This window comes from Pseudophryne corroboree, chromosome 4 (assembly GCF_028390025.1).
Source record: "Pseudophryne corroboree isolate aPseCor3 chromosome 4, aPseCor3.hap2, whole genome shotgun sequence".
NCBI classification, from domain to species: domain Eukaryota; kingdom Metazoa; phylum Chordata; class Amphibia; order Anura; family Myobatrachidae; genus Pseudophryne; species Pseudophryne corroboree.
In genome coordinates this window covers 531,237,438-531,309,526 of record NC_086447.1, presented here as the reverse complement: position 1 = coordinate 531,309,526, position 72,089 = coordinate 531,237,438, and the positions used below count along the sequence as shown (strand labels likewise).

Below are 72,089 nucleotides of genomic sequence, written 5' to 3'. Positions count from 1 at the left end.
GGACATGCAGGTAAGCATCCTTGATGTCCAGTGATACCATGAAATTCTCCAGGCTTGCAATAATCGCCCTGAGCGATTCCATTTTGAACTTGAACCTTCGTATATACGTGTTCAAGGATTTCAATTTTAGAATGGGTCTCACCGAACCATCTGGTTTTGGTACCACAACAATTTGGAATAGTAACACCGGCCTTGTTGAAGGAGGGGTACCTTGATTTCACCTGCTGGAAGTACAGCTTGTGAATTGCCGCCAGTACTACCTCCCTTTCTCCGAGGGCAGCAGGCAAGGCTGATGTGAGGTAACAGCGAGGGGGAGTCGCCTCGAACTCCAGCCTGTATCCCTGTGATACTACTTGCAGAATCTAGGGATCCACCTGTGGGCAAGCCCACTGGTCCCTGAAGTTCCCGAGACGCGCCCCCACCGCACCTGTCTCCACCTGTGGAGCCCCAGCTTCATGCGGTGGACTCAGAGGAAGCGGGGGAAGATTTTTGATCCTGGGAACTGGCTGTCTGGTGCAGCTTTTTCCTTCTTCCCTGGTCTCTGTGCAGAAAGGAAGCGCCTTTGACCCGCTTGCTTTTCTGAAGCCGAAAGGACTGTACCTGAAAATACGGTGCTTTCTTAGGCTGTGAGGAAACCTGAGGTAAAAAAATTTCTTCCCAGCTGTTGCTGTGGATACGAGGTCCCAGAGACCATCCCCAAACAATTCCTCACCCTTATAAGGCAGAATCTCCATGTGCCTTTTAAAGGCAGCATCACCTGTCCACTGCCGGGTCTCTAATACCCTCCTGGCAGAATGGACATTGCATTAATTCTGGATGCCAGCCGGCAAATATCCCTCTGTGCATCCTTCATATATAAGACGACGTCTTTACTATGCTCTATGTTAGCAAAATATTATCCCTGTCTAGGGTATTAATATTATCTGACAGGGTATCAGACCACGCTGCAGCAGCACTATTTATGCTGAGGCAAATGCAGGTCTCAGTATAGTACCTGAGTGTGTATATACAGACTTCAGGATAGCCTCCTGCTTTTTATCAGCAGGCTCCTTCAAAGTGTCCGTATCCCAAGACGGCAGTGTCACCTTTTTTGACAAACGTGTGAGCGCCTTATCCACCCTAGGGGATATCTCCCAACGTGACCTATCCTCTGGCGGGAAAGGGTACGCCAGCAGTAACTTTTTAGAAATTATCATTTTCTTATCGGGGGAACCCACGCTCTTTACACACTTCATTCACTCATCTGATGGGGGAACAAAACACTGGCTGCTTTTTTTCCCCAAACATAAAACCCCTTTTATGTGGTACTTGGGTTCATGTGAGAAATGTGTAACACATTTTTCATTGCCGAGATCATGCAACGGATGTTCCTAGTGGATTGTGTATATGTCTCAACCTCGTCGACACTGGAGTCAGACTCCGTGCCGACCTCTGTGTCTGCCATCTGAGGTAACGGGCGTTTTTTGAGCCCCTGATGGCCTTTGAGACGCCTGGGCAGGCGCGGGCTGAGAAGCCGGCTGTCCCACAGCTGTTACGTCATCCAGCCTTTTATGTAAGGAGTTGACATTGTCGGTTAATACCTTCCACCTATCCATCCACTCTGGTGTCGGCCCCACAGGGGTCGACATCCCATTTATCGGCCTCTGCTCCGCCTCCACGTAACCTTCCTCATCCAACATGTCGACACAGCCGTACCAACACACCGCACACACACAGGGAATGCTCTGACTGAGGACAGGACCCCACAAAGTCCTTTGGGGAGACAGAGAGAGAGTATGCCAGCACACACCAGAGCGCTATATAATGCAGGGATTAACACTATAACTGAGTGATTTTTCCCCCAATAGCTGCTTGTATACACATATTGCGCCTAAATTTAGTGCCCCTCCTCTCTTTTTAACCCTTTGAGCCTGAAAACTACAGGGGAGAGCCTGGGGAGCTGTCTTCCAGCTGCACTGTGAAGAAAAAATGGCGCCAGTGTGCTGAGGGAGTTAGCCCCGCCCCTTTTTCATGGATTCTGGCAGGGGTAATTTATCACATATATAGCCCTGGGACTATATATTGTGATGATTTGCCAGCCAAGGTGTATTATATTGCCCTCAGGGCGCCCCCCCCCCCCCAGTGCCCTGCACCCATCAGTGACCGGAGTGTGAGGTGTGCATGAGGAGCAATGGCGCACAGCTGCAGTGCTGTGCGCTACCTTGTTGAAGACAGAAGTCTTCTGCCGCCGATTTTCCGGAACACTTCTTGCTTCTGGCTCTGTAAGGGGACCGGCGGCGCGGCTCCGGGACCGAACATTGAGGTCGGGTCCTGTGGTCGATCCCTCTGGAGCTAATGGTGTCAAGTAGCCTAAGAAGCCCAAGCTACCACCAGTTAGGTAGGTTCGCTTCTTCTCCCCTTAGTCCCTCGCTGCAGTGAGTCTGTTGCCAGCAGATCTCACTGTAAAATAAAAAACCTAAAATATACTTTCTTTCTAGGAGCTCAGGAGAGCCCCTAGTGTGCATCCAGCTCAGCCAGGCACAAGATTCTAACTGAGGTCTGGAGGAGGGTCATAGTGGGAGGAGCCAGTGCACACCAGGTAGTCCTAAAGCTTTCTTTAGTTGTGCCCAGTCTCCTGCGGAGCCGCTATTCCCCATGGTCCTTACGGAGTCCCAGCATCCACTTAGGACGTCAGAGAAAATTGCATTTGTAGGAATTGTGAGAACATAGTCGAGGATGGGTGCATCCAAAGATGTCAGTCCAGCCTTAATATCAACATGGACCGTCATCCATTGAGTGATTACCACTCACTAGTGGGTAAGGTCTTAAACCAGACAGAATGCTGGGTGTGCTCAAAAGTACCTCAAGGTCAGAGCAAGTCAGGATTAGTACCATACCCTTTAGCAATAGATGAGGTACTCGAATTACGGGGTGGGAAACCGGTGGACAAGAAATGTAATATTTCTAGGCCCCCTAGCTTGAAGCTCCACCAATATCATGTAGATAGATCCTTATTGTGTTTCAACATTTCCAATTACCGAAAACCAGGAAATTGGGAAGTGACCTGGAATAACCAATGACCTTTTCACACAGAGCTGATAGGATACCCATAGACTCTGAACTTGTACGCCAAATAGCCAACAGTGGAAGGTATTTCCGGTATAGGTATACTCGAGGAAGCAAGACCATGTGGGTTGGAAAAGTATCACCAGGGTACTGTGCTCATATCATCCAGCTTGATACTTATACAGAGCAGATGGGAGAACTAGGGATTGGGTTTTTCACTTGGAAAGTTTGTAATATGGTGATGTCATATTTTGTCCCCTATGTTCTCCCCGATGATGCCTATTTCATATGTGGGAGGAAGGCGTATAAGTGGCTTGCCCCGAACTCAGAAGGATTGTGTTATATTGGAAGTGTGTTGCCAGAGGTCATGACCATAACCCATGATAAGATGAAAGACGTTCACCGCAGTGCTCAGGCTCCTTATACTCATACTCACTATGAACACATCGTCAAGAGACACCTCATAGAGAGGACAGAGCACGTAGCCTCTGAATTGATCCACGAATCCACTGGGATTCAATTTCTTCTCGCATTAGACATCACCCGTACTGCCAGAGGAATTATAAATTATAGGTATATCCATGCGCTAGCGAACTTGATAGATAATATCACTGAGATGTATGACGACACCTTCAGGTATACAGGAAGGGAGTAACAAGCTTACAAGACGGAACTGATCCAGCACAGGATGGTCCTTAATTATATCACAGCCGTGACGGGTGGGTACTGTGTCACTTTGGCAACTCAAGATGGTGTGAAGTGCTGCACGTATATTACAAACAGCATTGATGACCCAACCGAGATCATCGATCAAAAGATGGACGATATCTTGCAGTTGAAGTGGGAGTTCCGGAGGAGACACAACCTTACCCTGACTGCTGTGAGTAATGAACTGACCGGCTGGGTCTCATGGTTGAACCCACGCAATTGGTTCTCAGGTTTAGGAGAGTGGGCTCAAAATGTTATTATAAATGTAGGGAAGTTTCTCCTTTGTATCCTGGGAGTCGTCATAATTATTGGCTTGATATTTAGGTGTGTTCGAATTCTAACGCGGCACAAATTTGATGAGTCTAAGGAGCGGGGGCGCTGTTACCGCAGCAGATTTAATTCACGACCCATCCATAGAGACAGTGTTGTGATAAGGATTGCAAATGAATTCCATGGCCTGTTTCTTTCACCCGTTTTTCCTTTGTCTCCCCCTCTGCCCAGATACACCCATCCGGAAAAGACATCGACCATACCCAAGAATGTTTATGAAATTGTTATGTGAATGTATTTTAGATATGTGTCTTATCTTCATCTCTACTACCTTCAGTTAATGACACACATAGTCGACAGGTGATATCCACATATACTAGCACTCACATATGTTCCCCCTCCATGTATCATCAACTAAATGTGCACCCCATTTGTTGGAACAAGAAGCCGAAAAGAGCTCGGTAGTGTTTGTTGGCCCACTTACAGACCCTTAATACGGGATAAGAAGGATTTAATGTATACATCGCAATACCTCGAAGCTTATCTAGAACATATACGGCACGATGATACATGCCCCTCAGACATGGATTCATACATACTTTTTACTGTCCCACTAGGTCATACATTTCCCACCTACAACTCTCCCCCGATCATAATTGTCTGTAAATATTGCTTTAATATTTTTCTGTTTAGTGATTAGATAGTGGCAGAGATTGGTGACTGCCAAAGGGTGGACTGTCAAAGTCGAAAAATATTGCAGTACACACATCACGTACAAATTACATACAGATGGCCTGCTGCGTGTGTACTTGTTCTGCCGTACGTGCACATATCTGCAATTTGCGTACGGTCGCTCCCGCGGTCCTGCGCGTGGTGTGGGTATTTACGGCAGAGTTTGTGAACGCATGGAGGGCTATCAAAACATTACATATTTAATCCAAATAGTGCACATTGTACACATAGTCCCCTTGCACCACATCAGAAAATTATAGCTGTTTAAATGGTAACAGAACAAAGGGATTCACCTTAACAGGATAGGAGGGGACAGAACAAGGTTACAAGGTGGTGTTTGGTATCCAGCTGTAGGGTATTTTCTCTAAAGTCCAAGTGGATGCTGGGGACTCCGTAAGGACCATGGGGAATAAACGGGCTCCGCATGAGACTGGGCACTCTAAGAAAGATTTAGTACTACTGGTGTGCACTGGCTCCTCCCTCTATGCCCCTCCTCCAGACCTCAGTTAGAATCTGTAACCGGCCAGAGCTGGGTGCTTTTAGTGGGCTCTCCTGAGCTTGCTAATAAGAAAGTATTTTAGTTAGGTTTTTTATTTTCAGAGAGCTTCTGCTGGCAACAGACTCTCTGCTACGTGGAACTGAGGGGAGAGAAGCAAACCTACTAACTGCGGTTAGGTTGCGCTTCTTAGGCTACTGGACACCATTAGCTCCAGAGGGATCGAACACAGGACCTGACCTTATCGTCCGTTCCCGGATCCGCGCCGCCGTCCCCCTCGCAGAGCCAGAAGCCGGCAGAAGCAAGAAGACATCGAAATCCGCGGCAGAAGACTCCTGTCTTCACATGATGTAGCGCACAGCACTGCAGCTGTGCGCCATTGCTCCCACATTACACCCACACACTCCGGTCACTGTATGGTGCAGGGAGCAGGGGGGGGCGCCCTGGGCAGCAATTAAGTACCTCCTGGCAAAAGCAGCATATATATAGTTGGACACTGTTATATGCATGAGCCCCCGCCATTAATTTTACAAGAGGGTGAAAAAGAGAGAGGGGGCACATAAATTTGGCGTAAAAACAATATATACAGCAGGTACTGGGTTAACACTAAGTCACTGTGTGATTCCTGGGTTATATAGCGCTGGGGTGTGTGCTGGCATACTCTCTCTGTCTCTCCAAAGGGCCTTGTGGGGGAACTGTCTTCAAATAAAAGGCTCCCCTAAGGAGGAGATAGAGCAAATATGTGTGTGAGAGGGTGTCTCCATCGACAACGCCGACACCTGTTTGGATATGTGTAAGTGCTGAGGTGAATTTATTGCACAAAAGATTAGAGAACAGACAGGAAATCTACCCATGTCTGTCCCTATGTCACAGAGACCTTCAGAGTCTCATAATGCTCACTATCCAAAATAATAAACACTGATATCAACACGGAGTTTGACTCCAGTGTCGACTATGATAATGCAAAGTTACAGCCAAGATGGCTGAAAAGTATTCAATATATGATTATTGTAATAAAGGATGATTTGCATATCACTGATGACTCATTTGTCCCTGACACAAGGGTACACATGTTAAGGGGAAGAAAGCTGAGGTAAATTTCCCTCCTCTCATGAGGAAAGAGAGCGGGAATCTCCAGACAAGAGACTGCAGCTTCCCACAAAAAATTCTCAGGCAGTATCCTTTCCCCACTAGGGCCAGGATGTGATGGGAATCTTCCCCTAGTGTGTCCCGTTTGCACAGAAGGTAGCACAAGCTATTCTCAGGGATCCTGCAGATAGCGTGCACATTCTAGTATACTACTCAGACCGGCGATTGTGTCGGCATGGGTTTATAGCGCTGTGGCAGCGTGGACAGGTACCTTATCAGCAGACCCTAGTATGCACACACACACATATATATATATATATTAAAGATGCTGTCTTAAGTGATAGGTATATATATATATATATATATATATACACAGAACATGCCCAAAGAGACATGAGTATACTGGGTCCTAGAGTCAAAGCTATGTCAATTTCTGCTTGACGTGTCCTGTAGAATATGCAATGGACAGATGATGCCGACTTAAGAGGCATGTGGAAGGCTGGGGATTGTGTGGAGAAGGGTTCTCGGACCTGGTCTCCACAGCTATAGCTGGTAATTCTGATATTTTGCCTTATATCCTGCACAGCCTAGGAAAGCACGACATTATCAAATGCAGCCTTTCGAATAAAGAAACAAGAAAGTCCGAGGTGCGTCCTTTCTTGCCGGAGGCGGGGGCAGAGAAAAGAAGCTGCACAAAACAGCTAGTTCCCAGGAACAGAAGTCCTCCCCGGCTTCTACAAAAATCCACCGCATGTCGCTGGGGCTCCACAGGCGGAGCTAGGCCCGGTGGGGGCACGCCTTCGTAAGTTCAGCCACAAGTGGGTTCACTCCCTGTTAGATCCCTGGGCAATAGATATTGTGTCTCAGGGATACAAGCTGGACTTTGAGAAGATGCCCCCTCACCGACGGCCCTGCCGGCTTCCCCCCACGAGAGGGAAACAGTGTTAACCGCAATTCATAAATTGTATCTTCAACAGGTGGTGGTCAAGGTTCCCCTCCTTCAACAAGGAGGGGGTTATTATACGATCATGTTGTAGTCCCGAAACCAGACGGTTCGATCGGACCCATATTGAATTTAAAATCCCTGAAAGGGTTCAAGTTCAAGATGGAATCGCTAAGAGCGGTTATTGCAAGCCTGAAAGGGGGAGTTTTTATGGTGACTCGGGACATAAAGGAGGCATACCTTCATGTCCCCATTTATCTACCTCATCAGGCGTACCTCAGAATTGCGGTACGGGATGGTCATTACCAATTTCAGACGTTGCCGTTTGGTCTCTCCACGGCCTTGAGAATATTCACCAAGGTAATGGCGGAAATGATGGTGCTCCTGCGGAAGCAAGGTGTCACTATTATCACGTACTTGGACGATCTCCTCATAAAAGCGAGATCAAGAGAGCAGTTGCTGAACAGCCTATTACTTTCTCTGGAAGTGAAACGGCAACACGGCTGGATTCTATATATTCCAAAGTCGCAGTTGGTTCTTACAGCTCATCTGCCTCTCCTAGGCATGATCCTAGACACAGACCAGAAAAAGGTTTATCTCCCGATAGAGAGAGCTCAGGAGCTCGTGACACTGGTCAGGAATCTATTAAAACCAAAACAGGTGTCAGTGCATCACTGCACTCGAGTCCTGGGAAGGAGGGTGGCATCATTCGAGGCCATTCCCTTCGGCAGGTTCCATACGAGGACCTTCCAATTGGACTTACTGGACAAGTGGTCCTGATCACATCTTCGGATGCATCGGTTAATCACCCTATCCCCCAGAGTCAGGGTGTCTCTCCTGTGGTGACTGCAGAGTGCTCACCTTCTCGAAGGTCGCAGATTCGGCATTCAGGACTGGGTCCTGGTGACCACGGATGCAAGCCTCCGAGGGTGGGGGGCAGTCACACAGGGAAGAAATTTCCAGTGGCTGTGGTCAAGGCAGGAGACTTGCCTTCACATGAATATCCTGGAACTAAGGGCCATATACAACGCCCTAAGTCAAGCGGAGACCCTGCTTCGCGACCAACCGGTTCTGATCCAGTCAGGCCGCAGTGGCTCATGTAAACCGCCAAGGCGGCACAAGGAGCAGGGTGGCGATGGTAGAAGCCACCAGAATTCTTCGCTGGGCGGAGAATCACGTAAGCGCACTGTCAGCAGTGTTCATTCCGGGAGTGGACAACTGGGAAGCAGACTTCCTCAGCAGGCACGACCTCCACCCGGGAGAGTGGGGACTTCATCAAAAAGTCTTCACGCAGATTGCAAATCGATGGGAACTGCCACAGGTGGACATGATGGCGTCCCGCCTCAACAAAAAGCTAAAAAGGTATTGCGCCAGGTCAAGGGACCCTCAGGCGATAGCTGTGGACACACTAGTAACACCGTGGGTGTTCCAGTCGGTCTATGTGTTTCCTCCTCTTCCTCTCATACCAAAGGTGCTGAGAATTGTAAGGAAAAGAGGAGTGAGAACAATACTCATTGTTCCGGATTGGCCAAGAAGGACTTGGTACCCGGAACTGCAAGAAATGCTCACAGAGGACCCATGGCCTCTGCCTATCAGACAGGACCTGTTGCAACAAGGGCCCTGTCTGTTCCAAGACTTATCGCGGCTGCGTTTGACGGCATGACGGTTGAACGCCGGATCCTAACGGAAAAAGGCATTCCGGATGAAGTTATTCCTACGCTGATAAAGGCTAGGAAGGACGTGACAGCAAAGCATTATCACCGCATATGGCGAAAATATGTTGCTTGGTGTGAGGCCAGGAAGGCCCCTACAGAGGAATTCCAGATGGGTCGATTCCTGCACTTCCTACAGTCAGGAGTGACTATGGGCCTAAAATTAGGGTCCATAAAGGTCCAGATTTCGGCCCTGTCCATTTTCTTTCAAAAAGAACTGGCTTCACTGCCTGAGGTTCAGACGTTTGTTAAGGGAGTGCTGCATATTCAGCCCCCTTTTGTGCCACCAGTGGCACCTTGAGATCTTAACGTGGTGTTGGGTTTCCTGAAATCTCACTGGTTTGAGCCACTTAAGACCGTGGAGCTAAAGTATCTCACGTGGAAAGTGGTCATGCTGTTGGCCTTCGCTTCGGCTAGGCGTGTGTCAGAATTGGCGGCTTTGTCATGTGAAAGCCCCTATCTGGTTTTCCATATGGACAGGGCAGAATTGCGGACTCGTCCGCAATTTCTGCCAAAGGTGGTGTCATCTTTTCATTTGAACCATCCTATTGTGGTGCCTGCGGCTACTTGTGACTTAGAGGATTTCAAGTTACTAGATGTAGTCAGGGCTTTGAAGATTTATGTAGCCAGAACGGCTGGAGTCAGGAAAACTGACTTGCTGTTTATCCTGTATGCATCCAACAAGCTGGGTGCTCCTGCTTCAAAGCAAACTATTGCTCGCTGGATCTGTAACACGATTCAGCAGGCTCATTCTGCGGCTGGATTGCCGCATCCAAAATCAGTGAAAGCCCATTCCACAAGGAAGGTGGGCTCTTCTTGGGCGGCTGCCCGAGGGGTCTCGGCATTACAGCTTTGCCGAGCTGCTACTTGGTCGGGTTCAAACACATTTGCAAATTTCTACAAGTTTGATACCCTGGCTGAGGAGGACCTTGTGTTTGCCCATTCGGTGCTGCAGAGTCATCCGCACTCTCCCGCCCGTTTGGGAGCTTTGGTATAATCCCCATGGTCCTTACGGAGTCCCCAGCATCCACTAGGACATTAGAGAAAATAAGATTTTACTCACCGGTAAATCTATTTCTCATAGTCCGTAGTGGATGCTGGGCGCCCGTCCCAAGTGCGGACTTTCTGCAATACGTGTATATAATTATTGCTTAATAAAGGGTTATGTTATGTTGGCGTCCATTGGTTGATGCTCTGTTGTTTGTTCATACTGTTAACTGGGTAAGTTTATCACAAGTTATACGGTGTGATTGGTGTGGCTGGTATGAGTCTTACCCTGGGTTCCAAAATCCTTTCCTTGTAATGTCAGCTCTTCCGGGCACAGTTTCCTTAACTGAGGTCTGGAGAAGGGGCATAGAGGGAGGAGCCAGTGCACACCAGTAGTACTAAATCTTTCTTAGAGTGCCCAGTCTCCTGCGGAGCCCTTCTATTTCCCATGGTCCTTACGGAGTCCCCAGCATCCACTACGGACTACGAGAAAGATTTACCGGTGAGTAAAATCTTATTTTAAGGGAAACATTCTGGTGTTGGTTTGCGGAAGATCGCATGTTCCTGAGGGTAGTTATGTGCAGAAGCAGAATATAGATATAAACTGTATTTACTGTACATTATGTATGCAGCGGGAATCCAGAGGAGACCACCTACAAGAGCAGTAAAAATAGACATCGCCCACCTATTCAAACAGACCTATGACCTCTCCTGTACTGTAAATGACCATCCCTGTATCCAATGGACAAAGAGATTACAGTATCCATTGTGTTATGTTTTGGATGAAGTGAATAAAGAGAGCCTGCAGCAGGCTTGGTCACACAAGACTCTCAACGCAATTAACCTGATTGCGGAGGACCGGGCCGGGTTGCGCAAGCGAATCTACTCACGTATGTACATTGACTGTAGCCATTTACTCAGTTGTATTGTAGTGCATAATTTGTATTGTTAACCCCCTTTCAGAAATATTACTCTGTGGTGTCGGAACCCAGTGATTAACTACAAATCGGTGTTGTGTCCTCTTTCCCCTAAGGTTTAAGGTGTAATAGCATCACACTGCATTGCTGCATAAGGTTTAAAGTGTAATAGCATCACACTGCATTGCTGCATAAGGTTTAAAGTGTAATATCATTGCATTACTGCAAAGGTTTAAAGTGTATCTAAGTGTGTGTAAGGTATAGCTTTCATTCCTGCATATCCTTTTTAATAACAAATATATACACATCAATGAGCTTTGGAACTCAGATAATGTGTGGGTGTATTGTTTTCTCTTAAGGGATACAGCGTTTTCGATGTACAGCGCACTTTTATCGTATATGGTAATAAGATGTGCCTGGCGTCTGCAATATATATTAGAGCAGGCATTTTAAATATTTGTGAGAAATCTAAAAATGGCATTCATACGTCCTTCCTAGCCTTTATTAGCGTAGGAATGACCTCATACGGAATACCTTTTTCCGCTAGGTTCCGGCATTCAACCGCCATGCCGTCAAACGCAGACGCGGTAAGTCTTGGAACAGACAGGGACCCTGTTGCAACAGGTCCTGTCTTAGAGGAAGAGGCCACGGATCTTCTGTGAGCATTTCCTGCAGATCCGGATTCCAGGTCCTTCGTGGCCAATCCGGAACAATGAGTATTGTTCTCACTCCTCTTTTTCTTATTATTCTCAACACCTTGGGTATGAGAGGAAGAGGAGGAAATACATAAACCGACTGGAACCCCCACGGTGTCACTAGGGCGTACACAGCTACCGCCTGAGGTTCTCTTGACCTGGCGCAATACCTTTGTAGCTTTTTGTTGAGACGGGACGCCATCATGTCTATTTGGGGGAATCCCCACCGACTTGCAATCTGTGCGAAGACTTCCTGATGAAGTACCCACTCTCCTGGATGCAGGTCGCATCGGCTGAGGAAGTCTGCTTCCCAGTTGTCCACTCCCGGAATGAACACTGCTGACAGTGCACTTACATGATTCTCCGCCCAGCGAAGAATTCTGGTGGCTTCCGCCATCGCCACTCTGCTCCTTGTGCCGCCTTGGCGGTTTACATGAGCTACTGCGGTGACGTTGTCCAACTGAATCAGCACCGGTCGGTCACGAAGTAAGGTCTCCGCTTGACGTAGGGCGTTGAATATGGCCCTCAGTTCCAGGATGTTGATGTGAAGACAAGCCTCTTGACTTGACCAAAGGCCTTGGAATTTTTTTCCCTGTGTGACTGCTCCCCAACCGCGGAGGCTCGCGTCCGTGGTCACCAAGATCCAATCCTGAATGCCGAACTTGCGGCCCTCTAGAAGGTGAGCACTCTGCAGCCACCACAGGAGAGAAACCCTGGTCCTGGGGGACAGGGTGATCCGGACCATTTGTCCAATAGGTCCCACTGGAAAATCCTTGCATGGAACCTCTTCGTATGTCGCCAGGACTTGAGTGCAATGATGTACTGACACTTGTTTCGGCTTCAACAGGTTCTTGACTAGAGTCATGAATTCCTGCACTTTTTCTTCCAGAAGAAAAACCCTTTTCTGGTCTGTGTCCAGAATCATGCCCAAGAAGGACAAGCGAGTCGTAGGATCCAGCTGCGACTTTGGAATATTGAGAATCCAGCCGTGTTGCTGTAACACCTTCAGTGAAAGGGATACGCTGTTCTGCAACTTCTCCCGTGACCTCGCTTTTATGAGGAGATCGTCCAAGTACGGGATAATTGTGACACCCTGCTTTCGCAGGAGCACCATCATTTCCGCCATTACCTTGGTGAAAATTCTCGGGGCCATGGAAAGCCCAAACGGCAATGTCTGAAATTGGTAAGGACAATCCTGTATCGCAAATCTCAGGTACGCCTGATGAGGATATATGGGAACATGCAGGTATGCATCCTTTATGTCCAGCGATACCATAAAATCCCCCTCTTCCAGGCTGGCGATGACCGCTCTGAGCGATTCCATCTTGAACAGTTTTAAGTATAGGTTCAGGGATTATAAATTCAAAATGGGTCTGACCGAACCGGGGTTGAGTAGTACCCCTTCCCCCTCTGAAGTAGGGGAACCTCGGCCACCACTTGTTGAAGACACAATTTTTGAATCGCCTGTAACACTATCTCCCTTTCCAGGGAGAAGTTGGGAGCGCCGATTTGAAAAACCGGCGAGGAGGCACCTCTTCGAATTCCAGCTTGTATCCCTGAGAAACAATTTCTATTGCCCAGGGATCCACCTGTGATTGAACCCAGATGTGGCTGAAAAGTCGAAGACGTGCCCCCACAGGAGCAGACTCCCTCAGGGGAGCCCCAGCGTCATGCAGTGGATTTTGCAGAGGCCGGGGAGGACTTCTGTTCCTGGGAACTAGCTGTGTTGTGCAGCTTTTTTCCTCTGCCCTTACCCCTGGCAAGAAAGGACGATCCACGTACTCTTTTGCTTTTAATTGAACGAAAGGACTGCATTTGATAATGAGACGCTTTCTTAGATTGTGAGGGAACATAAGGCAAAAAATTCGATTTACCTGCCGTAGCTGTGGAGACGAGGTCCGAGAGGCCCTCTCCAAACAATTCCTCACCCGTGTACGACAAAAACTCCATATGCCTCTTCGAGTCGGCATCCCCCGTCCACTGTCGGGTCCATAAGACTCGCCTAGCAGAAATGGACATAGCGTTTATTCTGGAACCCAGTAAACTAATGTCTCTTTGAGCATCCCTCATATATAAGACAGCATCTTTTATATGCCCTAGGGCATGGGTCTTCAACCTGTGTCCCTCCAGCTGTTGTGAAACTACACATCCCAGCATGCCCTGACACAGTTTTGCTATTAAGGTATGCTAAAACTGAGGCAGGGCATGCTGGGATGTGTAGTTCCACAGCAGCTGGGCCACAGGTTGAAGACCCATGCCCTAGGGTCATTAAAATGGTATCCTTATCAAGGGTCTCAATATCCGCTGATAAAGAATCTGTCCATGCTGCTACAGCACTACAAACCTAGCCCGACGCAATTGCCGGTCTGAGCAACGTACCAGAATGAGTGTAAATGGACTTCAAGGTAACCTCCTGCTTGCGGTCAGCAGGATCCTTGAGGGTAGCCGTATCTTGGGACGGGAGCGCTATCTTTTTTGATAAGCGTGTCAAAGCTTTTTCTACCCTAGGGGAGGATTCCCACCGTATTCTGTCCTGTGACGGGAAAGGATACGCTGTTAGAATCCTTTTGGGAATCTGCATTTTTTTTGTCTGGAGTTTCCCATGCTTTTTTGCATATTTCGTTCAGCTCATGTGAGGAGGGAAAGGTGACCTCAGGTTTCTTTCCCTTATACATGTGTACCCTTGTGTCAGGGACAGGGGGTTCCTCAGTGATATGCAAAACATCTTTAATTGCGATAATCATATATCGAATACATTTAGCCACTCTTGGCTGCAATTTTGCATCATCGTAGTCAACACTGGAGTCTGAATCCGTGTCGGTATTTGTGTCAACTATTTGGGATAGTGGGCGCTTCGGAGACCCCGAAGGTCCCGGCGACACAGGGATAGACATGGGTTGACTCCCTGACTGTACCCTAGCTTCAGCTTTGTCTAATCTTTTGTGCAATATATTTGCATTAGCACTTAAAATATTCCACATATCCATCCAGTCAGGTGTCGGCGCTGCCGACGGAGACCTAATATTCATACACTCCCCCTCCTCCTTAGGTGAGCCTTCAACCTCAGACATGTCGACACACGCGTACCGACACACCACACACACACACAGGGAAGCTCTTTTCTGAAGACAGGTTCCCCACCAGGCCCTTTGGAGAGACAGAGAGAGAGTATGCCAGCACACACCCCAGCGCTATATGACCCAGGAAAAAGCAGAATGTTTATCCAGTAGCGGTTATGTATAATGTATATGCGCCAATTATGTGCCCCCCCCCCCCCTCTACTTTAAAACCCTCTTTCACCGTGTGTCAAGCAGGGGAGAGTCCGGGGAGCTTCCTTCTCAGCGGTGCTGTGGAGAAAAAATGGCGCTGGTGAGTGCTGAGGGAGAAGCCCCGCCACCTCGGCGGCGGGCTTCTGTGCCGCTCAAAATTACAAATAACATGGCGGGGGCTCTTTTTATACATGTACAGTGCCCAGCTGTACATGTATAAGTGCATTTGCCACCTGAGGTGTTTATTGCTGCCCAGGGCACCCCCCCTGAGCCCTTACAGTGACCGGAGTGTGTGAGGTGAATGGGAGCAATGGCGCACCGCTTCACTGCTGTGCGTTACCTCTTATGAAGATCATTTCTTCTGCCGCCTCTGAAGCCTTTTCCTCACATACTCACCCGGCTTCTTTCTTCCGGCTCTGCGAGGAGGACGGCGGCGCGGCTCTGGGACGGACGGCGAGGGTGAGACCTGCGTACAGATCCCTCTGGAGCTAATGGTGTCCAGTAGCTTAAGAAACAGAGCCCTTAAACTCAGAGAAGTGGGTCTGTTTCTCTCTCCTCAGTCCCTCGATGCAGGGAGTCTGTTACCAGCAGGCTCCCTGAAAATAAAAAACCTAACTAAAATACTTTCTTTTACAGGAAACTCAGGAGAGCTCCCTGAAAGCACCCAGTCTCCACTGGGCAATGTATCAAACTGAGGTCTGGAGGAGGGGCATAGAGGGGGGAGCCAGTGCACACCCAGATCCAAAGTCTTTCTTAAAGTGCCCATGTCTCCTGCGGAGCCCGTCTATCCCCATGGTCCTTACGGAGTCCCAGCATCCTCTAGGACGTTAGAGAAAAATAAATAAAATAAAGCAATAAACATGAATGCTGGACTAGATAGAGTGCAATCAGCTAGGTGCTTAACATTTCCATGTTTCTTGATCAGACTGTTATTTGTTACAGTATGTGAAAATTGTTTTTTTTCCCCACCCAGGTAAAACAAAGATTTAAAAGACTTTGTTTAAGAAAGATTATTTTACAATATTAAAAAAAATGGGGTTTACTTTCAACTCTTTCCATAAACAAGATGGTCTTAACCTTATGAAGTAGGAACTGTGATTAAAAGGATCACTATGTCCAAAGGTGAAGGAAAAAATAAGATTTTACTTACCGATAAATCTATTTGTCGTAGTCCGTAGTGGATGCTGGGGACTCCGTCAGGACCATGGGGAATAGCGGCTCCGCAGGAGACAGGGCACAAAAGTAAAAGCTTTAGGATCAGGTGGTGTGCACTGGCTCCTCCCCCTATGACCCTCCTCCAAGCCTCAGTTAGGATACTGTGCCCGGACGAGCGTACACAATAAGGAAGGATTTTGAATCCCGGGTAAGACTCATACCAGCCACACCAATCACACTGTACAACCTGTGATCTGAACCCAGTTAACAGCATGATAACAGCGGAGCCTCTGAAAAGATGGCTCACAACAATAATAACCCGATTTTTGTACCAATAACTATGTACAAGTATTGCAGACAATCCGCACTTGGGATGGGCGCCCAGCATCCACTACGGACTACGAGAAATAGATTTATCGGTAAGTAAAATCTTATTTTCTCTAACGTCCTAGTGGATGCTGGGGACTCCGTCAGGACCATGGGGATTATACCAAAGCTCCCAAACGGGCGGGAGAGTGCGGATGACTCTGCAGCACCGAATGAGAGAACTCCAGGTCCTCTTTAGCCAGGGTATCAAATTTGTAGAATTTTACAAACGTGTTCTCCCCCCGACCACGTAGCTGCTCGGCAGATTTGTAATGCCGAGACCCCTCGGGCAGCCGCCCAGGATGAGCCCACCTTCCTTGTGGAATGGGCATCTACATATTTTGGCTGTGGCAGGCCTGCCACAGAATGTGCAAGCTGAATTGTACTACATATCCAACTAGCAATCGTCTGCTTAGAAGCAAGAGCACCCAGTTTGTTGGGTGCATACAGGATAACAGCAAGTCAGTTTTCCTGACTCCAGCCGTCCTGGAAACCGATATTTTCAGGGCCCTGACAACATCTAGCAACTTGGAGTCCTCCAAGTCCCTAGTAGCCGCAGGTACCACAATAAGCTGGTTCAGGTGAAACGCTGACACCACCTTAGGGAGAAACTGGGGACGAGTCCGCAGCTCTGCCCCGTCCGAATGGACAATCAGATATGGGCTTTTGTGAGACAAAGCCGCCAATTCTGACACTCGCCTGGCCGAGGCCAGGGCCAACATCATGGTCACTTTCCATGTGAGATATTTCAAATCCACAGATTTGAGCGGTTTAAACCAATGTGATTTGAGGAATCCCAGAACTACGTTGAGATCCCACAGTGCCACTGGAGGCACAAAAGGGGGTTGTATATGCAGTACTCCCTTGACAAACTTCTGGACTTCAGGAACTGAAGCCAATTCTTTCTGGAAGAAAATCGACAGGGCCGAAATTTGAACCTTAATGGACCCCAATCTGAGGCCCATAGACACTCCTGTTTGCAGGAAATGCAGGAATCGACCGAGTTGAAATTTCTTCGTGGAGCCTTCCTGGCCTCACACCACGCAACATATTTTCGCCACATGTGGTGATAATGTTGTGCGGTCACGTCCTTCCTGGCTTTGACCAGGGTAGGAATTACCTCTTCCGGAATGCCTTTTTCCCCCAGGATCCGGCGTTCAACCGCCATGCCGTCAAACGCAGCCGCGGTAAGTCTTGGAACAGACATGGTACGTGCTGAAGCAAGTCCCTTCTTAGCGGCAGAGGTCATGAGTCCTCTGTGAGTATCTCTTGAAGTTCCGGGTACCAAGTCCTTCTTGGCCAATCCGGAGCCACGAGTATAGTTCTTACTCCTCTACGTCTTATAATTCTCAATACCTTGGGTATGAGAAGCAGAGGAGGGAACACATACACCGACTGGTACGCCCACGGTGTTACCAGAACGTCCACAGCTATTGCCTGAAAGTCTCTTGACCTGGCGCAATACCTGTCCAGTTTTTTGTTCAGGCGGGACGCCATCATGTACACCTTTGGTCTTTCCCAACGGTTCACAATCATGTGGAAAACTTCCCGATGAAGTCCCCACTCTCCCGGGTGGAGGTCGTGCCTGCTGAGGAAGTCTGCTTCCCAGTTGTCCACTCCCGGAATGAACACTGCTGACAGTGCTATCACATGATTTTCCGCCCAGCGAAGAATCCTTGCAGTTTTTGCCATTGCCCTCCTGCTTCTTGTGCCGCCCTGTTTACGTGGGCGACTGCCGTGATGTTGTCCCACTGGATCAATACCGGCTGACCTTGAAGCAGAGGTCTTGCTAAGCTTAGAGCATTATAAATTGCCCTTAGCTCCCGTATATTTATGTGGAGAAAAGTCTCCAGACTTAATCACACTCCCTGGAAATTTTTTCCCTGTGTGACTGCTCCCCAGCCTCTCAGGCTGGCCTCCGTGGTCACCAGCATCCAATCCTGAATGCCGAATCTGCGGCCCTCTAGAAGATGAGCACTCTGTAACCACCACAGGAGAGACACCCTTGTCCTTGGAGATAGGGTTATCCGCTGATGCGATCCGGACCATTTGTCCAGCAGATCCCACTGAAAAGTTCTTGCGTGGAATCTGCCGAATGGAATCGCTTCGTAATAAGCCACCATTTTTCCCAGGACTCTTGTGCAATGATGCACTGACACTTTTCCTGGTTTTAGGAGGTTCCTGACTAGCTCGGATAACTCCCTGGCTTTCTCCTCCGGGAGAAACACCTTTTTCTGGACTGTGTCCAGTCCCTAGGAACAGCAGACGTGTCGTCGGAAACAACTGCGGTTTTGGAATATTTAGAATCCACCCGTGCTGTCGTAGAACTACTTGAGATAGTGCTACTCCGACCTCCAACTGTTCTCTGGACCTTGCTCTTATCAGGAGGTCGTCCATTTTCTTCGAAGAAGAATCATCATTTCGGGCATTACCTTGGTAAAGACCCGGAGTGCCGTGGACAATCCAAACGGCAGCGTCTGAAACTGATAGTGACAGTTCTGTACCACGAACCTAAGATACCCTTGGTGAGAAGGGCAAATTGGGACATGGAGGTAAGCATCCCTGATGTCCCGGGACACCATATAGTCCCCTTCTTCCTGGTTCGCTATCACTGCTCTGAGTGACTCCATCTTGATTTGAACCTTTGTAAGTGTTCAAATATTTTAGATTTAGAATAGGTCTCACCGAGCCTTCTGGTTTCAGTACCACAATATAGTGTGGAATAATACCCCTTTCCTTGTTGTAGGAGGGGTACTTTGATTATCACCTGCTGGGAATACAGCTTGTGAATTGTTTCCAATACTGCCTCCCTGTCGGAGGGAGACGTTGGTAAAGCAGACTTCAGGAACCTGCGAGGGGAAACGTCTCGACTTTCCAATCTGTACCCCTGGGATACTACTTGCAGGATCCAGGGGTCCTGTACGGCCCCAGCGTCATGCTGAGAACTTGGCAGAAGCGGTGGAAGGCTTCTGTTCCTGGGAATGGGCTGCCTGCTGCAGTCTTCTTCCCTTTCCTCTATCCCTGGGCAGATATGCTTATGGGGACGAAAGGACTGAGGCTGAAAAGACGGTGTCTTTTTCTGCATAGATGTGAATTAGGGTAAAAACGGTGGATTTCCCAGCAGTTGCCGTGGCCACCAGGTCCGATGGACCGACCCCCAAATAACTCCTCCCCTTTATACGGCAATACATCTTTGTGCCGTTTGGAATCTGCATCACCTGACCACTGTTGTGTCCATAAACATCTTTTGGCAGATATGGACATCGCACTTACTCTTGATGCCAGAGTGCAAATATCCCTCTGTGCATCTCGCATATATAGAAATGCATTCTTTAAATGCTCTATAGTAAATAAAATACTGTCCCTGTCAAGGGTATCAATATTTTCAGTCAGGGAATCCGACCAAGCCACCCCCGCGCTGCACATCCAGGCTGAGGCGATCGCTGGTCGCAGTATAACACCAGTATGTGTGTATATACTTTTTAGGATATTTTCCAGCCTCCTATCAGCTGGCTCCTTGAGGGCGGCCGTATCTGGAGACGGTACCGCCACTTGTTTTGATAAGCGTGTGAGCGCCTTATCCACCCTAAGGGGTGTTTCCCAACGCGCCCTAACTTCTGGCGGGAAAGGGTATACCGCCAATAATTTTCTATCGGGGGAACCCCGCGCCTCATCACACACTTCATTTAATTTATCTGATTCAGGAAAAACTATAGGTAGTTTTTCCACACCCCACATAATACCCTTTTTTGTGGTACTTGTAGTATCAGAAATATGTAACACCTCCTTCATTGCCCTTAACAAGTAACGTGTGGCCCTAAAGGAAAATACGTTTGTTTCTTCACCGTCGACACTTGAGTCAGTGTCCGTGTCTGTGTCGACCGACTGAGGTAAAATGGGCATTATAACGTCCCTGACGGTGTTTTAGACGCCTGGACAGATACTAATATGTTTGCCGGCCGTCTCATGTCGTCAACCGACTTGCAGCGTGTTGACATTATCACGTAATTCCTTAAATAAGCCATCTATTCCGGTGTCGACTCCCTAGAGAGTGACATCACCATTACAGGCAATTTGCTCCGCCTCCCAACATCGTCCTCATACATGTCGACACACACGTACCGACACACAGCACACACACAGGGAATGCTCTGATAGAGGACAGGACCCACTAGCCCTTTGGGGAGACAGAGGGAGAGTTTGCCAGCACACACCAAAAACGCTATAATTATACAGGGACAACCTTTATATAAGTGCTTTTCCCTTATAGCATTTTAATATATGTAGTCATATCGCCAAATCAGTGCCCCCCCTCTCTGTTTTAACCCTGTTTCTGTAGTGCAGTGCAGGGGAGAGCCTGGGAGCCTTCCCACCAGCATTTCTGTGAGGGAAAATGGCGCTGTGTGCTGAGGAGAATAGGCCCCGCCCCCTTTTTGGCGGGCTTCTTCTCCCGTTTTTCTGAGACCTGGCAGGGGTTAAATACATCCATATAGCCCCCAGGGGCTATATGTGATGTATTTTTAGCCAGAATAAGGTACTATCATTGCTGCCCAGGGCGCCCCCCCCAGCACCCTGCACCCTCAGTGACCGCTGTTATGAAGTGTGCTGACAACAATGGCGCACAGCTGCAGTGCTGTGCGCTACCTTATGAAGACTGAAAAGTCTTCTGCCGCCGGTTTCTGGACCTCTTCACTTTTCGGCATCTGCAAGGGGGTCGGCGGCGCGGCTCCGGGACGAACCCCAGGGTGAGACCTGTGTTCCGACTCCCTCTGGAGCTAATGGTGTCCAGTAGCCTAAGAAGCCAATCCATCCTGCACGCAGGTGAGTTCACTTCTCTCCCCTAAGTCCCTCGATGCAGTGAGCCTGTTGCCAGCAGGACTCACTGAAAATAAAAAACCTAACAAAACTTTTACTCTAAGCAGCTCAGGAGAGCCACCTAGATTGCACCCTTCTCGGCCGGGCACAAAAATCTAACTGAGGCTTGGAGGAGGGTCATAGGGGGAGGAGCCAGTGCACACCACCTGATCCTAAAGCTTTTACTTTTGTGCCCTGTCTCCTGTGGAGCCGCTATTCCCCATGGTCCTGACGGAGTCCCCAGCATCCACTAGGACGTTAGAGAAAATGCATTATCCAACAACAGCCTAAACAACTCTGCTAACAAGTATTATCTCCACACTCTTATACACCCCTTTCACACATGTACCTATATCTCGGGTTTTGCATGTGAACGTGCATCAACCCAGAATTTCTGTGCGAAAGGAAGAAGAAGAAAAAAAGGAACTAAGTCCCGGGTCCACGACCCTGCTCCCGACCAGTGTCATGAGGCAGAGACCTGGGAATTCGCAAGCCTGTGTCTGAAAGCACCATTACACACCATTAAAGATCCTCCCAAATAGGACAGTACCTTAGTGGAATGAGATACAGATATAAAAACACTGGGAATGTAGTCATCTGAGCACATGCAACATCACTGCCCTACTCATGTGTAAAAATCATCCCACAGCTTAGAAGCAAAACATGCATTGTGTGCTGTCTTACCAGGACCATTCCTCCTAAAATAGCAAACTGTTGCAGATGGGTGAAAATAGCATTGTGGCCATATTTAAAGTAAAACATTTTAGTTATTGCATGCAAATGATTGGACTCGGTTATAAACATACTTACAGAAACTGATGTCCAATAATGATAATAATTAGAACACTTGGAACCAATTTCACAACACATTTTAAGTGTTTTAATACAATGAAATTCCTTTTAATAACTTACAGGTCTTTAAGAAAGGATTGCTAAACAAAATTAAAAATTACTTACGTACATTTAAATATACGGAAGACAGTTATCTGTAGGCAGGGATAAATGGTTTGGAGAAATGTTTGTGCACCAACCTATGTATTACGAATCCTTTCTGTAAATCAGTGCAGCACATAGTTCTAAGCAATTTTTATTTTTTTGTAAAGTAAAGAATTACAATTTATTTTAATTTTTTTTACTAGGAGTCAGTGTAGCTACAGTGTATGGTCAATTGTGTTTTACAAAAAACATTGTACATAACTTACCCCTAAAGTGCACCAACATGAAAAAATAGATCACTTTCTTGGCTTAACAAGAGATACCTTTTTACCAAAATATCTCAGAAAGATATCTAGGCTTTTTACAAAGTATACATTTTAAAATATATACAAAGGCTCGAAATGTAGTACACAGAAAATAGCTATATTCAATGTGGTTTATGCTACCATCCAGACATCACTGAACATCTTCATTAAACCATTAACCTCTTGACTTTTTCAGGACAATCTGTAAAACAAAATACAAATATTAGCTAAACAATGAATAAAGAATAAAATACAGCAACCTTTATTCACTTTAAAAAACAAAAAATATTATACTTATTAAAACACTGGGGCAGATGTATTAACCTGGAGAAGGCATAAGGAAGTTATAAACCAGTGATATGTGCAAGGTGATAAAGGGACCAGCCAATCACAGCCTAACTGTTAATTTACATATTGGAGCTGATTGGCTGGTGTGTTTATCACCTTGCTCATATCACTGGTTTATCACTTCCGTATGCCTTCTCCAGGTTAATACATCTGCCCCATTGATTGATACATAGTCTTTCCCATAGGTCTCTATGGCATTTGTCAATTATATGGCAAAACACTGCAACTTTTGTGGTAAATTTATTTTTAAGTATCAGTTTCTCTTTAAACCATGATTTCTGACTTTCTCATGGAGAGTTTTCATGTAGAGTTTAAACTTTAATACAATTGCTGATTTAAAACCCACTGTACAATTTGGAAAAACAGATGCTTGATTCAGTTACCGCTTAAATTACAAATTTCAAACCTCCGGCTTCAAGTCGATGTATAACTTTTGAAAGTCAGGTAGATTTTAAAACCTCTGCCTCGTTTTTGGCCACTGTGGATCTATTGCCACAATTTATTATCATTTATTTACAGTTTCTTATATAGCACAGCAAATTCCTTTGCGCTTTAAAACTGGAAACAATGATAAAACAAAACTGGGTAATAACAGTCATAGAGGTATTGGGACATATGTATAATGGATGGTGCAGGACACCCCCTGTGGATTTTTTTTTTTTTTTAATCTCCCATTAAACTGGAGAATGTTTTTAAAAGAGACTTATAAAATAAAATACATTTCAATAAAAAAAAAAAAAAAAAAACAACGGATAATATTCTGACATTTTTTAAAAATAAGAATTGTAAGTTAAGTGGTTAAAGTAACTTTTCAAACTAAATTGGAAAACCTGGTATTTGGCTCTGAGCCCAGAACGGTAGAATGTAGTTCATTATTGCAACCAATAATTAAGGCCATATTGGAAAGCTATCTTGTTTATTGGTGATGGGGCAATTGTAATGCTTGGTACAAGCTGGACGATATAAAGTTTGTGAGAACGGAGGGTTGTGTACAATATATCTGAACGATGTTGATCACAGACGTATCGCATTGGCTATGCAGCACAGCCGATTCTCAATATAGCTGCACATCTGGCTGTGTACAGGTATCATTTCTGTCTGCCCATACACATTCTGCAGGGACAGCAGGTGACTGCCATCTCAACTAGGCAGGCAAATTCAAATCTCCGCCCAGTTGTGATGTCAGCTCAGATTAATCAAGCAGCTGATTGGTAACGGTGTATGTTTATCATTTCAATCACTAATAAGTCACAGCAATAGCTGTGGAAGGATTACATTCTTGATTTATTAGTATGAATTAAAAAAATTTAAAAAATAAAGTACATAATCAAGAAATATATATGTCAACGGGTCATTCCACGTCAGTTAACCAGGTGTGTCCACCACTCATCTCTTACAAAAAAAATTTAGTTGAGAGGTTGTAAAAAAAAATTAAACATTAAAAAAATTCATGCAAAATATCTCAACTGCGACTGTTAATTTCAAGATTCCAAAATATTTATTTTTTAATGTATTAAACTATGTACTAATCGCAGCTCATTTATTCCAGTTTATTTGAACTTTATTAAGGAATCACCACAAAATTTGGACCCCTAAGGTAACTTTTCCACCTGAATCCAAAAATCCAAGCCAAAATTACTTTATCTGCCTTATGTTTTCAGTTACACTGTCTGCTGACACTAAGGAGAATTACAGACCGTTACAACAGGTTCCAACCAAAGGGAGAATAAATATGATCGTTGTCTCAACTTCAGTTATGTTTAAGTTTTTACATTTCATGGTTCTTGTGTAAATTATGTATGCGGTACAACAGTAATCGACCATCACCATCTCCACTATGAAAGAGTACCATGCTGATTTTTTTGTGTGGTAGTAATGTATACCTTTGTTAGGCACCTAAAAAAAATATCTAATATTTAATTGAACTAGCATTTTTAATTCTGTTCCAAAAGCTTGCAAAAAGTACAGGCAGATAAAGTAATTTGGTTTGGACTTTTAGATTCTGGAGGGGGGGGGGGGGGGGATTTACCTCAGGGGTCCAAATTTTGTGGCGACTCCTTAATACAGACATGTCCAAACTGTGGCCCTCCAGCTGTTGTGAAACTACGTATCCCAGCATGCCCTGACACAGTTTGGCTGTCAGAGAACGCTGAAGTTGTGTCAGGGCATGCTGGGATGTGTAGTTTCTCAACAGCTGGAGGGCCGCAGTTTGGACATGCCTGCCTTAATAAGTACCCATGATACTACAAATAAACTGGAATAAATAAGTCACAAGTAGTAAATAGTTTAATAGATTAAAAAAAAAAAAAAAAAAAAAAAAATAATATTTCAGAAACTAACGGTCAGACAGTCAAAATATTTGGGAGAAAATTGTTTTGTTTTTTCTTTACATTCTCTTATAATAAAATAAATAAATAATTGTAAAACGCTGAGATGGGCGGTGGACATTTCATTTTTATTTTTTTATTTTTGGGGGGGGGGGGTGATCTGATGTGGAATGACACCCCTCTCTGTAACAGGAGTTTGTTTGTACATGTCATACTTGGTAACATGTGCTGATTACACCAGGCAGTTTGTATTAAAAAAAAAAAAAAAAAAATGCCAGCTCTGTTTTCTAGATCCGATACATCTGTAGGGTTAAGGAAGAAAGGCATATATATTTTAAAGTTTACCATTTTCCCTGGTAGCATAACATGCTTAGACAAGTCCATTGTCCCAGAATAAGAGTAAAAATATAAGGTTTGACATGTATCCATTCTATGTTAAAAAAAAAAAAAAAAGTTTTTTTTCTTATTGTTTACTTCAAGCATTATACTGGATAAATCTGAATCAAAAAACAAAAACAAAATGGAACAGTTTATAACTGCAAAGAATGGCGATACCTTTGCTACTGCTCTTATATGTGCAGGTTTTATTACAGAACATTTATCCTCAATTGCTTTTAAACGAGCTTCTGTTGCAAGTCTCTTGAGAAACAACACACAGTTTAGATAGATCTAAAGAGGGAGGGGGGGACAAAACACAGTATTAGAAATAACCCTAAAACATTCTTATTTCAAGCAAAGCAGATACTGGATCACACCTTTCTGCAAATAACCTGGTTACACAGCCTAGTAAGAGCACACAGACTGCAGGTGACACCTAGCCAGATTTACCCACACTTTGCATGATGCTTGGACAGTTGTCAAACTAGTGATCAACAGATCGTCAAGGGCCACAACATCCGTACTCTTGTAACAAACGTTAAAATTAGTTTTGTTTCATCAACACATGCACCAACAATACAATCCATTCATTGATTTTCTATCCTATATTTTGATGACTGTCCAGCCTCAGTACATCAGAAGGGCAACAGGTAGACTAGCCTAATTAAAGCCAAGTACACACTATGCCAGTGGTTATCAATATTATGTTTTGAGGATTTCGGTCAGTGGAAACTGGGATAATTACTGACCCAGCAACAAATATCAACTCACGTGTGCATGACCCTGGGGGGAGTGATTTTAAATCAGGATTTTGGTACTTACCGATAAATCCCTTTCTCCGATTCCACAGGGGCCACTGGAGCGTAGTTACAATGGGGAAATAGTAGGCAGTAATTGGGAGCTGGCACTTTAAAATTCTCACACAGTAGGGGAGGAGCTAGCCACAATCTCCCCTCCAAGCAAGTCTACGTAAAACTGTGCCAGAGGAGAGCTGTAATAAACAAACCGTAAGGTAGAGGAGGTTAATGACGCCCTGTAACCCAGGATAACACAAACCCAACCTGGAACAGAACCTAACAAACAACCGGCTAGCCCGAACTCAACAAGCAGTCATATGGTGATCTGCAAACCGTTAAGCAAAAAACAAGGAGGAACAGCGCTGGGTGGGCGTCCAGTGGCCCCTGTGGAATCGGACAAAGGGATTTATCGGTAAGTACCAAAATCCTGATTTCTCCTTCATCCACTAGGGGCCACTGGAGCGTAGTTACAATGGGGACGTCCCAGAGCTCCCAGAACGGGTGGGAGAGCGCTGAGAGTTCTGTAAAACCACTCGGCCAAACTGAGATGCAGAGGCCGCAAAAGTGTCAAACTTGTAGAATTTGACAAACGTATGACGGCCGGACCAAGTAGCCGCCCGACCTAAAGTATTCATGAAGACCCCACGGGCAGCTGCCCACGAAGGTCCCACCACGCACGTAAAGTGCGCTGAAATGGAAAACGGAGGCTCCCGAGCAACCGCCAAGAAGACTGTCTGATGGTCAGATGTATCCAACAGCCCAGCATATGCTGGGACCCTGGCTATTTAGTACGGGAGCATCGTACAAAATAAAGAAGAAAAAACCCTTCGTCGAATAGCCTAAGACCTCTGTAGAGAAAGTCAGCGAGCCCTGACAACAGTCAAAGAGGACTGAAAAACACTAGTGTCCGATTTATATGAAAAACGGACATGCCCTTTGGGAGAAACGACCGCTGAGGCCGAAGCTCAGCCGGGGGAGTTGCTAATAGAGTACTCCCTGAAAGAGAGCCCGAACTTATGGGCGCCAGGCTAATTTCTTTTGGAAGAAAACCGAAAAAGGCAGGGACCGAAAATTCAGGTCAATGTGGTTTGAAGGAGCAGCGGAGCAAAACCTCCAAGAGAAACCAAAGATTACGGCTGAATGGTAACTGAAAGAAGGGGAAAACCCCCTTTTATCCTTATTATGTCCCATACAGCTTTCCAAAAGTGGCAAAAGCGAGAAGAGGTAACAGACTTCTGAAATCGGGGCCTAGTAGGCCTAACCGAACTAGGGAACTCCTCCCTTCTGAGGGCTCGTGAACAGTCACACGGTTAAATGAAACCAGTGTAAGATTGAACAAAGAAAAGGACCCTGTTGAAGTAGACAGTCCAGTCGAGGTAGGAGCCAAGGCTCCTCTACCGACAACAGTTGTAGCCGTATCTTCAAGTCATGGGTGGCCCAACCAGAGCCACCGAGAGGACTAGCACGCATATTCTCCTCCTGTGTTACCGAAAGTGAGGTAGAAATAGAAAAGGAGGCAGGATAGAATAACCAGAAACTCCCAGGAGCCCTGAGGGCATCCTCGGCTACTGCCACCAGAGCTCACGTCGGTGAGTAGTAAAGGGTTAAAGAGTCAGTCAGAACGCCCTGAGGTCGATTCGAAATCTCCGCCCACAGCAGACCAGCTGACAAAACTCCGGGGAATGTTCCCTCACCCAGGAGTCTGACCTGGTGGCCTGATCTGGAAAGAAGATTGTTGTCCCCCGCTCAGAGGGGAATGTAGGCGACCACTCATTGCGTCGCAGCTTGACTGAAGAAATAGAGTACCTGGTACCGAGGAAGGAAAAATCCTCCGACGGACCCTGTTGAGAAAACGTTTATGAGGAGCATAAATCGGATCTTCAGAAGCCACGTAATGTACAGAGTGGGATAGTAGCAGTAGATTGTCCTATTAGGGAACCAACGTCAACCCCTTGAAAAAGAGTTATTCTGTGATCTTCCTGAACCCTGTGGGAGCGGAAGAGAGACCGAAAGAAAAGGACTTACAGTGAAAATGAGAATCCTGTAATGCGACTGAGTAAAGCCCGATGAGGAAACCCAACGGAAATCAGTAAACAGGCATCCCTGAAGACAAGGGACGCGTAAAACTCCCTTTCTTGTTCAACTAGCAATCACAGACTGAAAGGATTCTAAGGCCAGAATAGGCCTGGCCGAGCCAACTGGCTTCGGAACGTGAAAAGAAAACAAAGGACTGAGAACTGTCCCGATTCAAATGATATGTAAAAAACAGGGATCAACACCCTTTGCGGTTAGAAGCATATGGAGCGCCGCCTGCATTATGACTCTCTTATTGTAAATCGGCCGACCCCTGCCGAGGGACTCCTGAGACGGTTGTACTCCCAAATCTAGTCTGTAACCGCCCAAGCCTTCTTCCACCGACCTGCGCCTACCCTGGGACCCTCCAGGTGGTAGGAAAGTCTGACCTTTAGTGTGTGTATAGGATGATGTAAAATCAGACTGGACCGAGGATGCTGAACCTCTGCTTCAGCTTTTTTTTTTTTTTTTTCTGAGATCCCCTGGCGACAGAGATATCGCCCGTGTGGAATCGGAAGCCTGAAAGGGCACGGTAAAAATCTAAAGGAAAGACCGGTAAAGGTCTGTCTTGGAGCTGGGGCAGAAGTAGGAGAAAGCAAAGTGGACTTACCTCCAATGGTTCAAGAAATCCTGCAGAAAGTTCCTTCCCCTGAACCATCTGCCCCGTAGGATTTCATGTTCACCTGTCACTGGCGCAGCCCCAGAGGTCGTCGGGTTAAGACAGCCCAAAGCGAAAATGCAGGTTCCGAGACTGCAGACGTGGAGACCTCCAAAGAACATAAAGCAGAATCGTGATTCTGACCCGTACCAAAGCATCAATTGATACGGATGCGAAACATCCTGTAACCTAGAGGACAATTGTTCCACAACCTACCTGCTCCGGACAAGGTAGAACCCTGCTGCCGTATATGTCTTCGATGGATCCCTGAGCAAGGTTGCCTCAGGAAAACGGCAGTTTGTTGGACCGGCGATACATCGAGGGGTATACCCTGGAGAGGTTCTGATACCCTTTCCTGCCGTCTGCGGGGAAAGGATAGGAAAACAAACATTGTTTGATACCTGAAATTGTGTATTCGGGTGTCTGCCGGCTGTCTACCGGAGCCTGCCAAGCTCATCCGAAACTGGACCAGTCGCTGTCATTTCGTCATCGGCGTCGAACCCTGATGGACTTGACGTGTCCGCCTCCTTTACCTGCAGTCTCAGACGAACTGCTGTATAATGCACCTGGATATTCTGAGACACAGGTTCAGACTCCACAGAAAACAGACATCATCAGTATTGTAACATGGAAGGTTAGCAAGGTTCCTTTAGAAACCTGGAGAGGTGAAATGACGTACAAGGTCTCTGGTTACCAGTGACATTACCTGTATAATCTGAGCTGTTCAAACAGGAGTGTCCTGCAGGTGCGTGGAGGGCTCTGCAGATGGCTCCACCGCATACTTCACACCTAAGAGGGAATTCTTTGACTATCCCAGGTGAGACAAACGAAAGGAGAAAAGGTGGGTTAAATAAACACAGCCCTATGTAAGGTCTGCGCTATAATGTGTAGTGACCGACACGATTCAAATAAACTTTCTGGAGCAGCGGAGACCTGAACCAGTAGCGCTGCGCTGTGGGACAGGAGTCTTAGCCCTAGGCTATAGGAGCTCTCCTTAAAGTTTTGTTTGGATTCAAACCCCTGTTCAGATACCCGCTACTAGCGTACTGAGCCACAACGCTATTTGTCTGATGCCTTACACACATTCCCCAATTACAAATAGCATTAGTAACTAGTGACACCAAGGAATAATAAAGGGAAGGCAACACCCCGCCCTGTATGTAGTGTACCGCTAATTAAGGTGCACCCGATGTTTCTCGGAGGTTCCGCTGGCTTTTCAAAATGGTGACCAGCCTGTGAGAAAAGATGGGTGAAAATGTTATGTGGCAAGGTGGGGTATTCTGTTTCTAGAAAACATTGCGGAAGTGTTTGTTTTTTCCCCTATATATTGTATTGTATGGATATATCTATATACATACCCACACACACTTAAATATATATATATACAAACATATCTATATATATCTATATACACACACACACACCACAGTGAACCCAAGCACCTAATAGGGCAGATAAATACTGTGCACCTAATAGGGTAGATAATTACTGTGCACCTAATAGGGTAGATAAATACTGTGTATATGTAGGGTAAAGAAATACTGCACAGTAGATTTTTAATTATCAATGAGCCGAGTCCCAGCTCCTGTAATAGAGCAGATTCCCTGATCTAAATGTCTGAAATGGGGCAGAGGACTCCCCTGCAGGAGGAATGTAGCCAAAGCAAGATATAACAATATTTCTGCAGCACACTGCACAGAAAAGCTACAAACTCCAGAGACAGGTGTGTTGCCTAGAGACAATGAGAGCTGGGAGCCTCCACCGGGGGAATAAGCTTCACCCCCCTCATACCTTATACATGTAAAGAATCCTCCCTGCACAGCCAGGAGAGGAAAGGAGCTTTCAGTGGCCCGGGGAGCGGGGGACTGTGGAGCGGCGTCTCGTCATGCTGCAGCGGCTGGGGAGCGGAGAAAGCCCGCCGTACAGAGCGGGAGTTAGCTCCGCCCCCTCCGCTTCGGCGCCAAATTCAAATCCGCTGTATAGTAAGCGGAAAGCGCCCATGCATCCCACGGCCGCCTGTATGCTGCGGCCGGGGAGCGATGTGCGGCCGGGGAGCGGAAAGCCTGAGCCCGCCGAACGGAGCGGGAGTTAGCTCCGCCCCCCTGCTCCGGTCACTTTCAAATTAAAACCGCACTATCATCCGGCTGCCTGTAAGTGTGTATGCTGCGGCCGGGGAGAGTGTGTCCTTTGCTGGAATCGAACCCTAGCTCGTGGGCATCGTAACCATAGGTGTTACCACTCTGCCATGAGAGCTATGCTAATTATTACACAGATATATGATATATGTAAATGTATCACCCGGCTGCCTGTATGCTGCAGCCGGGGAGTGAAGAGCGCTGAGCCCGCTTACAGAGCGGGCTGAAGCTCCGCCCCCACATAATGGCGCCAATTTCAAATTAGTAAGCCTTTTATGCACTCCAGCCTGTCTGACTGGAGAGTATAGGGGAGCCTGTCCATCCATGTATTAAAACACTGAAACTGAAAAATGCAAAAACATACATCAGTCTGGCGGGGGAGGGGGGGAGATTGTACTCACCGCTTCCTTCCGTCAGGCGTTTCGACCCAGCGGCCCCGACACGCGCCGCACGCAGCGGTGTCCGGCCATTTTTGATACTCACCGCTGCCATGCTGCCGGAATCTTCTGCTGGATGGAGTGGCCCCGACACGCGCCGCACGCAGCGGTGTCCGGCCAACTCAGGAGAGCTCAGTGTCTCCCTCAGCCGGGGCCCATCCCGAGCCGCACGCAGCTGCGATGGGACCCCGCCGGCAGCTCCCGCGGTGCAGACTGGCAGTGGCAGAGCTGCCAGTCTGTGAGTGTGTGAAAGAAAAATAAAATAATAAAGAAAAAAGAAAAAAAATCTTCAGCTAAACCCAAGTGAACCAGCTACCTCGGGCACTAAACTAAGACTGGCTTGGAGGGGAGATAGTAGGGGAGGAGCTAGCCACAGTGTGAGAATTTTAAAGTGCCAGCTCCCAATTACTGCCTACTATTTCCCCATTGTAACTACGCTCCAGTGGCCCCTAGTGGATGAAGGAGAAATTGAAGTGGGAAGGGGGGTGAAGGTGCAGCGGGGGGCGAGCAATGGGGCAGGGCGAGGGATCGCCAGCCCCGTCGCTGACTCCCGGCCACCTTGCAGCACCCGGGAATCAGCATAAGCCATTTTACAGCTAATTATTACCGTGCATATTTTGTGATGTGTACATGTTCTGACATTTCTACACAGTAATCCATTTAAAAATGTAACCTTGATGATCTACAGGACAAGTAATCCTTCTAATAGGAACAATAACGGAGTAGTGTATATGCTGGAAATCTAGTTTTAGGTAATCTCAGCAAATGAATGATAAAATAATGGTTTACTGCAATGTAAAAAAAAAAAAAAAAAAAGATGACTCAAAGAGCAAATCAGTAATAGCAGCAGCTACAAAATGGAATAATATTTTTTGGGTTCCGGTATAATAGATAGTGTCTAATTAGACAGTCAATAGATAGACACCATATGTTAGACAGACATTAGGTCGACAGGGTCAAAAGGTCGACAGGTCAAAAGGTCGACACAATGTTTTTTGCATTTTTTTGTGGTTTGTGTGGATAGTTTTGTCATCTGGGACCCCCAATTGTAGAAAGGCATACGCTCGCCACGCTTCGGGCACGGTGGCTCGCTGCGCTCACCACAAGGTTTATAACCAACTCTATGCCGACATGAATAGAGTAAGTATGAAATGGTCCAAAAACATGTTACATAAAAAAAAAAAATTGTCTATCTTTTTCATGTCGACCTTTTGACCCTGTCGACCTTTTGACCCTGTCGACCTAATGTCTGTCTAACATATGGTGTCTATCTATTGACTGTCTATCTAGCAAACGGATACCATTTTATTATAGGCTGGCTGCTATTGTATAAAGCTGTCAAAACTAACTGGCTGATTTCCAGAAATAATCCTCTCCTTGTAATGCCTGCCAGTTATTATAGGTAATGAGCAAGTTCAGGGTGTGCTGCACCCAGTGGTACAAGTAGAATTTTTTTCTTAGTGGTACTGATAGACAAATGAGTGCGGTCATACAAAACTAGGCGAGTTGCTACATGACAATAAGGGCATGGCCACATTATGCCACACACCATAATGTCCATTACACATTATGCCAAACAACGTAATGCCTTACATATTATACCACTAAGATTCTGAATGCCAACATTCCGAATGCCAACATTATGATTAAGTTTCAGGGGGAGGATTAACGTACTGGAACTCACCTGACATTGCTGAGCCCAGAACAAACCACTGCATCACTGGCGCTGAATTAAGGTAAAATGATTGCAGCATTACCATGACCCACTATTTTGTTAACATGCTACACGTCAACATTTCATAAGACATGCCGAGTGTCAACAAAACATACCGAACCAGTGAGGAAGATTAAATGAAGAATGGCCTCTTATGCTGAATTTAAATCACGTTCACAGTAAAGAGTGTACGCAAATATGGGGATTAATTGGAGCAGTAACAGCTGGGATACACTTGCTGCACTGTTCCAAGAAAGGAATAAATAGGGGGAGTAGGGTGCGGCACCCATACCGAACTGACCTATGCCATCCTATTCAGTGAAATAGTTTAGCATATATTAGTAATCATTCCCTTCCCAATTCTAGACAAATATGTCTTTGTTAGGTAAAAGCCCTTCAGCTTCATTTTTATCATTCATCTCCTCCTTACAATAATATTAAAATACTCGTACAAAAAAAAAGAAAAAAAAGAGAGAAAAAGGTCACTGTCATGTTTAAGTAGACATATAAAATACAATTAATAGTTTGACAGTACTTCACATGCAAAAAATAACTTGTAAAAGAAAAAAAAAAACATCCAGTTTTCCAAAGCTTTGGGTTCTTGTTTCTACTAGTTCCTAAGTTACGATGCATTATCAAAACAAACAAGTTCTTTGGTACTGCACCTTACTCCGAGCAATTTACTAGGACTTACGGTGGGTACACACTAGGTATGTGATTGGTGAGTGACACCGCCTACTGTGTCCCCCTCCCAGGCCGCCCAATGGCAGATATTGCACAGTGACGTAATGCCATGGCTGGCTGGAGCATGCAGTTTTGGACAGAGGGCTGCATGCATGGCCGAGACCGAAGGTCGTTAACGACCCGCCAGGCAGCACATCGCTGGTCCTTTACAGAGTACACACTAGTCGATATAGTAAACAACGTTACTTAGGAAGGGTCAAAATGAGCAATGTGGTTTACTTTAATCGACTAGTGTGTACAGGCCTTTACACACACCGTGAGGTATAAGAATCGGACAGCACACTAACAACCATCTAACATTATTAAGAATGCTCAAAAATGTAACAGGCATATATGCACCAGGGAACTAGCATTCCTTATAACCACACATTGCAGCAGTAAGAAGCGATAGTTCACACCAACACTGTGTGGTCAGGATCAGTTTGCACAGTAGAAAACTCGCTATGGGCATTGTGGTCATTCCCCCCATGGGTGATGAATTGCAAGATCCCTCTATTACATAGGTCTGCAAACTCAGTCCTCATTACCCCACACAGTGCATGTTTTGCAGGTCTCTTCACAGAATCGCAAGTGAAATAATTAACTCCACCTGGGGACCTTTTAAAATGGGTCTGTGAGTAATTAATACACCTGTGCACCTGCTGGGATACCTGCAAAACATGCACTGTGTGGGGTAATGAGGACCGAGTTTGCAGACCTAAGCTCTGTTAGGCTGGGGTTTCCCACCATTAGGAACAAGTGACATCATAGGATGGCTATTAAGCTTTTTGTCCATGCTTGTTTAACAACTATCCCCATATGGTGTCTGCAGCGAGCGCTGTTGCTTGCATTTTGCATATCTCATATCTCCTAATGGTGCCCATACACTTATGAGATAATCGGTGCTATCCTTCGATTTCGACCACATCTGTGAGAGAAATCGAAGGATTGTATACACATTATAGGTACCTTGAGACGCGATGCGCGGGCACGCCGGTCGAATATCGCGTCTCAAGATACTATGTGCTGCACTTAATATTTCCGAGTTCGAGAACCTGTGGTCTAGGTAAAAGTACCGTTATTTTGCCCCGGCTAGTGATCGCATCTGTAAACATACCCCCTACAGTCTACAAACACTTTAGTAATTTACCATACTAAGGGGGGTATTCACAGGTGGACACAGATTTGCAGTAATCGCAAACTGACATGTTTCGGCCATCTGTGCATGCACAGCGCTCGCATAGCGAACTATGCGATTGCATGCCGGAAAGGATATCATCCAGTACTAAAATATGTATAACAATACAGAATAAGGAAAATGTCACAGAGGCCACATACAGAGAGAAAAGAAAAAAAAAGTGAAGATGTCCTAAAAAGTACAGCAGTAAAAAAAAAAAAAAAAAAAAAAAAAAAGATAATGCTAAGGATAATTAAGTGTTGCTAAAAATGTTGGTCTTGCATTTGTGCGCATGTGAAACCTAGCGTGCACATCTACAGGCAAGTCTTAATTATAAAGCCAGGAGAGGGCAGTATCACGAAGACAAATGGAGTAAAGGATTTGCAGAAAGAGAGGGTGGTCCAGTGTCAAAAGCAGCAGAGGGGTCAAGAAGAATAAGCAGAGAGTAGTGGCCCTTAGATTTGGCAGCATGGAGGTCATTGCACACTTTCATAAGGGCAGTTTCTGTGCAGTGGAGAGAACGGAAGCCAGGCTGGACTGGGTCAAGCATTGAGTGTGCGGAAAGAAAGGAAGTAAGGCGGTTGTAGACAATACGCTCATGGAGTTTGGAGGCAAAAGGGAGGACAGTGCCTGATGAGAGGGAGAGATTGAGAAGGTGGGTAAAATCGGAACAGGCAGAAGGAGAGAGGTAGCGTAGGAGGCAGGAGAGGAATTATAGAGTAAAGTAGGGAGGTGGGGGGGAAACAGATTAGGGCAATGACTTCCTCACCAGATACATGGGAGAAAGTTGTCAGAGTTGGTGAGAGGAATGGGGAGGGGTGGTAAGGACTAGGAGGCTGGTTGCTGATGGTCTGGTGTGATGGGAATCCTGATGCATGGAATCAAGTCTGGATGTGAAATAAGTGGCAAAGTCAAGAGCAGAGAGTGATAAAAGACAAGGTGGGCACAGGAGAGAGTTCAGAGTGTCAAAGAGGTGCCGGGGATTGGAAGACTGGGAGGAGATAAGGTTCTTGAAGTTTTTTTGAAATGGAGGAAGTCTGCCTTAAAGCATGAAACAATGCTGCTTTCTATCCTTAGCGTGATGAAACAGCATCTCGCCAGGCACTTAAGTTGGAGAATGCCAGTTCTCACGACTAAACACCATGCTTAAGAAGTGAGAACCGGCATTATCTGACATAACAGCACGCTGACTTGAATTGCTCCAAGAGCTTCTTCACTGTACTGCTCAATTTGTGATGAATTGAATCGAGGCCATTGAATGATAAATACGCCCCTATGAGGGAGAGAAAGAAGGATAAAAAGTGGAGAGGTGTGCTTAGAGGAGAAAAGAGAAGGAAAAAAATAAGATTTTAAACCTACCGGTAAATCTTTTTCTCCTAGTCCGTAGAGGATGCTGGGGACTCCGTAAGGACCAGGGGGTATAGACTGGCTCCGCAGGAGACATGGGCACTATAAAGAACTTTAGAATGGGTGTGCACTGGCTCCTCCCCCTCTATGCCCCTCCTCCAGACCTCAGTTAGAGAAACTGTGCCAAGAGGAGCAGGACAATACGAGGAAAGAATTTTGTTAATCTAAGGCAGTGGTTCTCAAACTCGGTCCTCAGGACCCCACACAGTGCATGTTTTGCAGGTAACCCAGCAAGTGCGCAGGTGTATTAATTACTGACTGACACATTTTAAAAGGTCCACATGTGGAGCTAATTACTTCACTTGTGATTTTGTGAGGAGACTTGCAAAACATGCACCGTGTGGGGTCCTGAGGACAGAGTTTGAGAACCTGTGATCTAAGGGCAAGATTCATACCAGCCCACACCATCCCAGTGATCGCGCTGAGCCGAAAAAAAAGTGGGTCCCAGGGACCCCTCACTTTTAAAAATTGGGGTCCTACCTGTCCTTTACTGGGTCCGATCGGAATGTAGGCTCTTATTAATCGTATTAATGATTCAAATATAAAAACACACAGACTTGATTTGGACACTAAAAAGTGTTGCAAGGGGGAGGAGGGGGGGTGAAAATGCTGCTGCGCTGTGTAGCATACAGGACACCCTGCACCAGAGCTGTAACTAGACACTTTGGTGCCCTCCAGCAGAAAGTGAATAGGTGCTCCCCCTCCCATTCTCCAAAGCATGGAAGGAAGGACTGCGCGCCGAAGGCGCGCTGCTAAAAATCAGGGGCGTGGCTTCATGGGGAAGGGGCGTGACCACATAATAGTGCCAGTTCACATTGCGCCAGGTAGAGCACGTCATACACATTGCGCCACGCAGAGCACGTCATACACATTGCGCCAGGCAGAGCACGTTATACACATTGCAGCAGGTAGAGCACGTTATACACTTTGCGCCAGGTACTGGTCTGGATGGGAAGGGGGCAGCGAGATGGTGGTGGGATGCAGGATCACTAAGAGGCCCTACACACTGGTCGATCTGACTGAAAGATACAAACGATCTCGTTCATTAATGAACGCGATATAGTTCATATCTTTCAGTGTGGAGGCACAAGCGATGAACGATGCGCGGCCCCGCGCTCGTTCATCGCTGGTGCCCCTTCCCTTGTGCATGCAGGCCAATATGGACGATCTCATCCATATTTGCCTGCACTTCTATGGAGCCGGGTGACGGAGGGAGTGAAGGAATTTGACTCCCCTGTCACTGCCCCCAACCGCCGGGTCACCCGTCGGCTGTATCCGCCGTCGGGCAGCTCGGCGTGGATCGTTAAATGTGTAGGGCCCTTAAGCAGTAGAAGGGAGTACACTGGAATGAATGAGGGGGCACTGTAATGGGACTGGCTGGTGGGGTTCTTGCTGAGGGGGCAGTGAGATGGGGGCAGGGGGCTGGTTGGGGGAGGGGAGACTGGGATGAGGGAGTCCATGAGATGGTGGGGGACACTGGGCTGTATGGGGGGACACTATGAATGGGGAGGCACTGAGCAGGGTGGGAAGGTGGCAGTGAGATAGGGGTGTGACACTGGGTTGGGGGTTCTAGATGGGAGGGCAGTGAGATGGTACAGTGGACTAGATGGGGAGGGAAGGGGGAAATGCTCTGCTGGCAGGGTCAGTAATGCTGGGGGACACTGGGCTGGAGAAGGGGCAGACACTGTGAAGGGAGCATTGGCATGGTGCTGTTTCTGCCTGGCCCTGCACACTGGCTCCAGCACCGCACACTCCTTCCCCACTGTCCCAGCGCCCTACCTGCATCCTCAATTTCTGCACTGCAGAGAGCTGTCCCCTGGTGGCGGGTTCGGCAAACTTCATCACTGCCGAGAAATGTCACCCGGCGGCGGCTCCGGCTCTGACACAGACTCCGGCTCTCTCGAACCTCCTCCCTCCCCAGAGAGCCGCGCTGCGGCTTCCCGTAGTCGGCGGCATGATTGTGCACTCCCTCGCTCCTCACAGCGGGAGCGTGGTACTCTCTGCGTCCTCCCGCCCAGCAGCCGCCTGACGCGCACGTCTGACAAGTAACGTCAGAGCAAGCGCCAGAGTGCATCCCAGCGGAGCGCGTCCCCGGGGACCCTCCCATTATTAAAAAGTGAGTCCTCATCCTCCGTTTTGGGGTAAATACGCGCTATAGCGCGTTTTTGCGAACACTGCCATCCACACCGTATAACCTGGATTATACGCAACCAGTTAACAGTATGAAACAAAACAGCATCAGCCCGAGACGGATCAAAACTGTAACATAACCATTATGTAAGCAATAACTATATACAAGTCTTGCAGAATTTGTCCGCACTGGGACGGGCGCCCAGCATCCTCTACGGACTAGGAGAAAAAGATTTACCGGTAGGTTTAAAATCCTATTTTCTCTTACGTGCTAGAGGATGCTGGGGACTCTGTAAGGACCATGGGGTTTATACCAAAGCTCCAGACCGGGCGGGAGAGTGCGGACGACTCTGCAGCACCAACTGAGCATACACAAGGTCCTCATCAGCCAGGGTATCAAACTTATAAAACTTTGCAAAAGTGTTTGAACCCAACCAGGTAGCTGCTCGGCAAAGCTGTAAAGCCGAGACGCCTCAGGCAGCCGCCCATGAAGAGCCCACCTTCCTAGTGGAATGGGCCTTTACCGAATTTAGTAACGGCAATCCTGCCGTAGAATGAGCCTGCTGAATCGTGTTGCAGATCCAGCGAGCAATAGTCTGCTTTGAAGAAGGAGCGCCAACTTTGTTGGCTGCATACAGGACAAACAGTGCTTCTGTTTTCCTAACCCGAGCCGTCCTGGCTACATACATTTTTAAGGCCCTGACCACATCCAGGGACTTGGAATCCTCCAAGTTACCCGTAGCCACAGGCACCACAATAGGTTGGTTCATATGAAACGATGACACCACTTTAGGCAAAAATTGAGGACGAGTCCTCAACTCTGCTCTATCCACATGGAAAATTAGATAGGGGCTCTTATGAGACAAGGCCGCCAATTCGGACACCCGCCTTGCAGATGCCAAGGCCAACAACATGACCACCTTCCAAGTGAGAAATTTTAATTCAACCGTTTAAAGAGGTTCAAACCAGTGAGACTTCAAAAACCATAACACCACGGTAAGGTCCCATGGTGCCACTGAGGGCACAAAAGGAGGCTGGATGTGCAGCACTCCCTTTACAAAAGTCTGGACTTCTGGGAGAGAAGCCAATTACCTTAATGGAGCCTAATTTTAGGCCCATATCCACTCCTGTCTGTAGAAAGTGGAGAAAACGGCCCAGATGGAAATCTTCCGTAGGAGCATCCATGGCTTCACACCAAGATACATACTTCCTCCAGATACGGTGATAATGTTTCGCCGTCACCTCCTTCCTAGCCTTTATCAGAGTAGGGATGACTTCCTCCGGAATACCTTTCCCAGCTAGGATTCGGCGTTCAACCGCCATGCCGTCAAATGTAACCGCGGTAAGTCTTGGAACACGCAGGGCCCCTGTTGCAACAGGTCCTCCCTGAGAGGAAGAGGCCACGGATCTTCTGTGAGCATCTCCTGAAGATCTGAATACCAGGCCCTTCGAGACCAATCTGGAACAATGAGTATTGTTTTAACTCTTTTTTGTCTTATGATTCTCAATTATTTTGAGATGAGAGGAAGAGGGGGGAATACATAGACCGACTAAAACACCAATGGTGTCACCAGGGCGTCCACCGCTACTGCCTGAGGGTCTCTTGACCTGGCACAATACCTCTGAAACTTCTTGTTGAGGCGGGACGCCATCATGTCTATGTGAGGAATTCCCCAAAGACTTGTTATCTCTGTAAAAACTTCTTTATGAAGTCCCCACTCTCCTGGATGGAGATCGTGTCTGCTGAGGAAGTCTGCTTCCCAGTTGTCCACTCCCGGAATGAAGACCGCTGACAGAGCGCTTACGTGATTTTCTGCCTAGCGAAGAATCCTGGTGGCTTCCGCCATTGCCACTCTGCTCCTTGTCCCGCCTTGGCGGTTTACATGAGCCACGGCTGTGACGTTGTCCGATTGAATCGGAACCGGTAGGTCGTGAAGAAGATTCTCCGCTTGTCGTAGGCCGTTGTATATGGCCCTCAACAATGGACGTTGATGTGTAGACAAGCCTCCTGGCTTGACCATAGCCCCTGAAAATTTCTTCCTTGTGTGGCTGCTCCCCATCCTCGGAGGCTTGCGTCCGTGGTCACCAGAACCCAGTCTTAAATGCCGAACCTGCGACCCTCTAGAAGGTGAGCACTCTGCAGCCACCACAGGAGAGACACCCTGGCCCTGGGGGACAGGGTTATCTTCTGATGTATTTGTAGATGGGACCCGGACCACTTGTCCAGGAAGTCCCACAGAAACGTCCTTGCATGAAACCTGCCGAAGGGGATGGCCTCGTAGGCTGCCACCATTTCCCCAGAACACGAGTGCATTGATGAACAGACACTCTTTTTGGTTTTAGCAGGTCTCTGACCATGTTCTGGAGGTCCCGGGCTTTTTCCATTGGGAGAAAAACCCTCTTCTGATCAGTCTCCAGAATCATGCCTAGGAATGATAGTCGAGTCGTTGGAATCAATTGTGACTTTGGCAGATTGAGAATCCAACTGTGGTGTTGTAGCACTCTCAGGGATAGCGACAAGCTCCTCTGCAATTGATCTCTCGATCTCGCTTTTATCAGGAGATCGTCCAAGTATGGGATAATTGTGACTCCCTGCCTGCGCAGGAGCACCATCATCTCCGCCATCACCTTGGTGAAAATCCTCGGGGTCGTTGAAAGCCCAAACGGCAACGTCTGAAACTGGTAATGACAGTCCTGTACAGCGAATCTCAGGTACCCCTGATGAGAAGGATATATGGGGACATGAAGGTATGCATCGTTTATGTCGAGTGACACCATAAAATCCCCCCTTCCAGACTGGAGATCACCGCCCGGAGCGATTCCATCTTGAATTTGAACTTTTTCAAGTACAGGTTTAGGGATTTTAGATTTAAAATGGGCCTGACCGAACCATTCGGCTTCAGGACCACAAACAGGGTTGAATAGTACCCTTTCCCCTGTTGGACTAGTGGAACCCTGACAACCACTTGCTGTTGACACAGCTTTTGAATTGCAGCTAACACTACTTCCCTCTCTGGGGGAGAAGCTGGCAAGGCCGACTTGAAAAAGCGGCGAGGGGGCACCTCTTCGAATTCCAGTTTGTAGCCTTGGGATACAAAATCCATTGCCCAAGGATCTACGTCTGACAGAACCCAGACCTGGCTAAAGAGTCGAAGACGTGCCCCCACCGGTGAGGACTCCCTCAGTGGAGCCCCAGCGTCATGCGGTGGATTTAGTAGAAGCCGGGGAGGACTTCTGCTCCTGGGAACTAGCCGGAGCAGGTTTTCTCTTCCCTCTACCCTTACCTCTTGCGAGGAAAGATGAGCCCCGACCTCTTCTGGACTTATGCGACCGAAAGCACTGCATCTGATACTGTGGAGTTTTCTTTTGCTGTGGGGGAACAAAAGGCAAAAAGGTAGCTGTGGCAACCAGGTCTGCGAGACCTTCCCCAAATAAAACTTCACCTTTGTATGGTAAAACCTCCATATGCTTCTTTGAGTCGGCATCACCCGTCCATTGGCGGGTCCACAGGGCTCGCCTAGTAGAAATCGCCATGGCGTTGGCTCTCGAACCTAGCAGCCCAATGTCTCTTTGAGCGTCCCTCATATATAAGACTGCGTCTTTAATGTGACCTAAGGTCAATAAAATGGTATCCCTGTCTAGGGTATCAAGGTCAGCTGACAAGGTATCTGTCCAAGCTGCAACTGCGCTACCCATGCTGATGCTATTGCCGGTCTGAGTAAAGCACCCGTATGCGTATAAATAGATTTTAAAGTAGTTTCCTGTCTGCGATCAGCAGGATCCTTGAGGGCTGCCGTGTCTGGAGACGGTAGCGCCACCTTCTTGGACAGGCGCGTTAAAGCCTTGTCCACCCTGGGTGAGGATTCCCAACGTACCCTGTCCTGTGCAGGGAAAGGATACGCCATAAGAATCCTCTTGGGAATCTGCAGCTTTTTGTCTGGAGTTTCCCAAGCTTTTTCAAATAACTCGTTCAGCTCATGAGATGGGGGAAACGTTACCTCAGGTTTCTTTTCCTTATACATGCGCACCCTCGTGTCAGGTACAGTGGGGTCATCTGTGATATGCAAAACATCTTTTATTGCAATAATCATATAATAAATACTTTTGGCCACCCTTGGGTGCAACCTCGCATCATCGTAGTCGACACTGGAGTCAGAATCCGTGTCGGTATCAGTGTCTGCTATCTGGGATAGGGGACGTTTTTGAGACCCAGAAGGGCCCTGTGACCCAGTCGAAGCCGTGGATTGACTCCCTGCTTTTTCCCTGGACTCTTTGTCCATTCTCTTATGTAATAAGGTCACATTTGCATTTAAAACATTCCACATGTCCAACCAATCATGAGTCGGCGTTGCCGACGGAGACACCACAATCATCTGCTCCACCTCCTCCTTAGATGAGCCTTCCGCATCAGACATGCCAACACACTCGTACCGACACCCCCACAGGGATATAGTTATAAGGAGACAGTTCCCCAATAAAGCCCGTTGGAGAGACAGAGAATGCCAGCACACACCCAGCGCCAACTGACACTGGAAACAATTTCCCAGATGATATAGCGCTATAATATATTATATATATATATATATATATATATATATATATATATATATATATATATATATATATATATATATATATATATATATATATATATATACATATATTCTCAAAAAAATAAATAAAGGGAACCCTAAAATAACACATCCTAGATCTGAATGAATTAAATATTCTTATTAAATACTTTGTTCTTTACATAGTTGAATGTGCTGACAACAAAATCACACAAAAATTATCAATGGAAATCAAATTTATTAACCCATGGGGGTCTGGATGTGGAGTCACACTCAAAATGAAAGTGGAAAAACACACTACAGGCTGATCCAGCTTTGATGTAATGTCCTTAAAACAAGTCAAAATGAGGCTCAATAGTGTGTGGCCTCCACGTGCCTGTATGACCTCCCTACAATGCCTGGGCATGCTCCTGATGAGGTGGTGGATGGTCTCCTGACAGACCTGGACTAAAGCATCCGCCAACTCCTGGACAGTCTGTGGTGCAATGTGGCGTTGGTGGATGGAGCGAGACATGATGTCCCAGATGTGCTCAATTGGATTCAGGTCTGGGGAATGGGCGGGCCAGTCCATAGCATCAATGCCTTCATCTTGCAGGAACTGCTGACACACTCCAGCCACATGAGGTCTAGCATTGTCTTGCATTAGGAGGAACCCAGGGCCAACCGCACCAGCATATGGTCTTACAAGGGGTCTGAGGATCTCATCTCGGTACCTAATGGCAGTCAGGCTATCTCTGGCGAGCACATGGAGGGCTGTGTGGCCCCCCAAAGAAATGCCACCCCACACCATTACTGACCCACTGCCAAACCGGTCATGCTGGAGGATGTTGCAGGCAGCAGAACGTTCTCCTTGGCGTCTCCAGACTCTGTCACGTCTGTCATATGTGCTCAGTGAGAACCTGCTTTCATCTGTGAAGAGCACAGGGCACCAGTGGCAAATTTGCCAATCTTGGTGTTCTCTGGCAAATGCCAAACGTCCTGCACGGTGTTGGGCTGTAAGCACGACCCTCACCTGTGGACGTCGGGCCCTCATACCACCCGCATGGAGTCTGTTTCTGATCGTTTGAGTAGACACATGCACATTTGTGGCTTGCTGGAGGTCATTTTGCAGGGCTCTGGCAGTGCTCCTCCTGTTCCTCCTTACACAAAGGTGGAGGTAGCGGTCCTGCTGCCGGGTTGTTGCCCTCCTACGGCCTCCTCCACGTCTCCTGATGTACTGGCCTGTCTCCTGGTAGCGCCTCCATGCTCTGGACACTACGCTGACAGACACAGCAAACTTTCTTGCCACAGCTCGCATTGATGTGCCATCCTGGATGAGCTGCACTACCTGAGCCACTTGTGTGGGTTGTAGGGAGGTCATACAGGCACGTGGAGGCCACACTCACTACTGAGCCTCATTTTGACTTGTTTTAAGGACATTACATCAAAGCTGGATCAGCCTGTAGTGTGTTTTTCCACTTTCATTTTGAGTGTGACTCCACATCCAGACCCCCATGGGTTAATAAATTTGATTTCCATTGATAATTTTTGTGTGATTTTGTTGTCAGCACATTCAACTATGTAAAGAACAAAGTATTTAATAAGAATATTTAATTCATTCAGATCTAGGATGTGTTATTTTAGTGTTCCCTTTATTTTTTTGAGCAATATATATATATATATATATATATATATATATAAAAATTAACTGTGTAATACACTCACTGCGCCTTACAAGTGCCCCCCCCCCCCCCCCCCCCTCTTTTCAGCCCTGTGTCACAGTGTTCAGCAGGGGAGAGACCGGGGAGCCAGCTTCTCTGCAGTTCTCTGTGGAGAAAATGGCGCTGGTTAGTGCTGAGGGACCAAGCTCCGCCCCCTCCCGCGGCAGCCTTCGGTCCCGCTCAAATGTATAAAACTGGCGGGGGATTTTTATAATCACTGCCTCCGCAGCCCATATACATATAAATGCCAGACTTAGAGGTTTTTATTGCTGCGCGCGGCGCCCCCCCCGGCGCCCTGCACCCATCAGTGCCTGCTAGTGTGTATTGTGTGTGGGAGCAATGGCGCGCAGCGGCTTACCTCAGGGAAGATCTGAAGTCTTCTGCCGCCTAAGAAGTCTTCTTTTCTTCTTATACTCACCCGGCTCTGTGAGGACGACGGCGGCGCGGCTCTGGGTTCCGACTCCCTCTGGAGCTAATGGTGTCCAGTAGCCTAAGAAGCAGAGCCTATCACTTATGTAGGTCTGCTTCTCTCGTCTCAGTCCCACGATGCAGGGAGCCTGTTGCCAGCACTGCTCCCTGAAAATAAAAAACCTAACAAAATTATTTTTCAGAGAAACTCAGGAGAGCTCCCTGTAATGCACCCAGTCTCCTCTGGGCACAGGATCTAACTGAGGTCTGGAGGAGGGACATAGAGGGAGGAGCCAGTGCACACCCATTCTAAAGTTTTTATAGTGCCCATGTCTTCTGCGGAGCCAGTCTATACCCCATGGTCCTTACGGAGTCCCCAGCATCCTCTAGGACGTAAGAGAAAACCTGGCAGCATCAGGTACAGCTGCTGAAATTACTTTACAAAATCAAAGTACTTTAATAACAATGCAGCTGGTAATGGAGGTTTAGAAAGCAGCCCTACACAGTGCCCTAGAGTGTGCTATAAACCCCCAAACTAAGGTGACAAGCCTAGGGATGTATTTGTAATGCAGGAAGAAGAAAATGTATACACATCAGGATGACCGCAGAAGATAACGCTGGAGCCCTTGCACCCAGAATATACTACTACAGTACGTCACTGAAGTAACGGGACCAGTGCCCCGAGGCATGCCAGCAGCACCAACCCCGCCTGCCCGGTACATCGCCGCTATCACTAGGCGGGGCTGCCAGCCGGGCACTGTAGGGAGGATGAACGGACAGCATCCCCAGCACCGGGCAGTATGGGCTCACCAGCAGGTCTACGTTGCCTTCCAGACGGAGCCCGCCGAGACGTTTCTTGAGGCCGGATTTAACGGTGCTCCGGGGCACTGAGCGCACCATGATGATAGGAGCGGTACACGGAGAGTCGGCTCTGCGCCCGATTGTTTACATTCCGGAATTTGAACTACCCGGGATTGAAATATGACGTTGGAAGAAGTCGCGGTGTAATGAGGTATCGGTGGGGCGGAAGTAGCGGGTGACGTGTGCTGAGGAGGCGGGCGTGTATCAGCTCCGGCGCTCACGCGAGGGTACATTTCGGGTACCCTGTACGGGCATGGCTCCTCCCCCTGGTCACGTGGCTTTTTCACCTGGTGACGTCAGAGCGAGGTGTTTTACCCAGCTTGGATTTTGAGCTAACTCTTACCCCATGTGTGGCAATGGCGTGCTGTGAGTGACGCGCTACACAATTCAGGGAATATTAGGGTGAGCTGTGCATCCCGTCTGTGCAGCTGGTGTGTGGGCAGCGATTCACACTTGTGCATTTCCCGGTTTCCCTTGCAGAGAGTAGGGATGGACATCGAAAGCAAACCATCATATGATGGCAATGCTCCACCATTGAATCTTTCGATGCGATGGTTACTAACCATCGCATCAAAAGTATTCAATGGTGAAAACTATTGATATGACTAGTGCATGCGCAAAAGCCTGCATTTCCATTGGCAAGGTGGGAATTGTGATCGTGGGCAGGACCAGACACTTAGCAACATATTACTTTATCAATGGACATTGTGTGTATAATATACATATATAATATACACAAACAATGCCCAATGATGAAGTAATATATAGAAAGGGTGCTGCTGCAGCGACTCTCACCATCAAAGCCAGATGGCGGTAACCTGGGACCCTTTTTGGAGTTTGGTACATAAGGTTCAGACTCAGTACCTATTCACAATAATGTGGATGGCAACTGGCTCAGTGCACGTTTTGCTCTGCTGTCTCACATGGGACCAATTCCGATGATTATGGTGTGGGGTTTGTATGTTCTTTCCATGTTTTTTTGTGTTTTCTCTTGGTTCTTCCCACAGTCCAAAAACATAAGCAAGGACTTTGTCCATATCCCTCCTAAATGATGCCCCCTGATCAGTGGTGGTGTATAGCTGGGGTGATGTGGACACACACATTGACAACAGTATTGGAGATGTACACGTGTTTAAGCCCCGTACACACAGGGGAGATGTGTGCTGAACGATCTAGCACAGACCGCTCAGCACACCTCTCCCCCCACTCAGCACACAGCGTGATGTGTGCTGAGCGAGGGGGGCACCTATTTCACCCAGCGCTGAAATGAGTGATCACTAGATTTGGCATGCATGCCAAATCTAGAGTCGGCGATAGCGCCGCACATCGCTATCGCTGGGGGTCATACACATTGAGAGATCTGTGCTTAATTTCTAAGCAATCTAGTCAGATTGCTTAGATTTTAAACAGCGATCGCTCCGGGAGTACCCCCCTTTAGATGTACTTACCAAAAGTCCTCGCATGCAAATTTTCACTCTTCCTCCCAACTATCCTGCACTCAACCTCCTCTCTTCTATGCCATAGGTTCTCAAACTTATGGGCCCTACACACTTAGTGATTACACTGAAAGATATGAACGATCTCATTCATTAATGAACGAGATAGCGTACATATCTCTCAGTGTGCATGCACCATGTATATAATTGACTGCGTCAGTTTTCTGTTGTCATCACCACCTAGCTTAAATGACGCTACTTTTTTAAAGGCGTGCATTATTGGATTTTGAGGTGGCATCTGATTTTGTTGACGTGTCTCTGGCTGCTGTGCGGAGTGTGATGATGATGGTACTACTACTGGCTGTGCCTGTTCTGTTACACTTGTAGAAGCTTCGTCATCTGAGAGGCAGATTGGTGTTGAACTCCCTAAGAGTGGGGCCGTGACAGTGGTGCTGGTGCTAGTGCAACTAACAAGTCTGATTTTGCCAGGAGATGAGCCAGGAACAGGCGTCCGACTCTGTGGCAGCACATGGGGATGCTTACTTTCAAGATGGCACTTTAAATTGGAAGTGTTGCCACTAGTTTTTATTTTTTTCCCACAAAAACGACAAGTACCTGATTTGTCAGGATGTTTATCAAAATACTTCCAAAGGTTACTTTTTGGCGGAGCCATTATAAACAAAAAAATAGTTCACTATATATAAAAACCGTTAGCTTGTTTCATTCCACTGGTACCCCGGGACTGTATATATTCTTTCTCACTGTATATTCACAGAAACAGACAGAAAATGATGATGATGATTATTATTATTATTACCAGTTATTTATATATCGCACACATATTCTGCAGCGCTTTACAGAGAATACTTGGCCATTCACATCAGTCCCTGCCCCAGTGGAGTTTACATGTACACACACATGCACGCTAGGGTTATTTTTGCTGGGAGACAATTAACCTACCAGTATATTTTTGGATTGTGGGAGGAAACCGGAGTACCCGGAGGAAACCCACGCATGACCTCAGTGCTGTGAGGCAGTAATGCTAACCACTACATCATCTATGCTGATGATATGGTAGTCACTGCCTGGGTGTGGTGGTAATACTAAAGGCCCATACACACTGGATGATGTTGAGCTGAGAGCAGGTCACTTTTGGTGTGTTGAGCTACTTTCAGGGTAGATGCTAGAATCAAGTGGGCTAAGGGACCTTTTCTGTAAGGGGGAGGAGTTACAACGCAAGGGGGAGGAGCTAGGCCAGCGGGATAGTTCCGCTACTATCCACGCCACCAACTATTACCTTTAGTAATTAGGTGGTGAGCGAAGCGGAGCGGAGCGAGCCACCGTGCCCGAAGCGTGGCGAGCGTACTTTTCGGGTACCCTGTTCGCCCGTAGCTCCTCCCCCTGGTGACTTAGCTCCTCCCCTCAATACGTCACAAGGTCCCTTCAGCCCCTCCGATATAGAACCAACCCTACTTTCAGCTCAAAGCCGCCCAGTGTGTTTGCACAAGCGGTGAGTGCTGATGCGCGCTCCCGCTTCATCGCTGGCAGCCGCCGTTCATCTACTGGTATTACCAGTAGATGAACGGTGGGGTGAGAGGCTTTCCATAACGTCCTGCTATGGAAAGCTGATCACCACCGCTGACATCGCTGGGCAGGGGGGAAAAGCGCTCAGTGTGTATGCACTAAGCGCTTTTCAGCCCAACTATGTCAGCGATCATCGCTGGGCAAAAAAGCCCAGTGTGTATGCACCTTTATGCAGTTTATTAATTAGTGTTGTTGTATCTGACATTCACAACTGTATGTTGCTAGTTGTATTGTGTACTACTTATTATTATTATTATTATTATTATTATTATTATTATTATTATTATTATTGCTTGCCTGAGCTGATATAAAGTTCAGTGACGTCACTCTGTCTCCTCCTCTGAATCCTCCTGAGCTCCGTGTGTCTGTGGCTTTTGCTGCTGCTGCAGGGTGAGGTCTGTGCTCTGATTGGCTCTCTGAGTCAGTGAGAGCCAATCACAGCTAGCAGTGTTCCCTGTTGCCTAGCAGCAGCCTAGAGAGGGGAGGGGGTGAGAGGACTGGCTGAGCAGGCTCATATGAAGCAGAGAGAGTGTCAGACAGCCTCTGGATGAACTTAGGAGCAGCAAGGGGAGGCATAGTTATTAGGAAATAGAAAAAACAAGACACCATCGGAACACCATCGAATGACTATCATTCGATGGTGAAAAACATCGGGAGGCCACCATTTAATGCTTAAAACACTACCATCGAAAGGAAAACATCGATGGTTCGGAAACATCGACCATCGATGTCCATCCCTAGCAGAGAGTACACACCCCACATAAATAAGCTTTTAGGACACAGTTTACCCTCCTGCTGCTTGTTCTGTAATGTCCTCTCACTGAGTCTCACTATTGAGACAAGTTTAAATAACATTTTGTATTTCAGAGTACAGCTATACATGCACGTTGTAGAGATAATAGAATTGACTGCTGATAAAAATTATGCCATTATGTTGGTGTGTAATGACAGGTGTGTGACCTCTCACCCTCCTGCATGTATGTACAGGAGAGTAGGGTGTATTTTTATGTTGTTGTTTTTTTTTTTTTTATGATCTTCACAAGCATATCATGAATTTCGGATTAATCCCAAAGATGTATCCGCATGATTAATCCTAAAATCACGGTGCTGGCGGCGGTCTACCTGTTGCCTGGCATCTTCTCCAGCACTGTGCTTTTTTATTTTAACTGCGTGCACAACCAGCTCTGACTGCCCAACTGTGCATGACCAGAAGTGATATCAGTCCTGGAAAAAGTAACGTTTTTCTTACTGATTTCTCTCTGTCGCTGTTAAGTGCAGCAATGCTGATCCCATATAGACGCAAAAAATCAATCAAGTACCACCGATTGTCCAGCCCTACAAGGGAGAGGTAGGGGAGGGAGATAAAAACCAGGAGGCACCAGGGATTACAGCTAGTAAAATTGAAGGGAGAGGGCAGGTGCGCTTCATTTGGTATGTTGAAATTGTTACGGGCACAACGCCATATGACTATTACGCACCATGAGACTATGCTGCTTAATTTGATATGCAACGCTTGTATATCTGTGTGCAACTGAGTCTATATGAAGCACAAAAGAACTTGGCATGTAATAAGCATTTGCACAGCATCGTAACACTTCGTATACAGATTTAGAGGGTTGCACACTGATATACAAGTATTATTGCATTATCAGATTAATCAGTTTATACTTAAATTGCGTCCTAGTCAGAGGCAGAACTACCATTTGTGCAGCAGGTGCATTGCACCAGATTCTTTGAGGACTAAAAGGCCCACTGCTACCCAGACCAGCAATGAGTTATCCCCTGGCCACCCACAGACCGTTTTGAGCAATGTAGGATGAATGGTCCAGTGCACAGAGCAGGATGGGCCCCACTGCCTGACGAACCTGCCCCTTGCATTAGGGAGACATGGCTGACCTTGCGTGATAGAGGAATCCTGCCACCTATCGGCGCTGATGATTGTACTGATAGAGGAGTCCTGCCACCTATCGGCGCTGATGATCACAGCTACATACTGCCTCTTATTAATACACAGCTGTATATTTTTTTTCCAAGTCACTGCTGGCTGTGAATTAAAAGCAGCTCACAACCATGTAATTGGCACTGTCAGACTTTCTGACTGAGTACAAACTGAGGAAAGCACAAGGTGTTTGGGCCCCTGTCAAAGAGCAGAGGCCACTGTGGTCTTGCCCCCAACAAAGTATATGGCCCCTGTTCTCCACACTGTGAAGGACATTGTGCTTGTACACCTGTCACCCACCATCTCACCTATCGCCCAGTTACCCTCTGCCTCCCCTTGCCTTCAGTTGTCACCATCTGCCTCCCCTGCCTTATATGATCACCTTCAGCCTCTCCCCGTCACCCACTGCCATGTGGCATATTGTGAATTTGGGTTGGGATGAAGGAGGGGGACCCAAATTATATGATGGCACATAGCAGTGGCTGGCTGTTTTGCACCGGGGCCCACCAATCACAAGTTCCGCCACAGGTCCCAGTGGCATCGCATTGCTTGTAATAGACGTCTCCTGCTGCATTACCAAACAGCGCTATCACTGCTGCTTCCAAGGAGAAGTCTGCCAAACTTAAAAACTTTATTATATATATACATATGCGAAAAAAAATGGAATGACACAGCGCCACTTGTGAGGTGGGTTCTCAGTAAAATATATAAAATATATAAAACAAAATTGCTGATAAAACACACGTAACCTTGCTAGAAGGTGTCTGCCAACCCTTAAGAATGCAGTCCTGGTACAGTACTGCTGGGAAATGTATAGAAATGGGGGGAATACGGGTACCGGCGACTTGTGTTGTTTAAAATGCAATAGTTAAAAATAGATTTTCTCTATCGTCCTAGTGGATGCTGGGGTTCCTGAAAGGACCATGGGGAATAGCGGCTCCGCAGGAGACAGGGCACAAAAGTAAAGCTTTCCGATCAGGTGGTGTGCACTGGCTCCTCCCCCTATGACCCTCCTCCAAGCCAGTTAGATTTTTGTGCCCGGCCGAGAAGGGTGCAATCTAGGTGGCTCTCCTAAAGAGCTGCTTAGAAAAGTTTAGCTTAGGTTTTTTATTTTACAGTGAGTCCTGCTGGCAACAGGATCACTGCAACGAGGGACTTAGGGGAGAAGAAGTGAACTCACCTGCGTGCAGGATGGATTGGCTTCTTGGCTACTGGACATCAGCTCCAGAGGGACGATCACAGGTACAGCCTGGATGGTCACCGGAGCCTTGCCGCCGGCCCCCTTGCAGATGCTGAAGTAAGAAGAGGTCCAGAATCGGCGGCAGAAGACTCCTCAGTCTTCTAAAGGTAGCGCACAGCACTGCAGCTGTGCGCCATTTTCCTCTCAGCACACTTCACACGGCAGTCACTGAGGGTGCAGGGCGCTGGGAGGGGGGCGCCCTGGGAGGCAAATGAATACCTATTTTGGCTAAAAATACCTCACATATAGCCTCCGGAGGCTATATGGAGATATTTAACCCCTGCCAGAATCCGTTAAGAGCGGGAGACGAGGCCGCCGAAAAAGGGGCGGGGCCTATCTCCTCAGCACACAGCGCCATTTTCCCTCACAGAAAGGCTGGAGGGAAGGCTCCCAGGCTCTCCCCTGCACTGCACTACAGAAACAGGGTTAAAACAGAGAGGGGGGGCACTAAATTGGCGTTAGAAATATATAAAAAAGATGCTATAAGGGAAAACACTTATATAAGGTTGTCCCTATATAATTATAGCGTTTTTGGTGTGTGCTGGTAAACTCTCCCTCTGTCTCTCCAAAGGGCTAGTGGGTCCTGTCCTCTATCAGAGCATTCCCTGTGTGTGTGCTGTGTGTCGGTACGTGTGTGTCGACATGTATGAGGACGATGTTGGTGAGGAGGCGGAGCAATTGCCTGTAATGGTGATGTCACTCTCTAGGGAGTCGACACCGGAATGGATGGCTTATTTAGGAAAGTACGTGATAATGTCAACACGCTGCAAGGTCGGTTGACGACATGAGACGGCCGACAAACAATTAGTACCGGTCCAGACGTCTCAAAAACACCGTCAGGGGTTTTAAAACGCCCGTTTACTTTAGTCGGTCGACACAGACACAGACAGGGACACTGAATCCAGTGTCGACGGTGAATAAAAAAAAAACGTATTCCTTATTAGGGCCACACGTTAAAGGCAATGAAGGAGGTGTTACATATTTCTGATACTACAAGTACCACAAAAGAGGGTATTATGTGGGATGTGAAAAAACTACCGTAGTTTTTCCTGAATCAGATAAATTAAATAAAGTGTGTGATGATGCGTGGGTTCCCCCCGATAGAAAATTATGGGCGGTATACCCTTTCCCGCCAGAAGTTAGGGCGCGTTGGGAAACACCCCTTAGGGTGGATAAGGCGCTCACACGCTTATCAAAACAAGTGGCGGTACCGTCTATAGATAGGGCCGTCCTCAAGGACCAGCTGACAGGAGGCTGGAAAATATCATAAAAAGTATATACACACATACTGGTGTTATACTGCGACCAGCGATCGCCTCAGCCTGGATGTGCAGAGCTGGAGTGGCTTGGTCGGATTCCCTGACTAAAAATATTGATACCCTTGACAGGGACAGTATTTTATTGACTATAGAGCATTTAAAGGATGCATTTCTATATATGCGAGATGCACAGAGGGATATTTGCACTCTGGCATCAAGAGTAAATGCGATGTCCATATCTGCCAGGAGATGTTATGGACACGACAGTGGTCAGGTGATGCAGATTCCAAACGGCACAAAGGTGTATTGCCGTATAAAGGAAGAGGAGTTATTTGGGGTCGGTCCATCGGACCTGGTGGCCACGGCAACTGCTGGAAAATCCGCCGTTTTTACCCTAAGTCACATCTCTGCAGAAAAAGACACCGTCTTTTCAGCCTCAGTCCTTTCGTCCCTATAAGATCATATCTGCCCAGGGATAGAGGAAAGGGAAGAAGACTGCAGCAGGCAGCCCATTCCCAGGAACAGAAGCGTTCCACCGCTTCTGACAAGTTCTCAGCATGGCGCTGAGACCGTACAGGACCCCTGGATCCTACAAGTAGTATCCCAGGGGTACAGATTGGAATGTCGAGACGTTTCCCCTTCGCAGGCTCCTGAAGTCTGCTTTACCAAGGTCTCCCTCCGACAAGGAGGCAGTATGGGAAAAAAATTCACAAGCTGTATTCCCAGCAGGTGATAATTAAATTACCCCTCCTACTACAAGAAAAGGGGTATTATTCCACACTATATTGTGGTACTGAAGCCAGAAGGCTAGGTGAGACTTATTCTAAAAAAATTTTTGAACACTTACAAAGGTTCAAATCAAGATGGAGTCACTCAGAGCAGTGATAACGAACCAGGAAGAAGGGGACTATATAGTGTCCCGGGACATCAGGGATGCTTACCTCTATGTCCCAAATTTGCCCTTCTCACTAAGGGTACCTCAGGTTCGTGGTGCAGAACTGTCACTATCAGTTTCAGACGCTGCCGTTTGGATTGTCCACGGCACCCCGGGTCTTTACCAAGGTAATGGCCGAAATGATGATTCTTCTTCGAAGAAAAGGCGTCTTAATTATCCCTTACTTGGACGATCTCCTGATAAGGGCATAGTCCAGGGAACAGTTGGAGGTCGGAGTAGCACTATCTCGGATACTGCTACAACAGCACGGGTGGATTCTAAATATTCCAAAATCGCAGCTGATCCCGACGACACGTCTGCTGTGCCTAGGGATGATTCTGGACACAGTCCAGAAAAAGGTGTTTCTCCCGGAAGAGAAAGCCAGGGAGTTATCCGAGCTAGTCAGGAACCTCCTAAAAACAGTGCATCATTGCACAAGGGTCCTGGTAAAAATGGTGGCTTCCTACGAAGCAATTCCATTCGGCAGATTTCACGCAAGAACTTTTCAGTGGGATCTGCTGGACAAATGGTCCGGATCGCATTTTCAGATGCATCAGCGGATAACCCTATATCCAAGGACAAGGGTGTCTCTCCTGTGGTGGTTATAGAGTGCTCATCTTCTAGAGGGCCGCAGATTCGGCATTCAGGATTGGATGCTGGTGACCACGGAGCCCAGCCCGAGAGGCTGGGGAGCAGTCACACAAGGAAAAAATTTCCAGGGAGTGTGATCAAGTCTGGAGACTTTTCTCCACATAAATATACTGGAGCTAAGGGTAAATTTATAATGCTCTAAGCTTAGCAAGACCTCTGCTTCAAGGTCAGCCGGTATTGATCCAGTGGGAAAAACATCACGGCAGTCGCCCACGTAAACAGACAGGGTGACACAAGAAGCAGGAGGGCAATGGCAAAAACTGCAAGGACTTTTCGCTGGGCGGAAAATCATGTGATAGCACTGTCAGCAGTGTTTCATCCCGGGAATGGAAACTGGGAAGCAGACTTCCTCAGCAGGCACGACCTCCACCCGGGAGAGTGGAAACTTCATCGGGAAGTTTTTTCCACATGATTGTAAACCGTTGGGAAATACCAAAGGTGGACATGATGGCGTCCCGTCTGAACAAAAAACGGGACAGGTATTGCGCCAGGTCAAGAGACCCTCAGGCAATAGCTGTGGACGTTCTGGTAACACCGTGGGTGTACCAGTCGGTGTATGTGTTCCCTCCTCTGCTTCTCATACCTAAGGTGCTGAGAATTATAAGACGTAGAGGAGTAAGAACTATACTCATGGCTCCGGATTGGCCAAGAAGGACTTGGTACCCGGAACTTCAAGAGATGCTTACAGAGGTCTTATGGCCTCTGCCGCTAAGAAGGGACTTGCTTCAGCAAGTACCATGTCTGTTCCAAGACTTACCGCAGCTGCGTTTGTCGGCATGGCGGTGGAAAGCCGGATCCTAAGGGAAAAAGGCATTCCGGAAGAGGTCATTCCTACCCTGGTCAAAGCCAGAAAGGAGGTGACCGCACAACATTATCACCACATGTGGCGAAAATATGTTGCGTGGTGTGAGGCCAGGAAGGCCCCACAAAGAAATTTCAACTCGGTCGTTTCCTGCATTTCCTGCAAACAGGAGTGTCTATGGGCCTCAAATTGGGGTCCATTAAGGTTCAAATTTCGGCCCTGTCGATTTTCTTCCAGAAAGAATTGGCTTCAGTTCCTGAAGTCCAGAAGTTTGTCAAGGGAGTATTGCATATACAACCCCCTTTTGTGCCTCCAGTGGCACTGTGGGATCTCAACGTAGTTCTGGGATTCCTCAAATCACATTGGTTTAAAACCAGTCAAATCTGTGGATTTGAAGCATCTCACATGAAAAGTGACCATGCTCTTGGCCCTGGCCTGGACCAGGCGAGTGTCAAATTGGTGTTTTTTTCTCAAAAAAGCCCATATCTGTTTGTCCATTCGGACAGGGCAGAGCTGCGGACTCGTCCCCAGTTCTCTCCCTAAGGTGGTGTCAGTGTTTCACCTGAACCAGCTTATTGTGGTGCCTTGCACCTACTAGGGACTTGGAGGACTCCAAGTTGCTAGATGTTGTCAGGGCCCTGAAAATATGTTCCAGGACGGCTGGAGTCAGGAAAACTGACTTGCTGTTATCCTGTATGCACCCAACAAACTGGGTGCTCTTGCTTCTAAGCAGACTATTGCTAGTTGGATGTGTAATACAATTCAGCTTGCACATTCTGTGGCAGGCCTGCCACAGCCAAAATATGTAAATGCCCATTCCACAAGGAAGGTGGGCTCATCTTGGGCGGCTGCCCGAGGGGTCTCGGCTTTACAACTTTGCCGAGCAGCTACTTGGTCAGGGGCAAACACGTTTGCTAAATTCTACAAATTTGATACCCTGGCTAAGGAGGACCTGGAGTTCTCTCATTCGGTGCTGCAGAGTCATCCGCACTCTCCCGCCCGTTTGGGAGCTTTGGTATAATCCCCATGGTCCTTTCAGGAACCCCAGCATCCACTAGGACGATAGAGAAAATAAGAATTTACTTACCGATAATTCTATTTCTCGGAGTCCGTAGTGGATGCTGGGCGCCCATCCCAAGTGCGGATTATCTGCAATACTTGTACATAGTTACAAAAATCGGGTTATTATTGTTGTGAGCCATCTTTTCAGAGGCTCCGCTGTTATCATACTGTTAACTGGGTTTAGATCACAAGTTGTACGGTGTGATTGGTGTGGCTGGTATGAGTCTTACCCGGGATTCAAAATTCCTCCCTTATTGTGTACGCTCGTCCGGGCACAGTACCTAACTGGCTTGGAGGAGGGTCATAGGGGGAGGAGCCAGTGCACACCACCTGATCGGAAAGCTTTACTTTTGTGCCCTGTCTCCTGCGGAGCCGCTATTCCCCATGGTCCTTTCAGGAACCCCAGCATCCACTACGGACTCCGAGAAATAGAATTATCGGTAAGTAAATTCTTATTTTAAAAGCCAAAAAATATGTAATAATACAAACGAGCTTTAATATCACATAAAAGCGAATTACAACATAAAACGTACTTCAGAATATTAATAAAAGCATAAAAACATAAACATAAAAGGTCTTTGTAAAAAGGTAAGGAAGTTCTTTGAAGAAGTCAGTTGTGACGAAACGCGTTGGGCTCCCTGTGGTGACTCCCTTGCCTATTTTTAAAGAGTTAAGTTAGAACTTCCTTACCTTTTTACAAAGACCTTTTATGTTTATGTTTTTATGCTTTTATTAATATTCTGAAGTACGTTTTATGTTGTAATTCGCTTTTATGTGATATTAAAGCTCGTTTGTATTATTACATATTTTTTGGCTTTTAAAATCTATTTTTAACTATTGCATTTTAAACAACACAAGTCGCCGGTACCCGTATTCCCCCCATTTCTATATATATACATATATATATATATATATAAGATTTTCTTTGGAGGCGCCTATTCATATAACTTTCTACAGGTCAAATCCCTATCACAAAGATCTTAATAAATTTTGATTTTGAATATCACAATAAATTGTTGAGTACAACCAAATTATATACTAAGAAAGCTAAAAATGTGTACATATATAACCTTTATAAAAATATATTACTCCATGGACACAATGTGTAAAATAAAAATCAATCGTATCTTTTTATTAAAGGATCTGAGTGATTGATCCATAAAATACCCAATGCATTTCTCATACGTCCTAGAGCAGTGATGGCTAACCTTGACACTCCAGCTGTTGTTGAACTACACATCCCAGCATGCCCTGCATCAGTTTTAGCATTGCCAAATAACAACTGTAGCAGGGCATGCTGGGATATGTAGTTCAACAACAGCTGGAGTGTCAAGGTTAGCCATCACTGTCCTAGAGGATGCTGGGGATGCTTCAAGATCCATGGGGTATAGACGGGGTTCGCAGTAGACATGGGCACTTCAAGATTTTAAAAGGGGTGTGAACTGGCTCCTCCCTCTATGCCCCTCCTCCAGACTCCAGTTAGATTCTGTGCCCAGTGAGACTGGATGCACACTGAGGAGCTCTCCAGAGTTTCTCAGAAAAAAGACTTTGTTAAGTTTGTTATTTTCAGGGAGACCTGCTGGCAACAGGCTCCCTGCATCGTGGGACTGAGGGGAGAGAAGCAGACCTACTTCTGAGTTCAAAGGCACTGCTGCTTAGGCTACTGGACACCATTAGCTCCAGAGGGTCCGATCACTTGGTGCGCCTAGCTGTTCATTCCCGGAGCCGCTCCGTCACCCCCCTTGCAGAGCCAGAAGACAGAAGCCGGGTGAGTAAAAGAAGATCAGAAGACTTCAAAGACGGCTTTTGAGGTACCGCGCAGCGCCCGCACTGCGCGCCATGCTCCCACATACAGAACGGCACTGAAGGGCGCAGGGGTGGCGCCCTGGGCAGCATAAATCCTCAAAAATACGACTGGCAGAAGTGTATAAAGTGCCTGGGCACTAATTACAGACCCCCGCCAGTATAAATATGCAAAATTAAGCGGGAGTGAAGCGCGCCATTAAGTGGGCGTGGCTTAGCCCTCACAGCTCTGACCAGCGCCATTTTCTCTTCACAGAAACTGCAGAGACGCTGAGCCTGGCCTCCCACACTGCTGTACAAGTAAATGGGTGCAAAACGGGGGGGGGGGGCACAATAGATTTGCTGCTAATTATTTGATAGTAAACGCGCTAACAGGTCTGGGCAGTAGTTTACTCGCTTCAGAACCGGGATAGGCGCTGGGTTGTGAGCTGGCAGAACTCCCTCTGTGTTTCTCTAACAGGCTTTGTTATGGGTCTGTCTCCTATAGCCCCAGTGTGGTTGTGGGCGTCGGTACGTGTGTGTCGACATGTCTGAGGCTGAGTGCTCTTCCCAGGAGGAGGCTGGAGTGGGGACAGAAAAGGCTGTGGGAGTGACTGTGTCGGCACCGCCGACGGCTGATTGGGTAAATATGTTGCGTGTTTTGAATGCAAATGTGGCTCGGTTGACTATGAGATTAGATAAATCTGAGTCTAAGAACCAGACATGGAGGAAATCCATGAAAGATGCATTGTCACAAGCTCAGGCCCCTTCGGGGTCACAGAAACGTACATTTACCCAGATAACAGATACGGATACCGACACATACTCTGATTCCAGTGTCGACTATAGTGATGCCAGATTAAATCCTAAACTGGCTAAGAGCATTCAGTACATGATTGTGGCGATAAAAGACGTATTACATATCACAGAAGACCCTGCTGCTCCTGATACTAGGGTCTGTATGTTTAAAGGAAAGAAACCTGAGGTAACGTTTCCTCCCTCTCATGAACTGAACGCTCTTTTTGAAAAGGCTTGGGAAAATCCTGACAAGAAGGTACAGGTTCCCAAAAGAATTCCAGTGGCATATCCGTTTCCTTTTGGGGACAGGGAAAAGTGGGAGTCAACCCCCACGGCGGATCCCGTCTATACCCCATGGTTCTTGAAGCATTCCCAGCATCCTCTACGGACTAAGAGAAAAGGATTTACCAGTAGGTATTAAAATCCTATTTCTCTAACGTCCTAGTGGATGCTGGGAACTCCGTAAGTACCATGGGGAATAGACGGGCTCCGCAGGGGCAGGGCACTCTAAGAAAGAATTAGGTCTACTGGTGTACACTGGCTCCTCCCTCTATGTCCCTCCTCCAGACCTCAGTTAGAATCTGTGCCCGGACAGAGCTGGGTGCACTTTAGTGAGCTCTCCTGAGCTTGCTAATAAGAAAGTATTTTGTTAGGTTTTTTATTTTCAGAGAGATCTCCTGGCAACAGACTCTCTGCTACGTGGGACTGAGGGGAGAGAAGCAAACCTAACTGCGGATAGGTCGTGCTTCTTAGGCTACTGGACACCATTAGCTCCAGAGGGATCGAACACAGGAACTCACCCTTGGTCGTCCGATCCCGGAGCCGCGCCGCCATCCCCCTCGCAGAGCCAGAAGGCAGAAGCCGGCGAGAGAAGCAAGAAGACTTCAAAATCAGTGGCAGAAGACTCCTGTCTTCATATGAGGTAGCGCACAGCACTGCAGCTGTACGCCATTGCTCCCACATTACACCCACACACTCCGGTCACTGTAGGGTGCAGGGCGCAGGGGGGGGGGGCGCCCTGGGCAGCAATTAGAGACCTCTTGGCAAAGTGGGCATATATACAGTTGGGCACTGTATATATGCATGAGCCCCCGCCATTATTTTACACAAAATCGCGGGACAGAAGCCGGCCGCTGAGGGGGCGGGGCTTCTTCCTCAGCACTCAACAGCGCCATTTTCTCTCCACAGCTCCGCTGAGAGGAAGCTCCCCAGGCTCTCCCCTGCAGAAACATGATAGAAGAGGGTGAAAAAGAGAGGGGGGGGGGCACATAAATTTGGCATAAAACAATATACAGCAGCTACTGGGTTAACACTACGTTACTGTGTGATTCCTGGGTCATATAGCGCTGGGGTGTGTGCTGGCATACTCTCTGTCTCTCCAAAGGCCCTTGTGGGGGAACTGTCTTCAAATAGAGCATCCCCTGTGTGTGTGGTGTGTCGGTACGTGTGTGTCGACATGTCTGCGGTAAAAGGCTCCACTAAGGAGGAGATGGAGCTAATATGTGTGTGAGAGGGTGTCTCCGTCGACAACGCCGACACCTGTTTAGATATGTGTAAGTGCTAAGGTGAATTTATTGCACAAAAGATTAGAGAACAGACCCAGGTCTGTCCCTATGGCGCAGAGACCTTCAGAGTCTCACAATGCTCACTATCCAAAATAATAGACACTGATATCGACACGGAGTTTGACTCCAGTGTCGACTACGATAATGCAAAGTTACAGCCAAAATGGCAGAAAAGTATTCAATATATGATTATTGTAATAAAGATGATTTGCATATCACTGATGACTCATCTGTCCCTGACACAAGGGTACACATTTTAAGGGGAAGAAAGCTGAGGTAAATTTCCCTCCTCTCATGAGGAAAAAGAGCGGGAATCTCCAGACAAGAGACTGCAGCTTCCCACAAAGAATTCTCAGGCAGTATCCTTTCCCCACTAGGGCCAGGATGTGATGGGAATCTTCCCCCAGGGTGTCACATTTGCCCAAAAGGTAGCCCTGATTTAACAGCTATCCTCAGGGATCCTGCAGATAGCGTGCACATTTTGGTACACTACTCAGACCGGCGATTGTGTCGGCATGGGTTTATAGCGCTGTGGCAGCGTGGACAGGTACCTTATCAGCAGAAATTGAGACCCTAGTATATATATATATATATATATATATGTAGAGATATATTTATAGATATATTAAAGATGCTGTCTTAAGAGATATATATATCATAAAACATGCCCAAAGAGACATGAGTATACTGGGTCCTAGAGGCAAAGCTATGTCGATTTCTGCTTGACGTATCCTGTAGAATATGCAATGGACAGATGATGCCAACTTAAGTGGCATATGGAAGGCTGAGGATTGTGTGGAGAAGGGTTCTCGGACCTGGTCTCCACAGCTATAGCTGGTAATTCTGATATTTTGCCTTATATTCCTGCACAGCCTAGGCAAGCACGTCATTATCAACTGCAGCCTTTCGAACAAAGAAACAAGAAAGTCCGAGGTGCGTCCTTTCTTGCCAGAGGCGGGGGCAGAGGAAACCAGCTGCACAACACAGCTAGTTCCCAGGAACAGAAGTCCTCACCGGCCTCTACGAAAATCCAGGCGGAGCTAGGCCCGATGGGGGCACGCCTTCGTAAGTTCAGCCACAAGTGGGTTCACTCCCTGTTAGATCCCTGGGCAATAGATATTGTGTCTCAGGGATACAAGCTGGACTTTGAGAAGATGCCTCCTCACTGAAGGCCCTGCCGGCTCCCCCCCCCCCCCCCCGAGAGGGAAACAGGGTTAACTGCAATTAACAAATTGTATCTTCCACAGGTGGTGGTCAAGGTTCCACTCCTTTAACAAGGAGGGGGTTATTATTCGAACATGTTGTTGTCCCGAAACCAGATGGTTCGGTCAGACCCATATTGAATTTAAAATCCCTGAACGTATACTTGAAAAGTTCAAGTTCAAGATGGAATCGCTCAGAGCGGTCATCGCAAGGGAGGGGGATTTTATGGTGTCTCTGGACATAATGCTTACCTTCATGTCCCCGTTTATCCACCTCATCAGGAGTACCTCAGATTTGTGGTACAGGATTGTCATTACCAATTCCAGACGTTGCCGTTTGGTCTGTCCACGGCACCGAGAATATTTACCAAGGTAATGGCAGTAATGATGGTGCTCCTGCGAAAGCAAGGAGTCACAATTATCCCATACTTGGACGATCTCCTCATAAAGGCGAGGTCCAGAGAGCAGTTGCTGATTAGTGTAGCACGCTCTCGGGAAGTGTAACAACAGCACGGCTGGATTCTGAATATTCCAAAGTCGCAGCTGATTCCTACGACGCGTCTGCCCTTCCTGGGCATGATTCTGGACACAGACCAGAAGAAGGTTTTTCTCCCGACGGAGAAGGCTCAGGAACTCATGACACTGGTCAGAGACCTCTTAAAACCAAAACAGGTTTCGGTGCATCACTGCACGAGAGTCCTGGGAAAGATGGTGGCGTCATACGAGGCCATTCCCTTCGGCAGGTTCCATGCAAGGACCTTTTCAATGGGATCTGTTGGACAAGTGGTCCGGATCGCATCTACAGATGCATCGGCTGATCACCCTATCCCCAGGGCCAGGGTGTCTCTTCTGTGGTGGCTGCAGAGTACTCAACTTCTCAAGGGCCGCAGGTTCGGCATTCAGGACTGGGTCCTGGTGACCACGGATGCAAGCGTCCGAGGGTGGGGGGCAGTCACTCAGGGAAGAAGTTTCCAAGGGCTGTGGTCAAGTCAGGAGACTTGCCTTCACATCATTATCCTGGAACTAAGGGCCATATACAACGCCCTAAGTCAAGCGGAGACCCTGCTTCGCAACCAATCGGTGCTGATTCAATCAGACAATATCACCGCAGTGGCTCATGTAAACCGCCGAGGCGGCACAAGGAGCAGGGTGGTGATGGCGGAAGCCACCAGAATTCTTCGGTGGGCAGAGAATCACGTATGAGCACTGTCAGCAGTGTTCATTCCGGAAGTGGACAACTGGGAAGCAGACTTCCTCAGCAGGCACGACCTCCACCCGGGAGAGTGGGGACTTCATTAAGAAGTCTTCGCGCAGATTGTAGGTCGGTGGGAACTGCCATAGGTGGACATGATGGCATCCCGCCTCAACAAAAAGCTACAGAGGTATTGCGCGAGGTCAAGAGACCCTCAGGCGATAACTGTAGACGCACTGGTGACACCGTGGATGTTCCAGTCGGTTTATGTGTTTCCTCCTCTTCCTCTCATACCCAAGGTGCTGAGAATCGTAAGAAAAAGAGGAGTGAGAACAATACTCATTGTTCCAGATTGGCCAAGAAGGACTTGGTATCCGGAACTGCAAGAAATGCTCACAGAGGACCCATGGCCTCTGCCTCTCAGACAGGATCTGTTGCAACAGGGGTCCTGTCTGTTCCAAGACTTACCGCGGCTGCGTTTGACGGCATGGCGGTTGAACGCCGGATCCTAGCGGAGAAAGGCATTCCGGATGAAGTTATTCCTACGCTGATAAAGGCTAGGAAAGACGTGACAGCAAAACATTATCACCGTATATGGCGAAAATATGTTGCTTGGTGTGAGGCCAGGAAGGCCCCTACAGAGGAATTCCAGCTGGGCCGTTTCCTTCACTTCCTACAGTCGGGAGTGACTATGGGCTTAAAATTAGGGTCCATCAAGGTCCAGATTTCGGCCCTATCCATTTTCTTTCAAAAGGAACTGGCTTCTCTTCCTGAAGTTCAGACGTTTGTAAAGGGAGTGCTGCATATTCAGCCCCCTTTTGTGCCACCAGTGGCACCTTGGGATCTTAACGTGGTGTTGAGTTTCCTGAAATCTCACTGGTTTGAGCCACTTAAGACCGTGGAGTTAAAATATCTCACGTGGAAAGTGGTCATGCTATTGGCCTTAGCTTCGGCTCGACGTGTGTCAGAATTGGCGGCTTTGTCATATAAAAGCCCCTATCTGGTTTTCCATATGGACAGGGCAGAATTACGGACTCGTCCGCAATTTCTGCCGAAGGTGGTGTCATCTTTTCATTTGAACCAACCTATTGTGGTGCCTGCGGCTACTCGTGACTTGGAGGATTCCAAGTTACTAGATGTAGTCAGGGCTTTGAAGATTTATGTAGCCAGAACGGCTGGAGTCAGGAAAACTGACTCACTGTTTATCCTGTATGCATCCAACAAGCTGGGTGCTCCTGCTTCAAAGCAAACTATTGCTCGCTGGATCTGTAACACGATTCAGCAGGCTCATTCTGCGGCTGGATTGCCGCCTCCAAAATCAGTAAAAGCCCATTCCACAAGGAAGGTGGGCTCTTCTTGGGCGGCTGCCCGAGGGGTCTCGGCATTGCAGCTTTGCCGAGCAGCTACTTGGTCGGGTTCAAACACTTTTGCAAAATTCTACAAGTTTGATACCCTGGCTGAGGAGGACCTTGTGTTTGCTCATTCGGTGCTGCAGAGTCATCCGCACTCTCCCGCCCGTTTGGGAGCTTTGGTATAATCCCCATGGTCCTTACGGAGTTCCCAGCATCCACTAGGACGTTAGAGAAAATAAGATTTTACTCACCGGTAAATCTATTTCTCGTAGTCCATAGTGGATGCTGGGCGCCCGTCCCAAGTGCGGACTTCTTCTGCAATACTTGTGTATAGTTATTGCTTAAATAAGGGTTATGTTATTTTTGCATCAGGTTGTCTGATGCTCTGTTATTGTTCATACTGTTAACTGGGTAAGTGTATCACGAGTTATACGGTGTGATTGGTGTGGCTGGTATGAGTCTTACCCTGAATTCCAAAATCCTTTCATTGTACTGTCAGCTCTTCCGGGCACAGTTTCCTTAACTGAGGTCTGGAGGAGGGACATAGAGGGAGGAGCCAGTGCACACCAGTAGACCTAATTCTTTCTTAGAGTGCCCTGTCTCCTGCGGAGCCCGTCTATTCCCCATGGTCCTTACGGAGTTCCCAGCATCCACTACGGACTACGAGAAGTAGATTTACCGGTGAGTAAAATCTTATTTTTCGTCATCAGGGGTAAACAATATCATAGGATAAATCCACCGCACAGAAAATGGTAATTGACTTGAATTCCTGTCCCTACTGAGCGTCCTTTTGAATCTTTCTTTTATGATCTTGTGCTAGTAATTCAATTATAAGTCTCAATTATGCGAGAAAAGTTTTAGGGTCCCAATTAGGAATCCTTTTAAGAGCTCTCCTATGCAGTCCTCTAAGGTGATCCTTCCTGTTCAGCTGTCTAGCAGACAATGATCATTGTCTGCTAGACAGCTGAACAGGAATGATTACCTTAAAGGGAGGACCCTCAGTAGGGACGGGAATTCAAGTCAGTTACCATTTTCTGTGCGGTGGATTTATCCTATGATATTGTTTAACCCTGATGAAGTCTTTGATGACGAAACACATTTGGTGTTTTATGGATTAATCGCCCAGATCCTTTAATAAAAAGATACAATTGATTTGTATTATACACATTGTGTCCATGGAGTAATATATTTTTATAAAGAAAAAAACAAAAGGTACAAAGTACCACCTGGCGCCAATTAAATGCTCAGTGATTAATAATAATCTGCCTGCAGCACTCCTATATCAAAGGGACTACTCCACCCTTCAAGAAAAAGAATCACTACCATAGAAAGTATCTAGAAAGCGCTGACAGATTATATTTTAAAAATTTGTTTTATTTTTACTTTTTGTAATAAAATATATACTATAAAACAACTGTTTATGAACCATTTTTACTGGCTTGAAATAAAAAACAGCAATAAGTAGTTTCCAACTATTTTCTGTCTCAATATATTAATCTGTATACATACATATTTCCTCCAAAGACACCATTCACATGTATGTAATGATGAGTTTATAAAGAGAAGATCATTATTTATGGATACCAACACAGTATTAATATGCTTTAGTGCAACAAGGTGAATATATACACACATAATAACATACCCCATAATACCTGTGTTGTCCCTTTTGGCGCCATCACCGGTCTACCTCGAACCCCTGGTATTCAATCCACAGTGTCTCACTATATTCACAGTGACCGCCGCCTCTCACCCCACTCCGGGACTTGGCGTCGCCATCCCGCGGCCGCACACTTCCGGTACCCGGAACTCAGGTTCCCTGTAGCGGGGGCTAGACAGCGGACGCACGTACCCGGAAGTGACGCAACGCACTCTGTCTTCCCCGCACAGAGGATTCTCCTTTGCTCTCCCAGCAATAGTGGGCGTGTCCGCAATGCATCAGGCCAGTCTCCTGCTGTGTGCAGTGAGTGACAGCTGCCACCAAAGCTCAGTCACCCACATCGGACCCAGGGTGAACGTAACCATTATACAAATTCTGAACTAAATAACAATATAAAAAATATCCATCATAATAAAGATCATATTATAGTAACAATAATGTTTGTGATAACAGTTGCCCAGTACATGGCTTCTTATCCAAATAATTAAAGTTGTGGTTACAAAGTAGCCACTAACACATGTTCTAAGACAACAATACATCAAGGATCATCTCATAAAGGAAAAACCAAGTCCCCTAAAACATCACAAATATGGACTGAGGGTAACTCATATGTATAGTGTTAAAGCAAACCTATGGGATCCATCAGAGCTAGATAACAGTTAATATAGAAATGTTACTTATAGGAAAGGAGTAAAGATAAGTTCCTCATTTAAACCATCTGGTGTCATGGCATTAAGATTGTAAATCCATTTACACTCCTTCTGTAGCAAAAGATTGTTTCTATCACCTCCTCTTCGGAGTGGTGGAACTTGTTCAATCGGCATAACTCTCAAATCCTTCATGGTATGCTTCGCCAAGGCAATATGTCGTGCTACTGGTGGTGTGCTGGTGTCTATTTTTGTAAGTGCCTTTTTGATGGAACTGCGATGCATCGCTATGCATTCCTTTAGCATCCTCTGGGTTTTACCCACATAGATTTTACCACATGGGCACCAGATCACATATACCACATATTTAGTGTCACATGCCATGTGTTGTCGAATATGATCATTTTTCTTTGTGACGGGATGGACAAAATAGGCCCCAGTCTGTAGGAAACTGCAGTTTGCACACCCCGTACATTTGTAAACTCGAACTTGTAGTTGTCACCAGCCCATTCCAACTTTCACTCCTGGGCTGATGTCGGAGTATACTAATTGATCTTTCAAATTCCTACTCCGTTTATAACAAAACAACGGTTCCTTCTCACAAAAGTCTTTGAGAGTTATGTCACTTTGTAAAATATGCCAATGATTCAAAATGGAGTGTCTAATCGCGCCCGAAGAAATCGAATAAGTACTGGATAACAACATCCTTCCTGTTTCAGCTGATCTCTCCTTAGGGATCAAAAGCTCCCTCCTTTCCATGCCCAAACACTTCTTTATAGCTTCTTCCAACTCACGTTTGTCATAACCTCTCTGTAGGAAGTTATCCCCCATTTGTTGAAGTGCCTTCGGTAATTTGGCCACATCAGAGGTTGTTCTTACTACTCTGATTAGTTGAGAATAAGGTTAACCCCTCTTCAGAGGTTGGGGGTGGAAGCTATCAAATTGTAATAATGTATTTTTATCAGTTGGTTTACGATAGTTTTCAGTTGAAAACTTCCCATCTCTGATGCTAACTTTTACATCAAGAAATTCTATACTTTCCAGGTTACTCATATAAGTAAACCTGGTGGATCCCTCAAGGTTGATCAACTAATCAACAAAAAATTTTAACAAATCAATGCCTCCTGTCCAAATCATAAATAAATCGTCTATGAAGCGGGTGTAGAATTTTATATGATTGGAAAACATTGGATCACCATGTATATGTTCTGTCTCATATTAGTACATAAAAAGATTTGCATAGGATGTTTGACCCCATCGCGGTACCCTGTAGTTGCAAGTAAAAAGCGTTGTTGAACATGAAATAGTTCTTATGGAGTACTATTTCCATAAGATGCAACAAAAATTCAATTGGGGATCCATTGAATGCACTATTGGAAGTAACAGCTTTCCTGGGGGACTCCATCCCTTCCTGGTTCCCTATGTTTGTATATAAGCTACTTACATCTAGTGTAACCAGCAGACAACCTGGGGGAGGTGTACCAAATAATTCAAGTTTGGTCAAACTGGGATAATGGCTGACCTAGAGATCCTCTTGAGGAAATTATCGGCCTGCCAGGGGGTTTTCTCATAGACTTGTGTATCTTAGGCAAGACATAGAGAACGGGCACTTTGGGAAAATCTTGGACCAAGAACTTAACTGTGGACTCATCTATCCGACCATTTAATTCACCCATAGTCATTATGGAGTAAATCTCTCTTTTATATGTTCCAGTGGGATCAAATGTAAGTTTTTATAACATCTGATATCATTAAGTTGAGACATCACCTCATTAACATAATCAGTTTTGTCAAGAAGGACTATACCTCCGCCCTTATCTGCTGGGCATATAATGATATTGGTGTTATTCCATAAATCTTGAATTGCTTTGACTTCTTCATATAACTGATTATTGGTAATGTGTCCCTCCTGACCAGTCTGATGAATGTCTCTATGGAGGCATTCGTGCTAAGGGGGTCAAAGGTGCTACGAGTATTAAATGTACGTTCACTCCTAGCCTCTGTCCCATGTTTATAAAAAAAATCTTTAAGACGTAGTTGTCTGCCAAAGCGGTACAGCTCCGTTTCCCACTGAAAGGCAGTCTGCCTGTAAGTTGGTACAAACGTCAAACCTTTGGCTAGCACTGACATTTCTGTTGGTTCAAGTATATGTGCTGATAAATTACAAACTACTACTTCCTGTTCCCCCGTGTATGCGTTCTCTCTTGTCCTCTTTCGGTGTTTGATGCCCCCTCTCCTGCAGGGTCTTTTCCTCCCTTGTATCGACTTCTGGTGTAAACTCACTCCCTCAAAAAAGGCTGTCTGCTGGTAGAGGGTTGATCAGAATCACTAGGGGACGTTTGGGAGTCAAGATCAGTGTAAACTCTTTCTCCTCTCCTTCTACCCCTATTAGATGGATTCCCCCTCCACAACCATCTAGCACCAGGGTTAGTAAGCCAAGCGTATACCCTCTGCTCTCTTTAGTCTTCTTTTACCTTCCTAAATTTACTTTTTTTGAAGGCCAACAGGTTTTTCCTAAAATTTTAAATACTGGTGTCCAATTTGTTAATCCAATCACCACTAGTGTCTGCTCTTAAAATTTCTACATCCGCAGACTCACACTCAATCAATTCCTTTTTGAGAGTTTCAATCTCTGTGTTAACCTGCTGGATAACAAGAATCATCAAATCGAAACTACACTGATTCAATATTAAACACCACTGCCTACAGAATTCAGTATTGCTCCGCCCTATTGTGGGCTGATTTCTAATACGAAAGCCCCTTGGTATGTATTTATCCTTATGGTATTGTGACAGGGTTAACCCATGCAATTCCAATTCAATGGATGAGATTCAAATGATATATCACGCCCAATTTCCTTTCTAAAACGATCTCTGTTATCGTGCATATTGCGCCCATAGTAATCAGGGTTAGCTGTGTAAAGGATTGGGTGCCTCGCTACTTCGGGGGTAGTGAGCTGAAATATTGATACAACGTCCCTGAGGGCAGAAACAGAACGGGTGTGGAAAGGGGTGAAAAGAATTGAATCCCGCCCAGTAAGTCTTTTTCTCAATTTTAAAATATCTGTATAAATTTAACTTGGGCTGTCCATATCGAATGCTAGGTCCTCAGTGGCAGTGAACAAGATTTTAGATATGTCCTTCTCGAGGAATCTCTTGGTACCAGTAAGGTCACCGACATCTAGATCCATGATATGCAGATGTTAATTCAACTTCAATGAAATTCTCTTCAAAACATCAATAACTTGATATAACAATCAAAATTTCAATCTGGTGGTGCAGTCCATATACCCAAAAAGAGGCTACGATATACAACAAGATTGGATCGCACACACTCCAATAGTGATTTTTTGTGGGTGCCCGGTAAAAAAAAAAATTTTTTCCACAATATGTAGCAGTCCACATATGAATACCAGCACACTCAAAGTAGCATCAATAATTAACATCTTTTTAATATCCATAAAGTGCAAAGTGCTTCACAGTGGCAGTGATAAAAAATTCCATGAAAAATAGAGATACTTAGCGTGTTACATGCATCATGGCAGATGGCACAGCGGGTGGCAATTCCTACAGCTGTTTTGGTGCATATAGCAGCTTCTTCCAGGGAAACGCCACTGATCTATCTCATCACAGCCAAACACTGAATATATACACACATAATAACATACCCCATAATGATAACACCTGTGTTGTCCCTTTTGGGGCTACCTCGAACCCCTGGTATTCAATCCACAGTGTCTCACTATACTCCCAGTGACCGCCGCCTCTCACCCCACTCCGGAACTTGGCGTCGCCATCCCGCGGCCGCACACTTCCGGTACCCAGAACTCAGGTTCAGGATCCCTGTAGTGGGGGCTAGACAGCGGACGCACGTACCCGGAAGTGACTTGACGCACTCTGTCCTCCTCGCACAGAGGATTCCCCCTTGGTCTCCCGGCAACAGTGGGCGTGTCCGCGATGCGTCAGGCCAGTCTCCTGCTGTGTGCAGCGAGTATATATATATATATATATATATATATATATATGAGAAAGTGTGTCCAAACTTTTGACTGGTACTGTATGTATGTGTATATATATAATTTATTTATTTATTTTTTATGATGGAGGACTAGAGGGGCCATTCAGTATATCTCTCAATGCAGTAAAGTAAGGAGAACTGTATACCATTGGTTTGGAAATGATAATAGCAGCAATTAAGGAAATGGTTTTAAAATGCATGCCATTACCTGCAAATATAATGCAACTTTAATTAAATGGTCGATGGCGTTACAAAAAACTTGGTGCCTGAGCTTCAGCAATGCAAGCTCACTATCCGACTTGATTTGTCAGCTTTCAGTTATTCAGATATACTCATTGCCTATACTGTATGAGAAGATGCAGTTAAATTGCTGGCAGTCAGGATACCGACGACGGAATCCTGACTGCTGACAATGCTGCCTGCCGGAAACCCGGCTCACAGGGGCTATTCCCATTCGTGGGTGTCCACGACACCAATAAAGTGATAATAGAACCTGTGGCGAGCCACCAAGCCTGCAAGGGCACTCTTGTCGCTTGCCCTGCTGCCGGCATACTGACAGCTGGGATGCCGTTGTCTGTATACTGACGCCCGGCATACCGACTGTCGGTATTTCATACTGATCCCTGTATGAGGTATTGTAGCCA

General features: G+C 46.8%; 1 protein-coding gene across 1 annotated transcript; it reads right to left on the bottom strand.

Moving 5' to 3' along the window:
* Positions 1-22,095: 22,095 nt before the first annotated feature.
* Positions 22,096-46,552, bottom strand: CENPW (centromere protein W). Its single transcript, XM_063919713.1, has 3 exons — positions 46,273-46,552; positions 25,710-25,823; positions 22,096-22,681 (listed from the first exon to the last, which is right to left on the bottom strand). Exons 1-3 carry the CDS (start codon positions 46,360-46,362, stop codon positions 22,655-22,657), a joined length of 231 nt encoding a protein of 76 aa, XP_063775783.1. The 5' UTR covers positions 46,363-46,552; the 3' UTR covers positions 22,096-22,654.
* Between the last annotated feature and the right edge of the window lie 25,537 nt (positions 46,553-72,089).

Bases quoted from the DNA above. Each gene is read 5' to 3' on its own strand.
- CENPW (XM_063919713.1), bottom strand. From the start codon at position 46,362: ATGGTGCGCTCAGTGCCCCGGAGCACCGTTAAATCCGGCCTCAAGAAA. The intron at 25,824-46,272 runs GTGAGCCCATAC...CTCCCTCTTTAG, and splicing joins AAGGCAACGTAGACCTGCTG to ATCTATCTAAACTGTGTGTT. The intron at 22,682-25,709 runs GTATCGCCATTC...TTTGTTTTACAG, and splicing joins ATATAAGAGCAGTAGCAAAG to ATTGTCCTGAAAAAGTCAAG.